This window comes from Ylistrum balloti, unplaced genomic scaffold, assembly GCF_031769215.1.
Source record: "Ylistrum balloti isolate Yb309-2 unplaced genomic scaffold, AGI_CSIRO_Ybal_v1 Utg370790, whole genome shotgun sequence".
Classification (NCBI taxonomy): domain Eukaryota; kingdom Metazoa; phylum Mollusca; class Bivalvia; order Pectinida; family Pectinidae; genus Ylistrum; species Ylistrum balloti.
In genome coordinates, this window is record NW_026782461.1 from 1,164,806 (window position 1) to 1,236,894 (window position 72,089).

The window sequence follows — 72,089 nt, forward strand, 5'->3', positions numbered from 1 at the left end:
GACAAATATCAATAGTGGCTAGAATGACGGGTAGGAAGTTATGAATGAAAGTGTAGTTATTGCTGGTTTGGCAAATGAAATCGCCAAGTCGGATTCATTCCATGATCGCCCAAGGAAACGGTTATTAAAAATCAGCAAAGCCTAGCTTAATGTGTAATGCTGTTAATAGGGCAGTTGTAACGATTTCAGAAACATTACTAATTATATCTGCCTTCTTATGGTATCGCATGTCTCTGTTGATGACATTTTTCAAACTTAATTACTCTTGTTCAAATCTGAATATCGGTGGCTTTGGTAAAATTGTACCACAGAACAGCATCTTCTTCTCTTTCTATGTAGTGCAGCGTCGTGTGACGGAATATTTTCTTGGCATATTTTTTTGTTTTTATTATATCAATATACACCCATTAATGTCTTTATAATATATTGTTTGATAGTTTAACTGTGTTCCTTAGGCGCTAAAGTTTTATTGATAAATTAGTAAGTAGATATTTTGGAACATTTTCTTCAGGTTGGTAATGTCAATAAAATAGATGTTCTTATAGCACGACCAGTAGAAGACTAGAGTGAGACGTTAAAAATGACAACACGGTCACCTTCATCAAACCTTCATCACCTTGTCTGGTGTAGGTGGTCGTGTAGTCATTGAAACGTCACACCTTAATCTTCTACTGGTTGTGTTATAAGAACTTCTATTCGGTAGTCAGTAGATCGTCTGCTTTAGGCGAAATTTGTCTTTGTGGGGAGACCTTATTTCAACTTTTGTCTATTTGCTGTCTTCAAAAACTCCCTTGTATGAATATACTTTTATGATCACAACATTCCATCTATTGGAAAATAAAATCTTATAACATATATATGAAATATGACATATTTTTAATCAAACCATTCAACAATAATGCTTTCAATGGGAACCAAAACATTACAACTATTGACGGATTTGTAAAAGCTTTAGGTGTGTCTTTGGTGCAGTAGTTTGTGACTCCTAAGGATTCGTGTCTGGTAAGCTATAACTTGCTGAATTCCAACAAACAAATACAGGTATGTATTGAAATGTGTTAATACTGTTTGTTTTATTCAATAAACCAATCGGAGAAAAAAAGTTTTTTTCCCCCAAAAATAATCAACAGTTACAAGCTCAAGTTCGCTGATCTGAAGAAGAGGGTATGCATTTCGGAAACGCGATTGCACTTCCGTTTTCTGATGAATCAGCCGACGGCGGACCAGCTTTTCGTAGAAACACCACTAGAGCGAGGATCACAATTTATGGTTATTTGTGTCTCTGAGTGTCTTGTTTCAAGGGATTAGATTTAACTTTTTAGCATTTGGTCCTTTATTCCAAGATGAGCCTTATTTTCTAGTTAAGATTTTTTTTTCACAATTTTTCAAATAAAGGTATTTTTCCTATATTACGTACTCGCTTATTATCTTAAGCAGAAGGAAAATATGTATTTTTAATATAAGATGTACATAGAATTGTAGTAGAATTAGATTTAAGTGTGACGTCGCAGAATGCGTATACAAAATCGGATGTAGGAACGGATAGTAGAGCCGGTGTTCGGCTTGATAAACATCAGAAAGACGAGAATTTACAAGAATACAAAAAAAAAAAAAAAAAATCATGAGATCAGAACGAAAGCAGCACTCTGAGTTCCAGATCGATAAATCGGCACTAACAGATCGTTCCACGCAACAAAATCATATAACTGAGAGGAAAAAGTCTAAAACAGTCGACAAACAAAAAAACAACTTCAATGGGCCATTATTAGATATGGGCAAGTAACGCGGTACAGACACTCGCACATCTATGGCCACGTGTCAAACAAGGCGTAGCCGAATCGGCTACAGTATATTTGTACCGTCTTGTGCTCTATTTATAATATGCTTACCATCTCGTCACACTATCGTCTACCTTATTGTACATAGGATTATAGTACAGTCGAAAACTGGTTGATTTCTTACCATCTCGTGCACTACGTGCTTCAGGAATGAGTAAGGTGATCATGTAGTCATCGAAACGTCACACTTAGATCTTCTACTGGTCGTGTGATAAGAACTTTTATTCTAACAACATTACCAACTTGGAGGAAATGCTTCAAAATAGAGTTGTACATGTCTAAGACTTCTGAAGGAAAAAGATGCAAGAAGACGTGGTTTTTTTTTTTTTCAATCTTCAATTACACACGACGACAAAAAACAAAAACACTTGCACCAAAGGATGGATTGATAATATAATTTTAACATATCCAGGATAATGTTCGATCTGAAAAGCTGCTAATTTAGAAAATAATTCATTAATTTGTCAATGAAATAAATACTCTAACTATTTCATTGTGAAAAAAAAGTAATCACTGGTTTTAATCTTTTCGAAAGCAATACATGTGACGGCAATCTAATACAACTCGTCAAATTGGCTGCTCCAAAATACTTAAGGCTTTGGAAACGATGTCTAGACGATCTAGTAATGTCCTGCTTGGAGACTGAAAATGATTATCATGTTACTTGTAGGCGGATAGATAAAAAAATCAAAAGTATTTAACATTGTATATCTGCATATTCCCTCTCCTGTTTGTTATGTAGAAGATAAAGTAAAAAGCAGATCTATTGAAGGATGTTTTCTGTACCAGCTTGAAGTACATGATACATTTGGGCGAATGTTTAGTTTTGTTGTACGTAAGCATATCAACGAACATACAGCGCACCTAGAAGTAAGAAGTGACCTTCAGATGTCATACACTTGTTACCAATGTATTTTCCACAAATATAAAACGATTAACCTTTAACAGACATTGTCTCTCTCCCATCTTACACAGTACTCTCCTGGATAACTTTGACAAGAACCACGTCTTGAAAGAGGAACAACGCGGGTTCTGTGCACTAAGGTCCTATTACACTCAGATGCTGTATATCTTTGTTGTTCTGGGACGAAACCAGGACCATAGACATACATTATCCTCCCTGACCTCTCGATTTTTTTAACAAGGTGGGACATGAAGTCGGAGTAAGACGATAGTATTGGATGGCCATACTTCTGGCCTACGGGATGTCGTCATCTCAACGCTCCGGAAGATTTGGAACAGAATTGGCAGATTTACTTCAACTCAGGAAAGTTTACGCTCATCAGTATCTCGAGAAAAACCTATGGCATGCACACATACACCCTCTATGGTCATCAGTTGGAAGTTGTAGACAACGGGAAATATCACGGTGTCTTCATCAACAATCACCTTACCTCGAACAAGCACATACAGAAAAGCGTTGGCAAGCTCTCCAAAACATTCGCTTACTCTGAAGGAACATCTACAGCTGAAACCTGCACTTGTCTGGGTCCTAACCAGGCTACATTCACCGGGGAACTTGAAAAAAGCACTTCATAAGGCTGTCTGCTCTGTCTTCAACACCAGGACACCAGGATGCGTAACAGCCATGATCCGGCAGCTAGAATTGGATTTACTTGGATAACGAGGAACTAGATTATGCATCTCCTAGTTGCTAAGAGCCTCCGGTTATGGACACAAAAACATAGGAAAAGCAAAAACTATGACAGGGAAGACAAAAAATCATACAGCACTCATTCTCCAAATCCTCCCACCAGAGAATGAAACACGCTGTCTGGAGAGGCAACATCATCTACTCTGCTGTAGCAGTTTAAGCACAGCTCAACAGTCTTGCTTGGTAGACGTCATACTGGTAGACCAAATGCTATTTATGTATACAGTTTTAACTTTACAGTCGTCACGTTTTCAATTTTGTACTCGTATGTGCTGAATTATGTATACTCCAAGGGCGAACAGCTCTATCAATTGATCAATGGAAGAAAAGGTGCGATTAATTAGCCCTATTGGACAAAAGGCAAGTGCATGCTTAGTGGGGCCACATTAGCTTCGTAGTCTAGGCCCATAACACAAAAATAGTTCCGAGACCTGATAAATAAATCTTATTTATTAATTCATTTTTGTATTGACAAATGTATATTGGGTTTCATTAATTTAGGGGTGAATACAGAAATCGCGAATTTATACATAGTTAAAGTAATGACAAGACCGAGAAGTCTTGTGCGAGCCTAATGACTATGCTTAATAAATGCAACGATAACGTTTGCCTAGTTTCATGTAGAGACTTTCCAAAATATTCAAAATTACGCAATATCTCGTCTCGTTGGCAGAGATACTGCATTGTCAAACACACGGCCGTGGAAGCAGTAACTTCATGAGAATATTTCACGAGCTCGAGGTATTCCGTTTTTTATAATATAAATTGGTAACTTTGATATAAACGGAACTTTAAATATTAAACTGAAAAGACTTCAACGGGGCTTTTTTGACATATGTGCAACTTTAAGAGACAACACTATATTTGTGTATATATAGATATCTTTTAATAAAAAAGAGAAAAAAACCTGTTGTATACTAACAGAAGTGTTGTCTATTTCCCAAAGATGACCATTATTTTGCCATGCTCACGATCTGTACATTGCAAGGCATATATCAAAAACCAGTGCTTGCAAACGTGCACGCCAGTTCTCTGTAGAAGCTTTGCTAGAATCGTACGAAAAAAAACCCAGCTTGTTTTACGGAACAGTTGCTAAATACTTTCAATGGAATCATAAAACCGTCTACGAAACTGAGGCTAGCGAATCACACACTCATACATCACGTGTTTATTTTTTTACAATTACAACTTTGTCAATCATATTCAGTTGTTTAATAGAGACGGGACTTGGCACCACTGCAATATCACCAATTTCTAGCAAACTGAAAATCGATTTTGGGAAACGACAGCCTATACGCCTTGCTCGACCGTTATGACTTTTAAGTGAAATTGGAACCATATTTCATCGGCCATACAACGGAAATCTACTAAATATATATAATTCATACGAGTTACAAAATGTGAGCAATTCATTATCAGGATTTGTTTTTTCGCCTAGAAATATAAATTCATGTATGGGTGTAGTGAAATACAAGTTCCTGGTTTTATACAAGGATGGTAAATGATGTTTTTATTTCAATTTCAAATTGTTATGGTTAAGGTTGACATTTAATATCTTAATTATTTGTCGTATATGAACAAAAATTAATTACAATTGGTTATGTATCGAATTCACTTTTAGAACAAACTCCGAGGAAAACCAATCTGGCTTCAATCTTTCGCAAACGAACTGCCATTCACCCAAGTAATGTTATTTTTGTCGTAACGATAAACGTGTCTTTATGCAATGTGTATTTGTAATGTGTTAGTTAGATGCTGAATTCTAACAATTTAATATGATTTAATCTATTTAAAAAAATCAATTATGTTTTTGTGATAAAAAATATATCTTATAACTGACAAATCACAATACATTCACTGCACCCATACCAGAGCTACATTACTGTATGATTGTTTTATTTCCTGGGGTCTTTGAACTGTTTCCCATATATACAGACATATCAGAAATTTTCTGATGTTTTCATTCACAGTAGAAATGTTAGCTGGGTATTTCATTCGAACTATCTTTTATGTCGGTGAAATATAACGAAATTTTAAGAAAAAACTACGAATATTGCCAAGTTTACATTTTCCAGCCGGAGGATGAATTGATGGTGGAATGATTTTCATATTAAGTCACTATTTACCCAAGGAAAATGAACCGATTATATTTGTCAAACGACTTTATTCTACATTATTAAATAAGCAGTTCATACCACGAACGTCAAGCATGACGTCATCAGAACATAACGTTAATAACTTAGTGTTTTATCAAATTCCCACTTTCTAGTTAAATATCATTGCTGTATAAAATGCTCTTGAAAATGTCATCAGCGAAATGATGGCTTAGGAAAACTCACGATATATATTGTGTTAATGATATGGCAAAAACAAAACTATTTCGTGTTGAAATGATGAAATATGTCTCAGAATACCGTCTTGGCTGAAAAATATATTTAGTGTGAAATATGAAACATTTCCAAATTATTATACAATGAAACCCAGATAGATTACATGCAATGGAAGTGACGAGAAGAAAGAAGTGGATGTAGAAAAGAACCTTATGGGACATCAGAGATGATCAAAGAGAAAATCAATGACAAACAATGACTAATATCGTACAGTAAAATTCATTTATGATACCTTTTTGACACCTGTATCAAATGGTGTTTCGTGTTTTCCGTTTATCTATTTACTCTGATAATGATACAGTTAAGCGCTATAATCCGCATGAAAGCTAGAGAAGACCATTGAAGAATTAGAAGACTCGCTGTACTGCAATACATTTTTTATACAAAATATAACAATAAGTGTGCTTTCGTATGTCTTTTTTTCAATTGCATTTAGTTTCTACATGGAGAGAGTAAAATGCAATACAAACAGTGGCACATTCATGCAAGTGGAAGACACCGTAAACCGTACCAATCGGTAGAGGAAACAGAGCATTCTGTTAAGTATTGACCGTCATCAGCTGTCTACTGCTGAGTTGTTACAAAACGTGTTATGACTTCAATTACCTTGCGTAGATTTTCCATTTCTCGATAGCGACATACCTCCTTCCACCAATCCACAGGTCTTAACACCCCTCATTCATTTCGACAGTTTCCAATATCTCGATTTACGTGGTAAACATCTACAGTTGACAGATAAACCTACAACAAAACTTTTTCAAAGTTGGTTTATTTTTGTTTTAAGTCCAATTGAGAGCCAGGGTCATTTAAAGTGATGGAGGAAAAAGTTGGAGTTCCTTTAGAAACACCACCGACCTGCGGTCAGTAGCCTTTCCCGTGTGAGGTGACCCTGATGTGGTGAAGATGGTTGGACGCCTTAACCACTCGGCCAAGGCTGCCTCCTTTCAAAAGATGAAATATTTATGGCCACCAACATCATTAGGAAACGATCTGTATCTCCCTGTGTGATATTGAGTTAGATTGAGAACATGGCAATACTTGACTTTGACCAGCTTGCACTTGTTCTCGACCTTCCAAAAAAGCATTTCTATTCAAGATCACCTAGGATTCCAAGGATTTCTAGGTGAATTTTACCTTCGTTTAACAGAATTTGAGTAAGAGTCAATGTTATGGTGAACATGTCGGCGTTATATTGCGGCTTAGAAACGTAGCATACGTGATTAAATTGGAAGTAGGATTTCAATGTACATTCCTCTTTTCAAAACTAAAAAAAAAAAAAAAAAAAATACAAGATATGTTGCATGTCCCACGACGGAATTATGAATACGTTTTCCACTGGCAAAACATAAAAGCAGGTTTCAGAGAAAAACATGCAGACTTCATCATAGAATCACACAATAACAGCTTTGTTCATGATGGTCATAGAGTTGGTTCAGGTGAAATGAAAATGATCGTTAAATAGCAAATGCCAGATCACGTAACAAAAAAATACAAGCAAAAAATTACTAACAAAATCAAATTTGACACCAAAAGATTCCAAAAAAATATTTCGGAAAATTAACGCTGTGCTATCAGCTGCTATTCTTGTTTCGTTTATGATATATCTCAACATAACACCTCTTCTCATTTCTGCAGCACAGAGATCTTTCACAACTCCAGAGTGAAATATAAAGCTTGTGTGAACAATAAAACGAGGAAACGGAACAGAGAGCAATATATGTGTCAGACTAACTGACTCAAAGGAAATTCGATACGGTTTACAGCTGGGTAGAGATTCTCTGAGAATGCGTTAAACAACCTAAGGTCCTAATCACACATATAAGAACATATATTGTCACTACTCATGTGATTTATGAGTCTATATACGCAGGAAATGAAACTATTTATACGTAAACTTACTTGTATTTCACCGTTAATGATCCCGCATGGATCGTGTTTTTGAAAAAAAAAATGTCTTGTGTGCTAACATCACAGAAACACAGAATGGCTTCACCGGCTTTACTCATGAATATTTCATCTGCTGGTTTAAAAAAAACGAAACGGTTAAAAATGAAACAACATCATAAATCGATAAGGAACTGAGGCGTGATATAGTGAATGATTGCAGCTTAACACGCTGTTACTTCTCAGCCCTCAGCTCTGTTGAAAATAGTTCCTTTATCTACTGGTATTAGGGATTTCATAACTTTTGGCCATTTTCATATAGATAAATACAGGATAATCTCTGTTTCTTCACGATCAACAGTTATATTTTAATGAGAGAGTGGGGATTATATATTCTTTCGATCCCGTTGCACGAGTGAAAAGAACCCACTTTCATCCCACGCGATGAAGTATAACAAAATGTGTTATTCATAAAAAAACAAATAGTTTCTGTATGACATTTTTTATCGCGTCTTTCATTGATTCTAGTTTGAATTTGCAGTTCTTTCTATTCGCGTGTTCTGTTCTCACTGCTTCAAATTAAAGACCCAGTTCTTAAAATTATATAAAGTACAAAAGTACAACTTCAACACGTTTAACACTCTTATAATTAAATTCAGATTAACCAGGATCAATACGATACAGATGACGTTTCCTCCCATTTTATGACAAGTACCATTTCACAATATCCGCAAGAGATGTTGTTTTTACAGCTACCGCAATGCGCTCTGGGAGAAATGAATATTCATAGATTTATATTTGAAACTGACAAGTTATGTATGAAAACGCCATTGATACCATTGTTTATTTCTTTCACTCAAATCAGATGTATAATGGGAGCTGAATGAAAATAGTATCTGTAACTTAAGTTTTAACATAATGCGCTTCTTTAACATGGACAACTTTCCACCAAGCTGTATAATAATAAGTATTATGTCAATTTCCCTTTTGTGATTTTTTTGTTTCATTTCTGGGTAGCAACATCCTTGCATCCACAACCTATGGTGTATACATGTCGCAGTAATTCGATATTAAAGGACTGTTCCCGTTATCACGATTTTCGTGAGAGATTTCTTTAAACTCGTAGCACATGGTTTCAAAAGATGCAATTCGATGAAAGTATGTAGAAGTTTAACGGTAGTGATCACATTAAGAATTTTTTGTGTGCTATATCACGCTGGATGTGTTTAGTGCTCGTTGTCAATCTTGTTCTTATTGAGAATGTGACATTACTTTCTTGGATAGACCAGAATTTACATGACGGGTGTCAACGATGAAGTTGAAGACGCGTTATCCTTGTACTTTTCCAGGTATCATTGTGTATATATATTGTTCATATTTTGCGCTGGTTTTATTGAATTTGAGCTTGGATCATAATTCTGTTGACGTGTTGATATTTCCTTGTTGTTACTCATATGTTTTTTAGTTCCAGTGCTAATATTTTCCAGCAGATTAGTTATAACTGTTTTGCTAAAATCATACATAAAATAATTGTTTGAAACAAAGTAGAGACAAATACCAGATCTGAATACGACACAGCTTACAAAAATCTCATTTCGCTGTAAAGGTGAATTTATCAAATATTGCCGAAAGAGACATTCGGTTGAACAACAACTCTCAAAATAAATTTTGAACTAGAACTGTCAATAGGTATTGTGCACAATAGTATATGGGTTGACGAAGGTTTGTTGAAGTAAAATAGGTTGAATTGCGATTTTCCTTTCAGGGCATAACAACGTATAGCTATGGCAGTTCTCAACTTCAATGAAAATTCCAGAAAAATATTACCATAAGGCAAAAGGGTTGGGCAGCAAGCAATGCCTTTAATACAAGTCCTCTCCTTACAAATCGCTTCTCGGCCTTTTGTAGTTTTGGCAGTTCACATGCAAACAAGTCTAACTATTTTTCATTTTAGTGACCTTTGGCATGACGATTTTCATAAATCACGTATAATCGAATGGAAATTAATATAAGATACTATATAAGATACATTATTGATTTTTCAAGAAAATGTGTAAAAAAGGATCAAAATCTTATATTTCACCAGAAAATTGACATTAATAGCATTCCTCATATTTAACAACGATATTCCAAAGATATATATATGTATATATTGTACACCTATAAACATCGTTTGAAAATCATCCAGTTCAACAATCATATTTTACCGGAAGCATAACACCATACAATTATGACAGTACCTCAAAGAAGAAGACATTTCTTTTTCATCTATTGGGGTATAAATTCCTTTAAAATAAAAGTCACTCCAGGGGTACAGCTGTAATGGTACTTGTACAAAAACATTATCCGATGAAAAAGGAATGAATGCACAGCATGTATTTTTAGAAGGAGGACATGTTTTCTCCAAAGCAAATCACCTCAGGTGACGCAACACAGCATCATGGTGGAAATTCATATGAAAATCAAAGAAAATCCATTGAAAACTTACCGAGTGCACACCCGAACAAATTGCGTCAACACAGACGGACGGATGCACGGACGGACAAGATTGTTCATAAGACACACAAGTGAATCAAGCTTATTTTAGTATATCCCGTCTAACTTTGTTGGGAGGGATTTCATTTTATGCATTACAGCTGTTTCATCCTTTCATGACTTATGAGTGATGCTAGTGCCCCGCAAATTTAAGAAGTGACAGAGAAAAATTAAAACTTGCCGAAATTTATTGTCAAAATATATTCACATACTTAAGAAGATCCCCTAACTACAATTTAGTTAATGTGATATTTTCCTAGTTAGAAGTAATATAAAGTATAACTTAGCTAAAACTAATGACAAGACTGAAAACGATGATAAGAAACCATGTATATAATAAGTTTCAAAGAGAAGTTCTAAAACTTCCCATCTTAAAGGTCAGGGGTACCCTTTCATAGCCGGCCTCGACGGCCCATGTTGAAGCAGAATGTGAACCAGTCTATTAGGTATGCTGGCATCTCCATTTTTAAGATTAAGATTGATTTAACGATGCTTTAGGGACGTGGAAGGCGAAAAGAGTATATATAATTCATAGAAGGCTGCAAGTGAACTTAGGACACCTAAGTCGTATATGGGACCAGACAGCGTTCTATGCACTATTTCAGAGGGGAAAAGTCAAGAAAGGAATTTGCAGTTGCCTGTGAAAGTCAAACAAATCTGTATAGAATATTGCCACGATCCAACACGTTAACACAATCCATCGTATACTTGAAATCGATTCGGGTACAACATGTGTAAGATCAGTAATGGATGCAGCCATATAGTGCTTAAATAGCACTCCTCAGGGAGACATGGCATTTACATGTATACAAACATTTTAATTCCATGCTGTCACGATCCATTGCTCAATAATAATTCATGTATGGATCCTAAATATATAAATATTTTTTTCTCGTTTCACATTTACTACATCAAGAAGTTAAGACATAAATCAGAAGAGAATAGAAATGTGAATATAACATTTCAGAAATATTAAATAGTCAGAGTCACAAGGAAGGAATACATCAGACAAGAGGTATTTAGACTAAACATGCACTGGCTTAGAGAGTGATCAGATTGTACCATCATATACACTTTAAAACATTTTCTTATTTGAATCATTAAAAAACAAAAAAACAACTTGTGAACATAACTATAATCCAAATTCAAATTTAATTAAAACTAGGGCAAATGAAATAGAAGTAAACTCAGAGCGATGGCTACACATACAAAAAAAAGTTTCATGATAACACCGGAAGGGGCAGGAGATAAGATAATTGTTTAGTGGGCACTGCTTTGAAAAAGACACACAAAACATATTCGTGGTGTACACCTTAAGTGAAGGAACCCACACCCACCAGGGTTAAATCAATAAGTAGGTCACAATACGAAATAATCTACAGTCATGCGGATCAAGGCAGCATGATGCGAACGTGACTTAGTGGGAGCTTCCATATACGTTAATATATCTGAAATACCAGAGGTTGGTCAATGCTGCTCTAGAATGTGTCTGTAGAGAAATCGCTGCACAGGTGTTAATCATGGGCTAATAGACACCGACGTCTTTCACCTTATAATCGATAAGACGCCTTTCTGTTACACGTTGGCGGTCGCGTCACAACCTTAATCAGTAGGTAATAGAAGTGTCTCTGACATCAGGCAGATTACATAGCAACTGTTATATTCTCAGAGAGGAAATGAAAAAGGGATCAGATCGGTTGTCGGACGATGAGGAATTTACAGAAAGTCATTCTTTTGTTGATCAATTGCTACTGAAAATTTTCTGACTTCCGTGAGACCAGTTATCGCGTGAGTCGTGTAGTAATGAACTTCTTACACGTGATATACGCTGGTTTGATTAATATTAATATAAGCTTTATTAAAGAAATAGTATTAGATCCCAACGCGTCCAAACACCAGCCATAAGATATTCAAATACTATTGACAGTTCACATCTATGTAGCGTGGAAGGATACGCTGCTTATCAATAGACTTTGCTGTGTTGATTGTGACGGAACAAGCCATTTTACTTCTTAATTACCGTACCAAGGTGACGTTGAACAGGAATGAGTGTGGTAACTGTGGTTACGAAAATCAAGCTTGATTTGAACAATATGAACTCTGTCCTGTAGTTAAAGCCAATTGTTGTTTGTACATTAAATCGTTAAGTCAATGTTACAATCACTTATTAAAGAGGAAATCATGTAAAACAAAAAAACTGTCTTTTTTAATGAGATAAGTCATGTGTTAACAAATGTGGATGAGGGAATTAGGAGTAGGTCAAAAGTAGGACAGTCAATAAATGAAGTAGGGCAGTAGATTTACAGACTTAGACAAACCTAATAGATAGAAAGGGAATTACAAGGGATGGTAATGAAAATGAGGACATGGGATTACAAAAGTAAGATAAAATAAAATAAGTGGGGCACAAAATTACAAATGGAAAGGTTATTACAAAGTAGGATAGATATTAACATATGTAGGACAGAAATTCAAAAGAGCAGAACAGAAAATTACAAAAGGACAGAAAATCACAAAAATAGCATTAGGATTTACAACAGTAGGACAAAACATTATCAAAGTAGGACAGAAAATTACAAAAGTAGGACAGAGGAGAAGGGTAAATTACTACATAAATGAAGACAGTGAAACATCGAAATAGAGAATCCAATACAAACATCGACGTGATCAGTAATGTTATGTTGAACCAATGATTCTGAAATCGATTTCCTTCTCCAGAAAACATATGTCATGACAAGGACCTGAATTGCGGAGCAATCACACCTAAAATAGAACGGCTTATCATTAGTTTTCTTATCATTACCTCTTAACAGTCTACTGGTCTGAAGATAGGAAGGATAAAACTTGCCTTAAAATGACAAAAGTTAATAAAAACTGTCTTTTTTGTTTTTCGTCTTATTTGAATTCGAACAATCCCAAGCAATGCTTGTGATAGTATGGTTTTGATAGACAATACTAATGAAATTGACAGCAACAAAGAAACAGATCAAAAAGATCCTTGACCAAAAAAGAATGCCAGTTGACATAAAAAGAATGCCAAAGTCATTATTCGTTGACATATGTGTAGCTTATAAAACTTTAGCTATGCTTGTCTCCCTCCATCGTTCTTAACTTAACATTGCCAAGAAAGATATCAACAAGGGTCTTCGGAAACGAGTTATGCTCCCCGAATGGAACAAAATTTAAGAATTATAAAATAAACAACGGACAATAAATCATACATTTTGCAGAAGAGAGTTATGGTTAATGTACACTGCACTCCTCCTTATCAAGATCTATAGACCTATGAAGATTCATATTGATACCTCTTATTGGTTTTTGTGTTATACTCTAGACAAAACTTCAGTATGAAAATAACAAAGGGCAATAACTTCTTGATTACGCAAAACATATTAGTGGTTCTTGTACACTGCTTTTCTTTACATCAAGATCTAGTTTCATGTTTATACCACTTATAGTTTTTGTGCTATACACCATACAAAATTATGACAGACGGACAAACGGACAAAGTGGCGACTATATGCTCTCCCTCAGAGGAACATAAAATGTTAAAATGACGTTAGTTGTTTATACATGATGTATATGTACCTGTGAAATTTGCGATGTTTTAGTTAAGGGTTAGATCAAGATTAAATGAGACGTGCTTACTCTGTAGACCTTCGAGACAGATACACACCTACCATTAATGATTTCCTTTTATAGAAACATGTAGCATCTTCACAATCCAACAAGTGTCTATATTATTCATTACTCAATCGTGTGACGAACACAGATACTAAACCTGGCCGTGAACGAGGATAACCATCTTATCATACTGGTGTAGAAGTGTTCCATTTATTATCAGATTCGGCGTGATATTGAACCTTATACACCAGAGATAGAACCTATTATAAACCTATCTTCGTGAGAGACAATAAGAAATCCGTCATGTCCTAACGAAACAGAAATCATTCGTCAGTGAAACCGATCGAACATTGCTTTATGTCTTGAGACATTCATGAATAATATATGATTATAAACCCAATAAAGCATTCTTGAACTGAACGAACCAAGCCGACAATATCAAAATATGTTATTTGCGTTTAGCTAGACAGAATACGTTCTTGCTAAAAAGCAACGGATTAACATATGTTGGAACTAACACTTAATAATACTAATTGGACAGAGCCGGAAAACCATCACTATCAGGTATTACACAGAATAAGGTCGTCGTCTTCCGTGACTGCATTTAGAAAATTGGTAGTAGAAACGAGAAATGTTCTCCTCGGAAACAAATATAGATAAATCTTATAGATCTTTCTTTTTTCAGGAATGCAACAAAAGGAACGAGAGAAAAAGAAGCCATTGATTCAAACTTCACCGAAACAAGAATGTTTAACAAGATCGCTGAAGAGTTGTGTTGCATAGTGTCAACATAAGCATTAAAATAATTCTTAAAGAAATAAAAAAAAATTATATCACAAAATCATTAGTAACATGACTTGGTTGTTTTTTAAGATTTGGGATTTTCTTATGTGAATTAAATAGTTATCAGGCCAGGCCTAGTTTCAGGACAAATTTAATCTCAGTGTTTTGAAAATTGTGATCAGTCAACACTTTGCCCCTTTGAATATCAAAAAGAAATCAAGGATATTCCTATTTAATGAAATGTTCAAAACTGCATACTTTTCGCTGATGCCTCCGTTAATATTTTCTCAAATGGATCATGTACTCTGTTAACAAACATATCTGAAAATCACACGAAATTACAACAAAATCGTATTTGGGGATTTTCATCTTTCAATTAACTAAACAACCTGATGGATTGTTAAACGAATAATGAGAAATCCGAAATCTGATTATATTGGTATCTTATCAGTTTTGACCATGCGAGGAGATATGGACAAAGATAAAAAAATGTGTGGCCTACACGCAGTTGGCGATATAAATAGAAACTCTGTGAGGTCACGATTGGATGGTGTCTATATCCAGTGGTTTTATTTCATGCATTATGACATCGACATTGTTATGCTTGATAATGACGGCTTTCATGGTAAGTTGAAACACGATTACAGTGAAAGGCGATAAACAACAATGATTAGCCTGGGTGAAAACACATTACGCTACCTAATGACCTTAACCATTCATGTTACCACAAAGCCTATGATCTAGTGATACACATATCTCCAGTGCGTAATGGAATTCCAAATCCTGATTGGATAAGCGTCAGAATTTGGTTTCTGGTAGCAATATCGGGATGTCAATACTATATTTAGTAATTCTGCTGTAAGCAGGTCTTTCATCAGGAAACAGATATGATAGCTTCAAATATTGCTAGTGCAATCTAATTCTGATTGTTGTATGTTCATATAAATGCATTGTATAAAGGTACATAAAGGTTAATGAATTTGAAAGTGTCACCATGAATCTCTGTTTGACATTATTTTATTCCTCAAACAAATCTAAGAAATTTAACAACCTAACTGAAAGTACTAACAGTTTTCTATCTTAACAGATAACATGAAACAAGAAGTGCACTGAACTAAAATAACAATGTCCATGACTCTTGCAAAAACAATTTTATGTCTGTAACCAAATTAAATAACTCTCTCTGAATAACATATATCTGTCAAGGGATTTACATTATTCCTATAGCTAAGCTTATATGTAGACAGCTCAAGAAACATTTTAGCAACCTATCTTTATATATATGATAAGAACTCCTCAGTTTAATCAGAACAGTATTAGGGTTATGGTTAGTTACATTTTACCGTCTATCAAAGGCCGAGCTGCCACGCGATGTTTCTGTCGAAATCCTCTTATCATTCATTAACTATCTAGAATAAACATCAAATGATATGTACCAGTGTTTTTTTCTTAATAACAAATATAAAATCGCCCATCCTATCCTATAACACAAATCACGCGTTATCGTATATCTCCTTGACATCGGGATAAAAAACTTCCATAAACAGTATTATTGAAGTAAACCCACAACGTTTCATTCATTTGCACAGAGAGACGAAATTGGGCTTGTTAAAGGTTTTAACACAACAGGAAGTATAGGAATTGTATATTGTTCACAATATTATCAAAGCTACTTCAGTATTGGAATGTGAAGGATACACAGAAAAAATGTAAAATCTAAGCAGATCTGAGAAATTTGAAAGAAACTTATGTTTAGTTTGATTTTTGTATGGCAATGAAATACATGCATTTGAATAGACCCAACTATATCAATACTTGGTCTTAATTGAGCAATCAATCATTAAGTCACAGAAACAACAAAACAATTTCTCAGAAAGAGGAGTGATCACATTATTTCAATAAACAGAAATATTTTCATTATGACAGCCTTAGCTAATTGATGAAATTCCACTGATGTTTTCAAGGCAATACGAACTTAACAATGTCCAGTACACCGTTTATAAAGTTTGAACGGGAAGTGTCTCGAATTCAACTTCTAACTCTTATAATAATCACATATTACGTAAATACAATCTGACTAAATTGCATGATAGCTTTTTCTATAACATCTTTTGTATCAATTTAACACCTTGAAGAACAGCATAACCTTGACCATGTTTTACTTCAGATACATCACGATTTGTTCCCCCATAACGTCATTCAATACATAGACGATAGTCTATGTGACCAGAGTATATCAGTATGGTGCTGTGCCCGTTTCGTTATGGTGCTGTGAGGTCACTTGGTGCATAAATGTAGCCACTATTCTAATAATATTATTGTTTTCCTCTTTACGTTTGCAACGCTGGAATACGTGCTCAATGCTTTGGCAATAGGATTGGCGGATCTTCTGGGGTTGTACTCTACAGTAGACCGTTGCTAAAGACCATGCAAACCACTCTGATCTATAGACAGGAGAAGTTCCATCAGCTAATGACCCTAAGGTTAAACACTAACCATAAATTCTACACATTTATCTATCTCCATGGAAAATTATTGCTCCTTGGACGTCAAGCATGGCGAAAGATTGCGTAGATCTCAAGACGGTACTGCAGGATTTATTGTCGATAAATATATATTGCTGCTCAAGCATCTTTGCAAAACGCTGCGTTAAGGAGATTTAATGCGTCTTGTTTGTTTTTCATGCATTGGTTTTCATTTCAGAACTCATCTAGTTTATACTAAATAACAAAGAAAATGCAAACATGTTAACAGGGCCAAAATTGAACAATAAAAAAAATTACAAGGAAATTTCTGAAAAAAAGTAGAATACGAACAAGTGTTCCGCAAGAGTAATCGACTCCTGCTTCATCAGCGATACCCGATATATAGATTTTGGTCAATCTAAGAAAGTAATGTCACGTTCTGAAATGATAACAAGTTCAACGACAACCAATCTACCAGGCAAGAGCGTGAAACACATCAATTCACACATGGAATTGTGGTAGTTTCAATGAGATAAGTATGACGACCGTAAAACTTTCCCAAAAACTTCATTAGGCTGGATCTGATTTTGTGAAATGCATGGATGATTTGCAAAGTCAATTTGTTCAAATAAAATATCTTTAAGTTTACAATAAATAAATACAATAAAAGAACAAAATGTGATAATTGGGAGAACAAATAATCAAACTATCGGTAAACTGTAAGAAACATACTCTTAAAATCTACCCACAAACTGAAAGAATGGCTAAGTGGGCGAATCGTAAAACGCTTTGGATGAACCACTTTGTGTGACATCCATGGCGTTTGGATCAGAGGCTTAACTTCAATTTTGATGTCGAGCATTATTTTCAAACCGATTCCTCAATAGCAACAATTTTCAATGTTGAATAACAAAAAAATCCATTCAGTCATTTTTCTCTTGCTCTATTCGGTTGTGATATTAACTACAGTCAAACTAGATTTTGTTATGTGCTCAGTTTTGGAAACTGTTTAGAGAAATCCCATCAGGACAAGAGGCCTATAGCGCTCAGCTATATTTCAGTTATCACATCAAACACATTGTATATTCGAAATCACTTAAAGAAAGAAGGAGTTCAAATTTTTACAAATACATCCAAAAGACCTAGAGACTAAATTTGGTGAAATTTCTTCCAATGTAATGGCAGGACACAAACATGAAGTATTAACCATTATTTCCCTCACTGAGACCCGTCCCTCTCTTTGAAAAATCACTCCTATCCATGCAAGGACGTTTCAGATCAAATTAGATGAAAGTACTTTTGATTTTACAAAAAAAAAAAAAAAAAAAAAAATCCCAAAAAAAACAAAAAAAAAAAAAAAAGGTTTGCCATGTTGACCTCTTTCTCCATCCCATCCCAAAGACCGAACATATAACATTAAGGTATTTTTGTGAAAGATGCTTAAAAACAAATTTGGACCAGGATCCTGAGTGAATCAGGAAAAACGAAAACATCAAGTGCTTTGTATTATCTATTTTCATTATATTTTTCTGGTTAGGAACAAGTCAAGATCGGTATATGCCATGAAACTGGAACTTTATATGAAACCTGTGTCCGGCGATTGAAAATGTCAGGGCAACCATAATTGATATCAAATCTTTCGAAAAATTAACGGCTTGCATGACAAAATGTCTCGTTGTCATTTGTAACATAAGCCGGATATGCAATCAGAAACGACTGTAATGGATATAATTATCATCCTTGAAATTTGCTGAAGCTTGTGCCAGCTTGTGGCAACACACATTGTCATTTATAAATGTGTTATTGGTTATTGAATTTCAATCGATGTCGTCAGTCTCACATCACCTTTCATCATTATCTTATTATTATTATTATTATTATCATTTTACAGTCTTCGACTGGATACGTTCATTCAGTTCCCTTAGACTCGGATTTCCTAGAAGAGATGTACTCATGCAATCCACCCTGTCTTCCTGACGAGTGTTGTATCCATGAATGGACACCTGACAACTCGATTGGTAAGCGATTATCCAACTTACTGTTCCGAACGGACAACAAACGATCTTTATACACACACTGTGAGCCGTTGAAATCCGAAGGGTCTACGTGCGTGGTACAGAAAGACATAGAAATATGCCCATGCGGCCGAAATCTGGTTTGTACTCCTAACCAGGGAAACCTTGGCTTGTACTACGGCACATGTAAGCCTTAGTGACACACATTTTCATACGGCGGACATATTTCTTCCTTGATCTACGGAGTTTCTTGAATATAATGAATATTTTATAAGTGTAATCAGCAGCAGTCTAGACGCCGACCTACTGTCGTCAGTTGATGGTGTGTCCTAAGTAACCTAGTTCATAATGCACATACTGCGCTAGTACTCACTGCCATATCGTTTTCTTGTAACAATTCCGAAACAGAAATTGAAATGTTAAACACTAAGCGAAGAAATGAAAACGTGCTATGAATTTTTGACACTACCTTGCCAGATGTACTGTTACCAGATATATTTTGATATTTAAAATCACTACATCCATATATTTCTGTGTCAGTAAGTGCAAATAAAGAAATTCCAGTAAGCAGGGTTACTTCTGTTTCGCTCTCTTGCTGGAAAGGTAGGCGTTTGAGGGTGTCTGCACCTGAAGTCCACATGCCTGTCCGACAGCCGAGGAGTTAAGATAGAGATGGTTGGTGGCTCCAGTAGCTACATGTTGACCAGGGGTCCACTGATCAGGACGAGGTACACACAGGGTTGTCAAGGTACCCAGCACAAATAACGCGGCTAACAGCTGTGGTACTTCAGAAGAAAAGTCTGCTGTCACACGCCCAGTTTTGAAATTTAATGAAGAATTACCTACAAGTAGGTCGAGACTTCGAAATTCTCCAGGAAGTGACGAGTAAAGACATCGTTCCTCTCTACAAAGGTAGATTCGGAATGTCAGAGAACCTTCCCCTGAAAAGATATAAATTATAAGTCAGTATTTGAGTAATGATGTGATTCAAATCAGAAAGATTTGTGAGCTATTGTGTGTTAGTGTGTTTACTTACATATATGGCCATATATGCCTTTCGCCTTAGTTTAACTTTCGCCGCTTTCGCAGTTTCATAAAAATAGACGAAAATCAAAAACAAAACAAAAAAATGTTGTGTTGTATGCTAATAGAGTAAGTAACACTGGGCGAAAATGAAATTCTTTTAAAACTTAAAAATGTCAAAATATTTTAAACAACTGGAAACATCTGTCCTAACAGGGACGTCATGTGAATTCAAATAATAAAACCGCTGAAATATCTGCAAGCCTTATTTCACAGGAGTCTTCCATGTAAATTTGAAATAAGACTTATCAAATGGGCTTTTAAAATGATAAATTGTATTTCTATTTTTCAGATTTGCATTCTATTCCCTTTCTTTTACATCTGGCCGAATTTTTTAAAAATATAATACTGGTTTTGATGTACACGAATTACTTGACACTAAACTTAAATCTCGACTGAAATTATTTTAATGTGATTATTTATAAATAAAAAAACGCATGTCATACACATTTGTATTGCCATACTGAAGAGGTAAACAAGCCGTTATACCTAGATTTGCAGTCATAGTTTCAAGCAACCAATATTATTTACCTCAGGAATCCATTTTAAGGTAATTGTTTTTCACTTCGAATACTTTGCTCAGATCTTTGTGCTATTTCTTATCTTTGAAAGTTATGAAGTGTAAGTGAAAATTGTTCGAGAAATAAGGAATGAAAATAGATCTGCTTCAAATGATAATAAATGCCATTAGATATACTGATTGGAAGAATTACAAAGAAACGAATTTGGTTTTAAACTTCATAGTTAAGGCTGTTGCCATCCAGTTAAGAAAATAAAAGTTAATGGAGAAATGTATCACTTACTTTTCAGCTGAGACTACTCAGTAAATACCCTTGAAAACGTATTTAATTGTCATGTAAGGAGTTGTTACCGAGAGTCTTCGTAACAACCTAGACGTAATTTCATTGGCCATTTTAATATAAATCCCAAAGCAACTGCCAATGGCATCCCATGTTCAGTGACATTTATTCCCTTAGTTTGAAACATGACCGGAACACGTGTTTCAAGACATTACACGAGGACACTTTCGAATATAGTGGTGATTGCTAATCATGTTTATACAACATCCTATTTCCTATAAATGTTGCAGCCCTCGAGGGATTTTGGTTTTCGCTATTGTAGGTAATGGAATCAAATTGCAAAAAATGGGTACTTTGTAATAAATCATGCTGTTGGATGTATTCGATAGGCATTATCCTTACCACAAACACAATTATCCACGTGAATTTTGAAAGTGTGAAAATATTTTAATAATACTAAAAACAGTATTATCAGATATTTGGTCACTCCTGGCGCATCGTTGACTCAATATGATGGTCATAACTTGCTTTGATGAGTTGTTGTAACTTCGTTTACAATCTTAAAGTGTTCACACGTCAATTTCAAACTTTGCTAATAGCTTAATTTGTGAACATTTAAACACATCATGCCCGCTTTAGGTGTTAAAAATTCTTTTAGCGATCTAAACCATTCCATTGAAACAAGATTCAAGATTTACGATAAACCCGTCTCCCGAAACAATTTATTATTAATGTAAATATATTGGAAACTTGTCACATTTGATAAAGGTTAATTTATCTGACTGTTATAGAAAAACAAATATAAACAGCAGGCTAAAAACTGACGGATTGTCACGACTACTGAAATTGCAAAAGACTGGTAACAAAAATGCAATGCCACATACTTTAATGAAGGTATAACAACACAAAATAAAACGAAAGTCACAACGACTCATCTTCCACAAAGGTGTGCAATACTACTGATGATTGATATTCACATAACCGCTGATGACTGTAGAATAATTGAGGAACAAAGATATACACAAATGGTACAGACGGACTACTAAATAGGAAAGAGTCGCACTGAATGTTGCTCTCTTACCGCGGGGGTTGGGAGTTTAGGAGTTGTCAAAATTATATCGTCATACATTTTTTGGTTAAACATTTTACCTTGGCATGTAACCTTGTGATGTACTCATCAACAATATGTTTATTTTATCTACGTAACAAGAAAAATAATTATGGTATTCGTTTGTAGACAACGTACTACCATATCGCGGTATCAGAAATATCTGTTAACTAGAAAGTGACAAGGTAGTCTGTTTGAAGAATAATAAACGTAGACCTATGTATCTCTATTTCACAATAATGCTTCAGGATGTCGATATCTCATTAATCTTAGCAACATGTGCGTCCATAAAAGGTTAGAAAGACAATTCACTTAACTTGGCTTTGTAGAGCTATTCATAAAATAAAGAAAATCCATTAAATGTGAATGCTTCATGCAACAGGCCAAGATTGCCAGATAATCTTTTTTTCAATACGGCCTGATATAAAAATCGAAATGTCTTTAAAACGACTTTTTTGTTATCTGTTGTAGTATCAAGTTGTAGTTTATTGTCAAGGAATGTTAGAGATCACAAGACTTATATTCAGCTCGGAGATATTAAGGTATATCAGAGAAGCCTGGAGTCTTTGAACTTGTGCACTGGTTTCCTAGAAAGCGTGCGAATGACTCTGATCGATATGCATGTACGTTGACCCTTTCTTTCGTTTCTACCTAGGGTTAAGAAATTATTAATGGCTGGTACTATATACGGGTTCCTGGCAAATGAAATATACGAAATGGTAACACAGAACCGTCAAATATGGCGGCAACACTTTAAACGTAAATCAATTAGCGGTGCTCACCATAGGCCTTGCCCTGAAGTGTTTCTGTGAGAGATGCTGATCACCGTTTCCAGTCTAGGTTAATAATTGACGGTTAACTAGACACCCTAGTGCGCCTACGTAAATTAGCCAGTAGTGATTCAGTAAATAACAGTAGTCAAGCGGCACTATCGTGATAAATATTCCTCAATGTTCCAAAATCGACCCAAAGGTTTCCAATATCCAATGTTAATAACTAATGAGGGAAGAACAGTGAAGAAGGGCAGAGAAGAAGGCTTCAGGAGAAAATCCTTCTTCATCATAATGATGATGTCTTGAATAAAATCTGAAACGAAATTTATCAATGAGTCATTCTCCCTACTTTCAGTGGTCACAAAAAGATATGAATTTAAAAATGCATAAAATACACCAACATTACCATGTTCATGCTACATTTTCATTCCGGTGTGATAAAAAGTACTGGATTCAGTCATATTCTTTTTGATTTTCCCGATTTACGTTTTGCATGATTTCCTGAAACTGATTCATTTGAACATTTATAAAAAATGAAAATAGCCAATATCTATTTCTGCAAAACAAATGTACATTCTTCTCTATGTGACAAATATGATTTTACCACAGCAAGTAGAAAATACCGATAAGCCAACAACTAGATTGTGATTTAAACTCAAACTTAACACTTGGGGTAGCAATTGTAATAAAAAGAAAGGTGCTTAGAAAATTGGAAAGACACGTGTTCCAAAGAGGTAAGAGTCTACTGCTTTATTGACATCAGTCATTCGAAACATTTCATCCTTCTAGGACTCGTTAATGATGATTAGGGCCAAAAGTCTAAAGTCTAGGAGACGACCGAATAAAATCAAAAGTGATCATGATTTAAGTCAAAATATAGATAGGGAGGTATGATAGCGCTATAAGTCAACAGATAATTCAATTTTGATATACAGTGTATCTGTTAACTTCAGATTGACGCCAATTACGAGTGTATATTCTAAATCGTGCCACTATTCGAATGAATTGAGACGTGACATGCTGGTTACAGCATACCTCGATGAATAAAAGTCCACCAGTAGTGTCTCCCACCCACCAAATATCTTGACGATTATGCAAAAGACACGAAAAAGTAATGTAATGATAAAATAAATAAAGAAATATTGCTTTATCATTTGAAACCTACGAACACCAAAACCATTCTAAGACATATTAAAAACCGAGTAAAAACATCAAAACCATCAAGCATAGTAACGAGCATCAAACTTGTCTAATTTCATTATTGCAGTAGGAACCATCCCCAACGGTACTCTTGCGAAATATTTATTTTACGTAGTAGAAGTTAAATCTCTATCGATGACACATATTCAGCAGTGGCCCATCTGCAACTGGTCAACTGTCAGCATGAACAAGGAAGTTGTAGGATATGAAATTAATGGGGGATTCGACTTGAGGGTAATCAGGTGTTATTATAAAGGACATATTGTCCAGTTCGTTAATTAATACCCAAAAGAATGGCAGTAGGTATCGTGTTATTGTACAGTTTCCTAAAGGAAACGTCCAGAGGGTATTACATTCAAATATGTACAGCGATCAAACAGCCATGTACGGAAATTCACACATGTTCCAGACACTTTCAAGATCATCAATCAAACAGACAACCTGGGAAACAAGACAAAGCCACTGTAATAAAGTCGATCATTTCCTTGATGCAGATTGAACAGGGGTTTTAATGGCATAATAAACAGTACCAGCTTTCAATTACTGTGCATAACAAATATATTTTTGTTCTATCCAATTTAAATGTTACTCTATATTTCAGAATTTCAATTTTAGATTTGAATAGATTGTTTTCGTATAGAGTTGCGGATATCGGCGGTGCATGATACATCGTCGTGAACTTTACATTGTGTCACATAAAGTACATTAAAGCAATCAGACATTACTAAAAGAGTTCTACATCCAAATACGGTCACTTTTACGCTGAAAGAGGTTCGGTGCTGACAATATAAATGGCATGTGAATGCAAGAGAGATGTGAAATTGTATGAGGTTTGACTCGAAAAGACGTGATAATTGATAAGCCAAAGATGTTTCTGAAATAAACCAAGCACCAAGTTTGTCATCCGTATATTGCAATTTGGAACTTTAAATTACCTAGAAAATTGCTTTGTGTTCTCTATTATGTAACAGCGGGAGTGTTAAGCAAACAATGCCAGATAACACGGGTTGTTTGTAATAGATTGGATGCATTAGCTTCAACAGGAGTCCCTATTAAGACCATGGAAACCCCTAGCGGCACACCCAACAATTGGCTTAATTATGGAATTACAGATACCTTACTGCTCATGTATAAGTATATATATCTTTTCATCTCTCTTTTAAGATAAAAATATGCCAAATTGATAGCACATGTGAACGAACGCAGATTGAATGGGAGCCGTTATAAATGTACCCCTTATTTCAACATGTTGCACAGCATTGCTATATGACCCTTACGCAAAACAAAATGTGCACCATGGGCATCGGTAGAAAGCTGTGGCTTTATTTGTATCAATATGATATGACACATTTTCATTCATTTACCCCATTTTTCAATTTGAATTAATAAGCACGAGTTTCTCGTATTATTCGTAATATGTAAAGATCAATTGATATGTAAATCAATATCGGGAATGTTTAGGTCATAACATCGACAAGACAACACATGGTAGGCACATCTGGTGGAGTTTTAGTTCAAAATGATTGCCGCTATTCGCATGCCACTATTTGATTCATTCGAATAGTGGCACGATTCTAAATACACATGTGTATTTGATCCTCTCTGAAAATGATTAGATATTGAAATATATTGAATAATGAGGGTTAGTGAACTCTTCCGTCTGGTTTTTGACATTTATTTCAACCAATTTAATTCATCCTCTTGGTTTCAAACACTTAGGCCATTTGAATCGCTAACGAGTTTTTTTTTGCTCTATTGTGTCTAGTTCTAAATTTGCATTGAAAGATGATATTCAGTTGCGTGCTCTTTATTACAAATTTTAAGATCTGTTGAATCAGACGAAAAGGAACATCAGTTGTGTTCTTTTCCTGCGAAGATAAATCTATGTTTCACGACCTAAATAATCTTATCTAAAAAAATTATTATGACCATGTGGTCGGACACGTGAGTTATTCTAAGCACACACAAAAAAAAGATATTAACGAAAGCCTGATCAATATAGCACATCATTTGTAACTAAACCAAGAGGAAATTGAATTAGGTCGAATATGATGAAAATATCATACACCAACATAACGGAAGATTATGGCCTGTAATCATGGTGGTTTGTATGCGAGCAGCAGCAAAAACCCAATAACTACAAATAATGAAACCAGTATATAGTATATTTGATCTGAATGTATCAGAAATATAACCAGTGTAACGTCATCACTACAGAAGATTACAACTCGTAACCTTTACAATACCATGCTAAACTATATTCCAGGACCTATCAAATCATTGCTTCAACATCACCATTGCTTATTTGTCAACATGGCCTTTACGATCAACGGAAGAAATGACATTTTACCAGTCTCTAATCATCTACTCTGACCTTTATTATCAACCAAGAATTCCTACTCTCTATAACTATCACAAATTGTGTTTATTCATTAATTGTAGTCACAATGCTTTGTACAATCAACACAACACAACCATTGAAATCCGACAGGCCATACAAATTTAATCCAAATCACAATGTCGTCCTCGACGGGTATCAGCGATGAAGTAGAAGACGCTTACTCTTCCGGAACACTTGAGCTTATTCGCCTTGTATTGTTTTGCAGTTTCCGTGAAAATCTTCCTTTCGATAATATTTTGCCCCATTTTGTTGAATTTGATTTGAATTATTATTGTGCTGACATGTTGGTATTTTCATATGTTTTATTAACTCTTGTGATTCTGACCTATAAAATCGACACAGAAATTACATTTAACACATGATCAATGGATACTTGACCATACAAAACGTTGCCGATGTTCAAAATAAAAAAATATGCAGGACCTACGTCGTGTTCAAATATCACCTGCTGATCCGATTACCTAAAACATGTTCTAACTGAAATATCATTTACACTGTTTATGACATATCCATACAAAATATTAGATAATATCAATCTCCTTTCTCCTCTTTAGAAGATATTCTTCTATCACATTTGTTTTTATTTTAATTATTTATAATGGCACAAGGAACTTATCGATATTCAGCTTACTTCTATATACAAAATACTTTATGTACTTTCAACTGTGTAGGCCATGATGTTATGATAGAAAACCTGCATTCTTCTAGAGAAATAGATTGTAACTGGTTCAAATCTTACTTCTCAAATAGCCAACCAAAATTCATACTTTATGCCTGGAAAATTATCTTAAAGCATCCCGCATCGGTCTATATTGGGACGGCTTTTATTTTCTATACTTTCACCATTGTAATTGTCTCCCTTTAGAAATACATTGCAGACAACACAACATTGTCAACTTCTGGTACTTCTCTTGTAACTGTAAAGGATAAATTACAATCTGAACTTATACATTTGCAAACTGGCGCATCTAAATAGAATGATTGTCTATTCATTCATGCACACAAATATGTACGATCATATTGACAAAACAAACGCACAGTAGAACTGATTATGTGTTAGATCTTTTTGATCAGCACTGAGCTTGACAAGGTACTGTCTGCGATACTGTTGGGTGTAAAGGGTGATGAATGCTTAGTAGACTTTGTTTACTCAGTGTTAGCAAAAATAATCGAAAAGCTTAGGTGTGTTGAGAAGAACTTCCCATAAGTGCTAGTATCAAATATTTTAATGTGTTTTATATTGCTCAACTGTTTGGAGTAACTGCTCTCAATATGTGACCAAAAAACTTAATTCGGCCCAAAAGTTGCCAACATTGTACAAGACGTACAAGACCCAGTCTGAACAACAGTTTGCAGATTCCAAAACACCGTACCAATTTTTTATCGAAATAATTTTGTGCAATAATTTGATAGCTCGCCTAAAGCCTCGTGTCGTATTTAAGTGATATTGGCAATTTGAAAACCCACAGAATATACAGATTTTTAAACCCATGTCAAATTCAGAATTACTAACATGCATCCGTACGTGAATAATGCATGCATGCGTAATCTAATAAAACATTTCCCGACTCTATGGGCAATGCAATTCTTGTTAACATGACTGTAGGATAAGAATGTTTTCAAATCTATGGAATTCACGGAGCATAGGATAATTCCATCCCCTAACCTGTCACGACTTGGTGGATGTTTACCGACTCTCAACAATCATTTATAGGTTGTGTTCGGTAATGAAACCTTAATCATGAACGCAAAAATGCAAAGTATACAACGTAACAAACGCCTAAATTGCTGATGCCACGATGCTTCCGAAGCAGAAGTTTTAATGAACAAGTTGAAGAGAGTCGCACAATCATATCTTAAATCTTATTTTTATTATGTGCCTTACTGTTAGCAACAGTAATACCCCAAGTTATAATATTTCATATCCGAGAGCCAAGCGACCTGTCTGTGTTGCTGTAGTTACGTTCAACTTATGAGAGTTGGTACAAACCTCGAGCTTGTTTTCCCATTCAAAATATAATGATTGGATAAAATATTGTATATTTTAATGTATATGAGGAGTTTTGACAAAAAATAAAGATGATACTTTTTTGTCTGCAAATGTTGAATTTACGATCTAGAGATTAAGTATTCGTTTTAATCAATATGCAATGTAACCATAATTTGTCGATTGACTTGATCAGCTTAATAATATCATATAGCACATATATGTTTAGATAAAAGTGTCATAAGTTGAAAAGAAATGTTTAAAATCTCCAATATTTAAGAAACCTTGGGCAACCAGAAAACTGTAAAAACTGTAACCGTTGCATTGATGTTTACACATAAGACTCTTACACACATGGCGTTGTTATGGCATGTACAAAGCTTTATTTAAATCGACAGAAGAATATCCGGACGTAATTATGCTACTTTAAATAGTGACATTACTCCGTAAGAGCAAAATGTCAGAATGGAAAAACACCTCCTTTCAAACTTACCAGTGCATGCTCACAACATCAGTGGTGCTTCACAATATTAGGACAAAAAATAGAAATGAAATATGGTTGTCCAGACAAGATTCCGTCCACGGACAAATAGAAAACCCGATTCCAGTATACTGAAAACCTGTGCTGTTCAAACAGCAGTGACCGCTCGTGTTTATAGGTCAGTGTCTACAAATGCTTTGACTGAGCATAAGCAGTGTCGTGGACAGGTCATTTCCTGAAGAGCCAAATCTGGCGACATATCTCAAGGATTGTTAATGTCACATCTATGTAAACGCTTTTAGATGGCAGCAGACGCTGCCCACAAATCCACTAAGGAAAACCAATTACTTGTGAATGGTCATGCTATGCACAGTACGGAATCAAGTATACTAATTAAGTATTTTGTTCAGAACCGCTTTTTCTGCTGTGGTATGGTTATGGAGTACATGCTCTGACACAAATACAATGGCTTCTTTCCACTGGTTGCCAACGAATCATGACAGTGATCTTTGAAGCAATTGTTATGATCTTGAGAATCTAAACATAAGATATCAAGGCATGATGGGCATGATGAAGAAACACGGTGGAGTGATTCTTGTAAAATGAACTAAAATGTGTGATAGGTTATCGCAAAGATAGCATTGCGTGGTGGAAATGAAGTAATGAAAGTAATGAAGTGACAAAACGTCCTCAAAATGTACATTTCTGCTACCACACACTGTTGTTCCATTCATGTAGTGTCCTTATCAAAACCATATCATGATAATACTTAGCTCAATGAAGCGCATACGATATCCATTAGCATTCTTCAGACAAACATTACACTTTTTCCTTGGCCGGAACACTATCCGGATAAATGAATGTCATTTATCACATTCGGTAGGCAGTCATGGTCTACAGATGGCGATAATTCCTCAATCATGATACAAAAGGAATTGTCTTGTCTGTATTACCTGAACAGGGTGAAACATGCTATCACTAATGACTAAATGTGTGTATGTTTGGGGGAGGGGTCTGTACTGTCTCGTCGGCAAGAACAACATAACGTGTTGACGACAACTATGTTTTCATTGAATACGGTCGATAATTCGTTACAGATTTTAAAGATTTGCATGAAATAACGCTTTCACAGTATGAATTTCAAGGGCAAAAGGACAATGTCTTCTATTTCGATGTACTCTTGTTAACATTTTATAATGGTTGAAAACATTACGGCTACAATTATCATAAATCTGATAAAATATCTTAACTATTACTTAGCCTCATCGTGGGCCTCATTTTCCTCATTCTATGAATATCAAATATCATATGAATGAACTTTTTAATTCGTTCTATGTAATTATATTAAAATGAAGACTCAAACCGTTATACTGATAGTCAAGCAAAACCTTCATGATATTTATCCCTTACAGGCACTTTTATGTAGAGGCAAAGCCATAACTTCAGTCGCTTCAAACGATTCAAACTTAGGCTCAGTTTATGAATTACGAGTCCTGGAATGATCAAAGAGCCGTATGGTACAGTTTGATTAATAAATTGTTTTTTATTTTTTGATTTATTGTTGTTTCACGTCATTCAAGTGTCGGGTTCGGTTGGTGGGGGAAAGCCGGAGTTCTTAGAGAAAACCTTAGACCAGTACCTGGTGACTGCCCAAGGTAGACCTCGAACCCGCGATCCAGAGTTGGAGGACAAGAGATAAAGACAACCGCGCGGTCAAAGATCCATTTAATTTCAATCTAAACTTGTATTTTAAAGGCTCTATTTACTTGCATATCTTTTTGCAATCTTGCATGCCTTCTTCATTTGAACAGTGGGAACAGTAGCACGGTACAAGATATACACATGTACTTTTTATTTTTTTTTTTAATTATATTCATTATTATTATTATTTGTCACTAAACCGAAATTGTTAGATATGAAAATTAGGTTTTTTGTTTAGTTTTTATTTATTTATTTTTTTTTCAGTTGTAAAGTTATTAGATATATAACAATTAGGAAATGTATTGAACTACGAGGCTGGTTCATCTCCTTATCTGGACTTCACATTTTATTGTGATATTCATAAATTCATTTTAAAATAAATTTTCTGAAAATCTAATTTGAATATCTTTTCTTCTTTGGAAAATTGACGCCTTGCCGTAACATTATTACTTTTGTGATGGTATCTGTATCACGAAGGGAAATAAAAAAAATCATGACGTCAGTACACAGAGAAAAAAGTACCAGAACTGATATAATACTAGAAAATAAAATCTAAAAAGGTACCAACTAATCTAACAAAACCAAATTAAGTCCCTAAAGCCTCATGAGAAATAGGTTCAAGCGAAAATCATCCACACTTTGAAAAAAAAAAAACAAAAACAAAAAACAAAGCATACAAATAGCCATCATGTGCTACCAACCAGGCCATGCAATAGCAAGTTATCATACACGCCCACACACGTCCCCATATCACATTACAGTGTAATTATAACAGATTATATCTTGGAACTGGTACATTAAAAGTTAATGTCTCATCTATCTGAGTGAAAGACTCTTGAAAAATGAACTGGTGAAAATGGTAGGCAGTCAAAGTGATATTTCCGCCATCAAAGCCCAAACGTTACTGTACATCTTCCAGTTCATTGATGGGGATGAGATCTAGTACACCGATTCGTAGTTCGCAATCAATACACAATAAGGTGGTTGCCTGTAATTTGGAGAGTACAATGCATTTCTTTGGGTCATGCCGAAGATAATAAATAAGTTATTTCATTGTTTTAAGATTATAAGGGCAAAATATGCTTTGGTGTTATAAAATATGAATGATTTTGACAGACTTAAAAGCCATTGTATTATTACTTTCAAATGAATCAACAATCAGCACCAACAAAACCTACATGAGTAGGCCAGCTATGTACCTGTAATTACATTACTCTTTTTATATATGCAGCTGAAACACTAGTATGTTAATAGTTTAATATCGTCATCTCTACAGCAGATTTATTGGAATGACGTATTATTATTATCAACATAGTATTTTATCATGATTCAATGTTGTCTTCGATAATTCATTGAAATGCCAAATCTAATCTTCACTTAAGTTTGATTAGTCACATCACCAGGTCTTCTTGAACACACAAAAAGATCAAAGTCGTATTTTCTATTGATGTCTTAAATATGGCCTGCGGTCCTATCCAGTGTGCTATGAACCCATGCTGCTGTTTCAGAATGTATTCCCTGACGTCATCTATAAATCATAGCACACAAAAACGTCATGACTTTCAATTGATGTCATTGATACTGCCTCTGGTCTTATTTCATGTTTTATACTATTTCAAAAGACGTTCAGTTATGCTTATTTTTCCCTTCTGGGATATACTTGATAACAGTAGCACCAGCAATAATTGAGCTTCGATCTTTCATTTTCTTTGCTGCTTCGTGGTGAGCTTGGTTCATCACAAGCAAGTAAAATTGGCTTGAAATATCAACAACAAATCGGCAACGGTGAGTATCCATCGTTTTGGACTAATAGTCATAGTTCATCTTATTTCATGTTAACTGGACAATATTAATTCTGATAATGTGTGTAGATCGAAACGAACTTCAAGGGAGGTAATTAAACCCATAAAGCGAATAAAAATGCAAAGACGGTGTTCTCAACGACAATATTGTTGATTGTAAGGACTAGATACACTTCAATAAAAATCGAATTTTTATAAAATTAATTTTCATTTTTTGTTATAATTTACAACAACTATTTTAATGGTCATCCAAAGCATTCGGAGTGAAAATATAAATGTTTGGCAGCAATCGTTGTCGAGATTGGTAATATACAAAGACGGACGACATGCCAAATAAGAGTAATCGACAGCAATATTCCCAGTTATTGAACTCACAGCTGGTAATCGTCACATGTTTGTGACAGCTAAAATATTATTATTTTATTAAAAGTACACATTCCCCCAATAAAAGCGTCGTACGACAGGAAACTCTACTACAAGAAAAATCTAAACTCTCCCTAAACAGGTGATATGTGTTTCTCCACATGTCACTGTCTTCATGACATTATGATCATGAAGCATCATGCGGTTTACGGATTTTGGTTGGGTGTCAGGTTACACACTACAAATATAACACAAGACTTTTTCTTTTAACAGCAAGAAAATGCATGTTATCTATGCGAGGCAATGAAGGCTTATTTTCTAGGTCGACTTATTTTCGAGATGTCAGGGTTATATACATTTACATAAGTGAAATGACACTTTATATAGGTCATCTGTAGTTTTTGTATGTATTAAATCCCTCCACGTGCTTATCTGTCCACACCCTTTCATTAATCCTAGCGTGACAAAGAGGTCAATACTATTTATAGCCACAGTTATATGCCATACCAGGATCAATAACTATGGCTTTCCATCGGAAATGATCAGATTATTCTTTAAATTCCAATCAAAGCTGGTAACAAATTTTGCCTAAAATCGGTTAGCATATGGTATTGTGATCAGCTTTTCAATAAGCTATTCCGAAAGTTACATACTTCCGTGTCAGCGGAGTTTCCCTCTGTAAAAACAGTAACCATCTTGCGAACAATGATAAAAGCAAAAATAGTGATGATGTTATTAAACAGACTGATATTTTGTTTATCTAAGGTTAAGATCTGTAAACAAGAAACGCGGGTCAATTACACCATATTACATATGAACTTAACTGTAATCAAACAGAGAGTAACTTAACAATGATTTCACAGTGATTAAACAGCTGAATTGTCATCTGGAATTATTCGGTCATATAAAGAGTTATAATTGTGATAGTGAGTAAAATAAGGAAATAAGATGCCAATAGGACAATGAACCGTACACCCAAATCCTCTAACTCTAGTTATTCGATATAAAAGTAGTGAGAGTTTCTTGTTTGCATCGAGAGTCAAGCTGCGTTCAGATACGAATTTAAGGCTAATGAAGCCTAGATGAAGATGTATTTTCCTATAATGTATATACTTGGAATGTCGTAAAGCCTTATTCAATTAACGAATAACCAAACATTTACTTACGACAGAATAGGTCAAATGCATCCCGATGAACCGAGGAACAGTAGATATTCAAAATAAAAACCAAAAGTTTAAAAAAAATAAAATATCCCCAGAATTGAATGTCCTTATTGATTGTTACGATAATGTTACACATGGTTCACAATATCGTTCATTTAGTGCGATGGCTTGACAACAATATGACATGAATAACAATTTTAATAATTAATGGGTATTGATAATGTATAATGGAGATATAAAAATAAGACATCTAAAAAAACAAACCAAAACAGCGGATAGAGCATGTCGTTAATAAAGTTAATGGACGTGATTGAATATCTAAGCCTGTTAAGTGTAACAAACGAGGGTAGTCAGATTTGTTCATCATACTGATAATATTACACTTGACGTTCGTAAGCGACTGATTGCATGTTGACATGTGATAACTGTCAGCGTCTCATCCCTTGTATAATCAAACAGAACACGTGCAATTCGTTCATTGTAACTACGTCAGGATTATTTAACGGTCAAAGTCAGAGACCGAACGACAATTTACATATATAGAAATACATGATTTGAAAACAAGTTTTGTTATATTACTTATTATAGTTTAGAAAATAAATAAGTAAGCCTCATACTTATATAAGCAAGCCAGTTATCATTTTTTTGTGATAAAAAAAATAATCAAAACCCTTATGTAATATCATAAATAACATTGAACACACTTGATTACTGGTAGCTAGACACACAAGACATTTTGACTGACGTCCGTCCAATGAAGGACCAAGCCTTATTCCTATATGAAAACATGGAATTTTCCACCGACACTATGGGCTTTGAATCTGTAATAGTGGTGGCAAGTTCGTTATTACTGACCTGACACTTATAGAGTCCTGTGATATGTATTGATTTCGATTCAAATTGATGTTTCACACCATTCATATGGCTAACTGACGATCATATTCTCATATTTTTGCCAGCGCCGTTTATCAGATTATGTAAATCGCAGTGTCAATAAACGATATGAAACAAAAATGATCGATGAAATGACAGCAAGAGATATATTCCAAAGTCCGTTAAGTGCATAACCATTTCATTTTCTCTATATTTAAGGGATTGTCGTAAACTTTGTTCCTTATCATTCCTTTATTGGTTTAAACGCGATAGGCATAATAGAAGAAATTCGGTCACCTCTGTGCTACGCATGAATTTTTATTTAAAGGATGGTTCGTATCGCGAATTACATAATATGCCATGAAATTGCGTTGGCTCAAGTATTGTTTATGGAATGGGTCGGGATATGCAGCCTACACGTGAGACATCATAGAAATTACTGATACTTATAACACGCTCATACAATATAATAATGATATATGTGTATGTTACCGCCTTCAGTGGTAAGGTATCAACTAATAAAGAAAGTAAAGGTCTGTAAGAGACACAAACAAACCATTTGCATTTCCAATTAGAAAAACTCTATATTTTCATATTCTATTAGAATTTCTTTGGCGTCAGTCTCAGCTAAAACGCGTCTGGCCACAACAACCTATGTCCAATAGTTTGTTGTGTGAAATGGAGTAGAACAATGTCACGTTTCTATACGTGGACGCTAAGATAATTTAGGTAGCAGGAAACAGCTAATTTGCATTTTTGCTGTAATTGTTGGTTATGTTTGAGATACACAGGTATAGCAGTTTGGTTATGGAAAATATATCCTTACAGATATATATATTTTTAAACTACATACCAGTTGCAACAATAGTAGAAAAATGAAAATTGTGTAAATGAAAAAAATCCTCTGATTTCTGATTTCAGATTTCCATGGTTACCAAGTCAAAAGAATGCTAAAAATGCAAAAAAAAATACTGCTATTTCCAGCCTAACGCTACAACTTTACAGAAGAAATTTATTTCTGAAACTGTCTTTAAAACACCGTGACGATGGTAACAAAATACTTACACTTCAGTAAATTCCAGTTCGGAATGCCGTCACAACATGACCACGTGTAAACATTATGAAAATTTCACTTCCTCTAAATCTAGTTTTTGGTGTGTAAACATATATTTCATTTCAGTAATAATTACCATAACTTTAGTATGCAAATATGGTACCTACACCCATCTTTGTATCCCAAAAACAAAAGATTCAAAAATCCCGCCCTCCCTACGACCATGAGCCTTCACGTCATGAACATAGAGTTATTTCCCTCCCTCTTATCATTATGGCTACCGGAGCGGGCGGACGTGCTATATTCAGCTGAGTGCCTTCCTTTTCCTTTTAGCTTAAGTCTACCTTATAGCCGATTATTTATATATCGGTTTATTGCTTTAAACCCATCCTTAACTATAACAGTCTTTGCAGACGTTTATTTAGTTAATATATCCTGCTTTTAGGCCTTAATCGGCCGGCCTTTGTTCGGCCTTTGTTCGGCCATTTTGCTATACTCCACGCACCGAGCGCGTATCTACGTGTTTTGCGCTGTTCGGTTTTTTCGTGAAGTTTTTTCGCTTTTTATCGGTCGTATTATTTATTCGACCGTATATTTTGCTTTGCTTTTTTACGTTTCGTTAGCTTTTGCTTTCGTTCGTATTTGTTTGTTGGAGTTGTGTTTTTTCACTCCATTTATTTTTGTTACGTTTATTTGTATTAATAACTGTTGTTATTTGATTATTTATTTCGTAACAATGGAGAGGATGTTGCGCCTTTCCATCCAAGTTCTGTCTTACATAGACTTCCTGACTGTGAGTCTATACAAGGTATCCGACTTGCCTGAGGGTCGGGTACCAGAGACGGAACAGGCCGACATTCAGGACAGGCTTACAGCTGCCCTGAACGCGGCGTTGAGGGCATCGGCGGCCTTACAGGTCTCCCTGCTCGCCAATGTCGTGTTGGCTAGGCGATTTTCTATTTTAAAGAATCGCCCAGTCGAAGAACCTTATCTTTCCCGTCTATTGACTGCCCCCTTCACTGGCTCTACCCTGTTCGGGGGAGCTCTTCCTTCTGTCCAGAAGGATATAAAGGAGGACTCGGTCGCCTCAGCACTCTTGGTGAAGAGGTTTCGTTCCGAGAAGGCCAGCACCTCGCAGGGGTCAGCGCCTCCCAAGAAGAGGGCTAAGTTTTCGGCTGGGCAGGCGTCTGCCCAACCCAAATCGCAGCCATACTTCAAGGGCAATAAGGGGAAAGGTAAGAAAGGTAAGAAACCTCCTGGGGGCAAGAAGAAGGGTTCCTGACTCTTTCTTCTCCTTGACCGAGACAGAACAGGGGTCTGGCGGGGTGGACGGCGGTCCTCCCGTTCAGGTCTCTTGTCCTTCTCCCGCAGGCTCAGGCTCCGGATGGGCGGACGATTCTCTGTTTTGGCAGGGACTCGATCTGCCCCAGCCAGAGCTTCCTGTGGGCGGGCGTCTCTCCGCTTTCCTATCCCAGTGGCAGGAAATTACGGAGGACGTGTGGACGTTGTCGGTGGTCAAGGAGGGTCTAGGTATTCCCCTTCTTCAGGATCCGCCTCTTACCGCCCAGCCGATCTTCTTTCCTCCTCCGGGGGATTTGGAGAAGGCTCGGGCGATCCAGGAGGAAGTAAGGACCTTGCTTGCCAAGGGCGCGGTAGAGGAGATTCCTATGTCGGAAATCACTCCCGGCTTCTACTCCCGAATGTTTCTCGTTCGGAAGAAGTCCGGAGAGTGGCGCCCGATCATAGATCTCAGTGCCTTCAACAGGCACGTAGATTCTCCTCACTTCAAGATGGAGACCCCACGGGGCATCATGGCCTCCGTGAGGGAAGGGATGTGGGCAACTTCAGTAGATCTGAAGGACGCCTATTTCCATATCCCCATCAAGAAGTCGGCACGGAAGTTCCTCCGTTTCACGTGCAACGGCAAGGTCTTCCAATTCCGGGCCATGCCCTTCGGGCTGACGACAGCTCCCTTGGTGTTCACCAAGCTGCTGCAGGTAGTCGTGGGATTCCTTCACTCTCGCGGAATAGACGTCCACATCTATTTCGACGACTCCCTCATGCTTCACAGGGTGAGGGAATCGTTAGTGAAGGATACCAGGCTGGTCCTGAAAGTCTTACTCAAAGTCGGCTTCATTCCTTCCAGAGAGAAGTCAGAGGTTTCCCCATCTCAGGACTTTGTCTTCCTGGGGAATCGTTTCGATACGGTTCTGGGCATAGCCCTACCACCGGTGGAGAAGTTCGAGAAGGCCAGGGCTCTAGCTCTGTCCTTCATCGAACGGTCGCAGGTCCAGGTACGTTGGTTCCTCAGTTTTCTGGGGTATCTCAACGCCCTGGCAGATGTGGTCCCCCTAGGGAGACTTCACATCAGACCTCTCCAGATGTTCCTCCTGTCCAACTGGGTTCCGTCATCCAGGAAGTGGGAGGCCTGGATAACTCTCACTCAGTCGGTCAGGGAGTTCGCTCGCTGGTGGACCATTCGGGAGAATGTTCTCCGCGGGGTTCCTCTGACCAAGCCTGTCCCCTCTATGACCCTGTTCACGGATGCTTCCATGACAGGATGGGGAGCTTACCTCGACGGCCATTGTCGCTCGGGGGAGTGGTCTGGGGATCAGCTCTCGGAGCACATCAACGTGCTCGAGATGAGGGCAGTTCTTTTGGCACTGCAATCCTTTCGGGGATTCCTGCAGTCCAAGGCGATTTGTGTGGCTACCGACAACTCTACAGTTGTCGCGTATCTGGAGAGACAAGGGGGCACCAGGTCTCACATCCTGTGTGCCCTCTCCATCCGCATCCTTCTTCTCTGTCAGGAGATGCAATTGTCCATTACGGTCAAGCATCTTCCGGGCAGGTTGAATGTGTTGGCGGATACCCTCTCCAGGCGCCGCCAACCGGTGTTGACGGAATGGCAGCTGTGTCCCTCGGTCTTCCGGGGAATTTGTCAGGTGTGGGACAGACCTTTGATAGATCTGTTTGCCACTTCTCTGAACAATCAGCTGCCAACCTTCGTCTCTCCGGTCCCAGATCCGAAGGCTTGGGCTGTGGACGCCCTTTCTCTGGACTGGGACGGGATGCATGCTTATGCATTCCCTCCCTTCAACCTGGTGGGCAGGGTGCTTCAGAAGTTCAGGGAGCATCACTGCTCCTTACTTCTGATAGCCCCCCTGTGGCCGAGGCAGCCTTGGTTTCCGGAGCTCTTGTCGTTTCTGGTGGAGGAGCCACTGGCTCTCCCCACCAGACCGAATCTCCTACGTCAGCCTCGGTCCAGGACGACACACTCTCGACCAGAGATCCTCCACCTTCACGCGTGGAGGCTATCTCTGGAAGCCTCGCCAAGGCAGGCTTTTCTCGAGAGGTGTCAGATCGCATCGCGCGATCTATCAGGGCTTCCTCTTCTGCCGTCTACCAGTCCAGATGGAAGATCTTCTGTGATTGGTGTGTCGGCAGGGAGGTTGATCCATTCGAAGCCTCTGTTCAGCTGATTGCGGATTTCCTACTCTCTCTGTTTAGGGACCGCAATCTGGCACCTGGCACTATTGCTGGCTATAGGACAGCAATTGCCAGTGTCTTGGCTTTTTACGGCAGGAAGGAGATAGGTTCTTCCTCATCTCTTTCTGCCCTAATCAGAGGCTTCGCTTTGGATAGACCCAGAGTTCGGCAGCTGGCCCCGCAGTGGAATTTAGCCTTGGTGCTAGATTCCCTGACGAGGTCACCTTACGAGCCTATGGAGTCTGCCTCTTTGAAGTTTCTAACTTTTAAGACAGTCTTCCTTTTGGCTCTGGCCTCTGGACGAGGAGGAGTGAAGTGCACGCCCTGTCGTCACTTCCTTCCTGCCTTCGTTGGTCCAGAGGCTACGCTGCCGTTACTCTTTTAACTGATCCTTCCTTCCTTGCGAAGAATCAAGTCCCGGGGTTCTCGCCCGATCCCATCAAGATTCCGGCTTTGACTAGCTCGGAGGAGAGGGATAGATTGCTTTGTCCCTGTAGGGCTCTTAGGTTTTATCTCGATAAAACCAGGGGGGGCGGGGCTCCAGATCCCGTCTATTTTTTCCTATCAAACAGGGACAGCGAGACATCTCCTCCCAGTCGGTGTCTAGGTGGGTATGCCAGGTCATTAAGTATGCTTATGAGCATTCTGATGACCAGGCTCGGGCGAGGGTGAGAGTGCGGGCTCATGAGGTAAGGGCCCTCGCTGCATCCTGGGCCCTTCTTAATGGGTCCTCCTTTCAGGAGGTCATGTCTGCTGCCTTCTGGCGGGGCAGGGATACATTTACAGATTTTTATCTGAGATCCCTGGCTTCCCACTCAGAAGGTTTGTATTCTTTGGGACCTCTGGTGGTTGCACAGTCTGTGGCTGTGCCCCCCCCCCCCCCCGTTAGCCCCGGGGCTCGTCTTTTCCGTTCGGCGGCACGTGGTTTACCTGCTCGGTCACGGGGAGGTTGCCCCTTCTTATTCTATGCACTCTGTCCCCCCTCCCTACTAAGTTTAGTGTGCTAGATGGGCTGCCTGGCTGCTAGTCACCACTACGGTAAGACGAATTCGCATACTAAAGTTATGGTAATTATTACTGAAATGAAATTGAGGTTTTTTAATGTAAAACCAATTTTCATGAGGTAATACTTACCATAACTTTATGGAGTCCCACCCTTTCCTCCCCTCTTCCTATCTGCCTGACTGCCCCTCTACGGGTGCTACATAAAGGCTAAGAGGAAGGGAAATAACTCTATGTTCATGACGTGAAGGCTCATGGTCGTAGGGAGGGCGGGATTTTTGAATCTTTTGTTTTTGGGATACAAAGATGGGTGTAGGTACCATATTTGCATACTAAAGTTATGGTAAGTATTACCTCATGAAAATTGGTTTTACATTAAAAAACCTCAATTTAAGACTGCCCAAACAGTAACCTCCAACACAATGCAAAAATATTCTTCAGAAAAATATGAAACCACTTCAGCATGACAAGACCAATTTTAGCAAGGATTTATTTTTTTAACTTTAACTAAAACCGTTACAATGGAGTGATCTAATGAACAAAAATAGCATCCATAGCCACACCTAGAAACTGTGTACTGCTACCTCAATCTACGAGCTAAATTCCTCCAGTACATGACAAATTAAGACAACAAACCATAACAATGAAAATCAATAATAGCATCCTTTTTACTTTTTACTTTTTCAATCAGCTCCAAAATACTTTATTAGAAATTAGAGAATTTACCATTGAGAACTTCTTCGGGAAAATCGAAAGCAAGATTTGTTTAAGGTCGTGCGGACGGACGAGGAACGATTTGAATTGTCCACCATCATATATTGTTGGGATAAATATGATGATATATATACATATATATAATACAACGAACGCAGAAATCCTATATGATATTCACTTCTCTAATCTGCCGCTAGCTATCAAGGCAGTGTAAGAAATCATTTACACATTGTGTGACGAAGTATAATAATTCTCAAAGTGTAGGCATAAAAGATAATCAATATTAGCTCATTAAATATAACACAAGTCTGTAGAATTTGTTGCAATATCATATGATAAAAAGCATGATAGTTTTTCCTACGAACCAAAACTTACATACCTTCAATCAATGTTAACAATGATATCAGACCAAGAATACATGTCTACCATAACAAGGACAAAGTAATTTGATGTATGTGAGCTACTAACCTTTGTCTTGACCAGGGACCCATCTTCCTCCAATCACACCCCAGTCGCCCTTGTTATCTTTGATTAAGAATGCACGCTCGCCGCTGACTGGTGACAAGCATACGTCACGTCCTATGTTAGATACCTATAACAAATAAATTTTTTGGCATTGATTAAAATCATTTTGAAATATGATATTCACTGTTTTTCTTTATATAAATATCCATTTTAAGACCAATCAGTCCAAAGACTAAACACAAAGAATATTTCATCACGGCAATTAATGTCTTTTTGATGACTGAAAATTAAATTTCTTCGCTGAAAAACGGATGTTATGAATGTCAAGCGAGTACATTATCAAAATGATTCAAGACATTGAAATAGACGATAATATCATATTGCCCAAGAACTGTTAGAGATGCAGAGAAAAGTTGGGATATTGGGACGGTATAAAAAAACGTTTCTTGTAAAAGAGGATTCTATAGTATACCGAACAAAGTAAACTTTTATCACCGTGTGGTGTAAATACAAACCAGATATGTTAAAATGATCATAACGTAGTGTTCAGTTGTTTACACGAAGGATGGATGTAAGGATGAAGAGGTGACATGTTATGCCTCGTCTTATTAGAGGTTTTACAATATCGATATGGTATTGTGCAGAAACGGTGTGTTGCTCGCAACGTTCGAAGAACACCATATTCACCTCCTTCCGTCAAATTGTATGGTCATTATACAAAAGAGGTCGACTACCATGGGGACTTTATTAATGATGTGACAAGAATTCGACTACTTAAGTCTAGTTATGACAGCTGACTTAGAGGTTGTTATATGTCAAAGTTAACACTAATCGAGACAATTATGTTTGCCTTGTGTCTCGAATCTGTGTCTACACACCAAACACTAGCTCTACATAAAGTGCAACTTTTTTTATTTTGAGTGTCTACACCTGGCCCTACTTGTATAAAACATTTCAACTTGAGATTTCCTCAAGTCGAGATTTTCCTCAGCTGATATCTCCTCAAAAACGGCTTGTATAAAATTTTCCCAAGGAAGGCATCGGCTAGGATGTCCTGAAATTCCTTGAGGAATTTTCATACAAGATATTTTCAAGGAGATATTAGCTGAGGAAAATCTCGACTTGAGGAAATCTCAAGTTGAGATGTTTTATACAAGTGGGGCCTGGTGAGGTTATGAAACCGTTCCTAATTGGAACTCACTAATTTGTTATCATGAAAGTATTGTCAGTTTTTAGACAGGTGTAGTGCTAGGTAGGATTTTTTTGTTTTTTGGTTTTTGTTTTGTTTTATACAAGTTTTCTTTCTCTTAGTTACTGTAATGGTTATGTAGTTAATAGATATAAATGTAAGGATGTACATTTCATAACCAATCTGCTGTACCTGTATATCACAAACATGACCTAAAATTTTAGGGAAAATGGAAATCAACAGTTTCCTGTTACCAGAATGTGTGTATGAAGGATTATCTGTATTATCACCCATGTTTATAAAACATATTACAAGATATCGCTAGCAAAAAAAAAAAAAAAAAAAAATGGTGAGTTGATTCCTTTAAAAAAGGCATCTGATTTCCTCATCAAAGAAATATCAGGTAAATTTTCGCTTATAATATACGTTTCTAGACAACTGAACCTTTTCACATCCTATTACAAATTGGGATGTTTTACACACAACTCTAAATTCTTTTGACCATCTCTATCAACAACATTTTCCAGACACCTGATCCATTGTCTCCTTTTCAATCTAGTTAATCTGCTACGAATCAAGAACTTTTTCATTGTCCTGTTAAGATTAGAATTCAACTTCATATTGTACCGTCGTGTTTTATTTGCCAATGCGGCGGTATCAAAAATTATCCAAGAAAAGGGTCCATTATGCAAATGTCAAACAATTTTTGCAATTTACACGTAATCCGAAGTATTTTTAATATTAAGGATCTAACGGATAAAGCTATTTAAATTAAGGGTATACTCCATTTTTTAATAATATTAAAGATGTTCCTTAAATATCGTCAGATTTCGTTTTCTTATAAAAAGAAGTTTCAATACCATGATATATAGCACTTGATTAAATCTTAACTATCACATTTCTATCGAGTACGCCAACTAGATTTTTCCAAATTGATTTCCCCCTGCTTTTCTTTTGTTTTATGAGAGTCCGATGTCAAAGAAAAGAGCACCACCATATCCTTTCATTGTCAATAATAAAAACGAGAAATCTAATGATCGATTTGTATATGTTACTCTCTCAGGGCTGAATGAATAGTTTTCTACATTCAACCCTGGCACTGATTTCTACATATATATATCGTTCCTTAAAGGTTATCATTTGTGACCCTCCAATTCACCCTAGTACAACCTTTTTTCTCCACTTTGAAAATTATTCTATTTGCGATCTCTACTGACCACTAAGAGACTCTTATATTAGGCCCTGTAGTTTCACGCATTTGGGTTTCAGACGCCAAAGCTTCCAGAATAATTTGAAACATATAATTTAATTACATGAATATAAGTGAGCATATTGAACATCCTTGTTGTACTCCTGAAATTTTAAATATTCTTAGATTTTAATTAAATGTAACTGGAGTTACGAGTATCAAATAATTATATGGTTTACTTTGCTACCTAGTCGATGGAAAATTGTATTTCTAAAACTCTTGAATTTTATTGCTTTCGTATACGAAAAAGATAATGGAAAAATCAGCCATATCTAAGATAACAGCTTTGTTAAGCCAGGACGCATCAAATTTCTAAGTGGGGTTGTCTTTTAATCCTGCATACTGAAAATTATTATCGAATTGATTGGGGATTGTAAAACAAGCTGAAAGCTTATTTTCATTTTATAAATAAAATTTCACTTTGAAATGCTTTTCTGGTATTTATGTTGTGTTGTGATGAGTTTTATATGTCCCTTTGCTTACCTGTCCCGGAAGTGGCAAATGAGTCGAGTCAATACTATTTGCCAGGGTCACTAACCGATTTTCCCTGTCATAAACTTGAACGGAAGAGCGGATATGGTTGACGTTGTGATTCACACGCACCTTAAATATAGCTTGACCCGAGAGATCCAACAGTCTGTGAAAAGAAAGACCGGATGTCAAATTGAAGTGGCAAAGATTAGCACTTTTTTTCACGTTACTAAAAATGTCCATGTTAGAATGTTAAAAATAGCACTGTTCGTGTAACCTTTCATAACATTTCGTATCTAAACGATATTTTACAACAACAAAAATGGAAAGTTTAATACATGCAACTGAAGCTATTAAATTGGTATGTGTATATACAGTCGGTCGTAAAAATTCCACTACCTATTTTTAAATTTTCAACTTTCATCTTTTGACCGATTTACCTGTGTGTCGCTATGCTGCTGGCACAACATTTATCAGCTCCCTCCTTCCACTTCTGTAAAGGTTCCTGGAGGTCAAAATTAGCGGGCTCTTTATATTCGCCGAACTCGCCAACCTCCAGCGAAAAGTCCTGTGTTACGGTAATCGCTTTAACACCTCCATCAACATACAGTTTATTTTCACTCTCCTCAGACTGAAAAGGGATCTCTTTAGAGAAGTTTGATTGGTATCTGTATACCAAATGTTTGAATATTGCTGCACTTTCAATCGTCACACATGTCACTTCCGCCTTTCGTCCTAATAAACCAGATTTCCTAACCATAACGACATCTAACGCATCACCTCTCTGCATATTAAATGTCGCCTTTTTCAAATACTCCTCCGCCCATACTAAATAAGGTCCTTTGAGTTCTACAATTAACTTCCTTTCAGAAGTTCCTGCAATTACCCGATAAAGCAGCACAGAAAACTTGGCCTTGTAGCCCGCCGGGTTTGTTTGCAATGCTACACAATGTATTGAAACAGAAATCGGAGGATCTTCTGCGTCGACGTCTGAAGTGTCTATGGTAAAGTCGGACATGGTGCCTCTGGAAGATGGTCCCCTGTACATTGCTCCCGGAGAACTGTAGTTTTCCCCGAATGTCTCCTTCCACAACTTACACGTGTTCGCGTACGAGGTGGTCAACACCGAACCAGGAGACCTGTCATCAGTAGAATCGTCATGATTCAATACTCGACCCAAAATGCGTTCCGTATCTTGTCGGTACGTCAAAGGAAAAAGTTGATGTGTGTGCCAAACTAGATCGTTGTCATAGCATGGTACCAAAAACGTCTTTCGGTGCTTTTTCATCATGTAAAGGAACTGTTGGTAGCGGAGCACGCACCTGGCGATGAATTGGCGGTCCCGGTAGTGCGGAAGTGACACGTTGTAGTAGAAAAGATACTGACGTCCAACAGCAGCTCTGATGTCGTACTTAAGTTGTGGCGTGAATTTCCTACCATCGTCAATGGTATCATCTTCCTGCAGTTCTTTTCCAACGGGAAGATGGATTTGGAACGGCTCTTTCTCTCCGTATTTTTCCTGCCATAACTCTCTGGATACTTCTTTGGCTTTTTTTCGGTCCTCTCTACTCAGAAGGTGATGGTTTACGATTTCCCCAACATACATATCGCAATCGCGTTTGTAGGCCAAAGGAGACAGTATGTGACAGTGCCAAACCCATTCAATGTCTAACGGTGCCGCTAATAATTTGTCTTTATGCTCTGCTACCAACGGAAGCCATAATTTCTCGTATCTACGCAAAGCTTCGTCAAGATGTTTTCCCTGGCGCAGACAGGGGTACTGGTCGACTCTGCTGAGAATATCCAGATGGTAAAGCACCGCATCTACCAAATTTACACTAAACTGCAGCTTGCCCGCCTCTTCAATGGCAACCTTGCCACTACTTTTCTGTAAATTATTTTGTTGTTCCTCCATTATGCGCTGTTCTAGATTACCCCATGATGAAATTCCCTCATGTCTGCATTGTACATCTGAAAGTAATCGATGTTTTTCTTTTTATAAATGCGTGCAAAGTTCCTAATTCGGATTCGTAGTTCTAATATTTAAGTTGTAATGTGCATGTATATTTCTAATCATTTCTGATACATACAACTCATTAACAGCCCTTGGATTTTAACTTCTAGCTTCCCAACAAATCACAAGATAATTCTATATCCCTACCTAAGTTTCAGACGAAAATAACTTGAAAGTTAAATGCAGGCTATCAATATCAAGCCATAAAAACATAGTTGTGGACTCGTATGCCCTGACAAGACTAAATGCAATTGCTAAAAACGAAAAAAGATGTGTATACTATGGCATCTGCACAAATAATCAATGATATTGATACATGCAACTACACTCAAAGATATATGCTGCACATGTTTGTTACAAACTCAATTCCAAGATTAGATTACAGTATGTTGTGGCCCGTTTCTTTGTGCATCGATGCCAAGACAAATCCATCCTGAAAAGGTAATATATTGAGTCATGGGATATGATGACATTTATAATTCAAATTGTTAAATTGAGTTCGTTGAAATCTCATCCGCTACTTTCTTGGTTGAATGATCTGCATTGCAATACTGTAAAAATGCACGAGACAGATTTTTTTTTCTTAATTTGATCTTTTCCGAAATAAAGAGATATATTACGGAAAGGCACGCTACAATTGAGAATCTTGAAGTCTTTCGTTATAAAAATACTCATTATTACCGATGTTCGACGAATTGAATTTTTAAAAGAATCATGCCCCTTAAAAAAATATTTACTGAAGTGATAAATAATGAAAGCGATTTCGTTCTTTCTCGAATATGACCATGGCATATCAGCTTTTCCTGATTCAAAGAGTAATGCTAATTTTGCTTTTCGTGAGAGTTTTTGACTAAATAAATGCGGTAAAACGTGGGGTGATAGCGGTCCATGATCTAGCATCTTACTCTTTTCGATCGTCGTTTCATATCATCGTTTTCGAAATGACGACCAAAGTGAGAGTAACTATAAACGATAGGCCCTACCGCAAATGATTGCTATGACTTCCAGATTCCGTAGGTTGGGGCCTCTTATGGTTCTGTAGTACTACTGACTTGGGTGAGGGGAGAGATAAACCGCCCTTCGTTTCTCTCTAATAGTGCAACCTGTTATCGAATTGTTAGCATAATAGGATACTATAATGAAATGTCAGTTTACAAGTCACGTGTCACAGATGTCGAGATTCACATTCCAAATCTGCCGTATACACAAGTTCAATTCCAATTTTCGAATTTACTACAACGTATAACGTGTATTGTAATATAAGAATGTAGTAAAGATATAAACTGCTTTGTCAAGTACAGAAATGCAGCGCTCGGCGAAAAGATTCACATTTTCGTTGTTGCTACAATACAAATGGCAATGTTGGAAGTTTTGGTACACAGGTTACACATTGTCAAAAATAGAGCTGCAATCAAGCGAGTTACATTCTCATCAATACGATGACAGGACTACAAATTATAGTCACAAACTACAATATAATAACTAACATTTTCACATTTGCAAAAACAGAATCGCAATGTTAGAATGTCAACTCTTTTGAACCATTTGGCCTTCCATAAAAATACGTTACAAACAGTAATATATAGTGGCATATTGCACGTGTTCAACCTACAATCAGGATGGAAAATACTTTTCCTGTTGAGACTTTTAGAATAAACTTATTAAGCGCAAGCAGATCGGACATACTTGCCTAACACCGCGTGAGAGGTATTTACTATCAGTAAAAAGATGTATGTAAAGCTGAAATTGAATTACATGAAACTAAATTAATTCAATACCATATATCAGACAAGTTAAAATATCTACATGGATTGAATTAATCAGCCTTTTTGGCCGGAATTACGTCGCGTCAATTCTTGTTCTTGTAAAAATGTCGAACTGAAAGTTTCAGAAAATGTCAGCGAGATGCGGGTCTTTATAATGTACCCAAGTCGATGCCCTCATCGTTCGAGGATTTTTTTTATTATTATTCTTTCTACGTGTCAGTTTAGAACAGAATGAAAATTCATTTCTCTGTAAGTAGGCCTACATATTATTGTATGCAGATATAACATGTATACAATCAATCAATCAATATATTTATATATATATCATAAAAATGTTAGTTAAACGTCTTACGCATGAGATATAAAATTTACGTAGAAATTTCTCGAACATTTTTTAACGACGAATGTTCGTTTACGTCATACCTAAAACGTTGTGCTAATTGGCTAAAATCGCAGTGTTCAGGGAATATTTTCTATTAACAGACATAATATCAAGAGGATTAAGATGTGTTTTGAATTAACGTAACGATAATATCAATTTTATTTCTAATGGTAGTTTAGGCCAGGATGCAGAAGCACTAAGTGCGACACAGATTGCAAATGACTCTTAAATGCGTTTGTGCCTGGAATATTTAATCCCTCTTGCAGGCAGAACCAGGAAAACGGATCAAAATAGCACAACCCATGGAAGGGGGATCAACTCTAACAAGGAAACGGTAATAATATTCCCAACCTTTTATGTGTCCATAAACCACCGATGATATTAGCTCAGTAAGGCCTTCATAATTGTTGTCAGACCATTCGTGATATTCTATCATCAATGTTCATTTCTCCTTTTTTCTAATTTTTTTTTATTTGTAAACGATCATGTATCTGATGAGTGCTAAAGACGTCATACCGAGGAAAAAACACCTTTTCTATATTTAGCTCTCTTTAATAACGGATTCCGCGCCAACTAATGATTATACTGTGATTTGACCACGTTACGTGGCGTTTCTTCAACTATGACGTATAATGATTTTTTTTTTTTTTTAATTATCTTTAAACCAAATGGAGCATGAGTGACCCCGTCGGTATCAAAGGAGTGGTTTGGAACTTCACATTGTTACTGGCTTCGTTAAGAGGTATATTCGTGATACAAGAAATTAAATCGAATTCCTGTCTGCAGAATCTTTGGTAAAAGAACCTAAAAAATCGAAGTTCTGTCTGAAGAATATTTTCAATTCCCACGAGAGTTAGGCAAGGCTCTCCAATTTTGTTCTTTCCTCTTTTGTAAACATTTCAATTAAAACTCTGGAAGTTAAGCCCGAGAATCTCGCACTGTGATGAAACACACAAAATCAGCAGGAACAACATTCATGGATATATTGTATAGCTATTTTTTCATAAAAGCAGTGATTAAATATTTAAGAATACACACTTTTTTATTGCAACTTATATTAATCACTCTTGTCGGCCTGGATGTACGCGCGCGATAGATTTTATTGTGGGAGGAAACCGGGTTACCCAGAGAAAACGCGCGTGGTCGAACAGGTGATTTCTCTACATTTTCACATCCGTTCGAGGAATCGAACCTCGGACGGCTAGGTGAAAGGAGAGAGTTACCAGTGCGCCATCAGTCACCCTAAATTAGGTATAAAGCGCACATTTATTTCAGTGGAAGAGATCTAAAATAAAGACAAGAGAATAGGAGAACTGATGGATGATTTCCGAATAAATATTTAAAGTTTCATGTTGATACCTCTTACAGTTTATTGTTTTAATTATGAAAAACAAAGGGCAATAAATCCTAAATTACGCAACAAAGTGTTATGGTTCTTGAACACTGAAATTTTCCTTGTTAAGATATATCTATTCATGTATTTCATGTTAATACCTCTCATATTTTTGTGATATGCTCCGAACAAAATTATTACGGACGAACAAATTGATAAACGGACGGACGGACAACTCGGCGACTATATACTCTCCCTTCGGGATAAAGGCTTGTTAACGGTATCAGGATTTAAACAATTATTCGAGGAAACTACAGCAAAACAAGAACATGGAGGTTCCGGAAGGGTAAGAGACTCTTCGGCTTCATCGACGACCTCCGCTTTGTAAATCTGGGTCAATCTAAGTAAGAACTGTCGCGTTCTCATATTAGAATACCGTAAATAACAAGGGAACCACAAAGCACACAAATGAGTATAAAACAAGTAGATAGGATATTTCCCTAGGAGATCATTATGACAAACGTAAAATTTTCCCAGCATCTTCATCAACCTGCATTTCTTGAAACCCTGTGTTGTGGTAGTTCCTGGTGCATTTGTGCTAGAAAATGAATTTGGAATATGACTTTGTGCTCACATTCCAAACACAAATATGACCAAGAACATAGTCATTGAGATCCCCTGCCAATGTTCATTTATGAAATATGTAGATTTAAAGTGAGCACCATGAAAAACTAAAGTACTGAAACAATTTATTGTTTATATTTAAAGTTCCATTGAAAGTGATCAATATACTAGCAATTTAGTAGCATAATGCTGTGAATATTAAAACCAGCTTATTATACCTTCATATTCCCTTCTTTTACCCAATGGTAATAAAAGAATATTTGTCACTTAATTTCAGTGATGCTGGATCAATCAATGATTCTATTACAGCTCAATTATGACAAAACAGTGAAATGGTTTTCACACATCTATAAAATACAATACAACATCTTATAGATATGTAAAGTTGCAAGAAAGTTGCTATCAGTACAATAAATCATAACTGGTGATCGTGCAACATCACTTCGAACATTAGACTTCTAAAAACATTTTGGATATTCACTATCATAGGTTTATTAGAGCTCTTTACTAACTGATGAGTAGACCTATTGTTATTGTTCTGTTTCTTATCATTATTTTACGTATTATTCTTCCGAATCGGTAAGAGATACGTTTATATTCTTTTAAAGGTCTCTTATTAATGCTTCTGAAGATATTCTGTGTAAAGCAATCAGCCATGCAGGTCACAGCTGTTCCATTAGATATTTGCACAATTAGTTAATAATCAAACTTAAGAAAGTGGCTAAGGCACTAAGTCTGCTATGCAAGTCTAATAGAAATTTGATAATTCCTTTGAAAGAAGTGTGAAAAGCGATCCCCAAGATTGTTTCAAGAAATCAGCCAATTAGGTAAGAGCACGATGGTTAACAATGCATGGACTTCACGGTTGACCGAACTTGAGTGAGGAGATCATATAAGAAGTTTATGAAGCATCAAAATTCATTTGTTCCTTCAAATGATAACATTCGGAAAGCATTCAGATAAGGGGCTGAAAATTTTCAGCCAGTCAGATCACAGCGGCCTCATAAAATATGCAGAGAATTTGGCGATAATCGAACTTAACAAGGAATTAATGTAATAAGTCTACCAAGCAAGTTTCCTTAAAATCTTATCATTCATTCATAAGATAATGTGCAAAAATATTTCCCAAAGAGTGATGAAAGAAATCAGTCAATCAAGTCACAGCAGCCTCATGAAATATGTGCAGAATTTGCCATTAATCAGTCCTTCAAAAGATACCATGCGGAAAGCACCATACGGACGGACGGACGGAAGTAAGGACGTACGGACGGACAGAAACCATTTTAATACCCCCGTCAATGTTGATTGGCAGGGGATAAAAAATTATTCAATTGTGCCCTCGCTGGGTGACGAATGTCGCGTATGAAAGGAGACCAAAGTTTATCTTATTTACATATAGCTAGGCGCGAGGTGTCTTGTAAAACGCCGGGAAACGTTGTCAATATTTATTGCTATTTGAAAGTTGCCAATTAGGATATAAAATCGAACCTGGTTTTACGGCGTGATGATCCATCAAGGCTCTATCAAGCTGAGTCAAAAAGCTTGCTGCATCACCGTGCATGTTTGGTTGATCTGTTGCCATCTCTTTGACTAGTCCTATTTCTAGAAGTTGTATCTTCCAATTCGTCACCCGAGTGACAGAGAATGTATCTATGGATTCCCGACCGCGGTGTTTTATCGAGCTGTTTCATCTGAACTATTAAACTGAGGGAATCGCACTCAGATGATTTTAGGTGTTGTGATACGTAACACTTGCGGAAAGAAAATAAAATGTGATTAAATCCATTTACCATAAGATATTACTGTGGTGTATTGATGATGATGATGACGACGACGACGACGACGACGACGACGATGATGATGATGATGATGATGATGATGATGATGATGATGATGATGATGGGGTTTTTTTATTAAATATAAGTATTTACAATTTAACCAATCAATTTATTCTATAATATGTGTTAGTGTTTCCTATTTGACAAATGTCCAACCATGCAAATCCTATATTCAAAACTACTAATTTTCAAATTATTATTTTTATGACTCACATGTCAGCCATGAGTAAATATTTCATTGACAAATTTGTGTATATTTTCATAATTCACATTTTTAGATGTCAAACATCCTCCCAGATATAATGATATAACCGATCAACTCCTGCTCAGATGCCAGATGACTACTTCCTTGCATTTTTTGGGCTACAGAAGTCCAAACATGCATGTCTTATATTGAAAAGATGGCGATTTCGAAATTATCACTTTTGATGGCTCATTTCTGATTTTATCTAACTAGCAAGTTGTATACCGAATAAAAAACATGAATCTAATCCTTTAGAAAATATTTACACATAAACACAGGTATCAACCACTTTCGCGCTAGGAATTTATTTTCATTATCATCAAAATATCATTTCCGTTCAAATGATGATTTTATGTAATACCTGTGCAATTCTGGGTCACGGTGATTTTATGATGTCATCAGTTCGAAAGTACAGATACAGATGTGGGTCATTTCAGGTAAGTAAATCTGAGGTCGGATCTGTGCATTTTTTAAAAATTATTGATTTATTTTCTCATTACCGGTATTTCATTGATCAGTTTTAAATGAAACTTGCAGTATGAGAACATTTTAATACATTTATGTATTTGTTTGGTGGCAATTCGTCTACATAGCCTGATAGCGAGAAATAATTCTTAAGGGTTCCGTCGCTAATGTATTAAGGTTATACGTACTATTCAATCCTCTCCCGATAAACAATTGTATTGTTGTGCATGCTCCTGTGCGTATACACCTGCTGTGTTCTATGCAATATATGTACAACTCCTGGGGCCGCCAAATATCAATTATTTTACTGTAGCATATCTAAATACAGTTATGCATTTGTTGGGTTGCGATTCATCAACGTGGCTTAAAGCTATCGAGGTAAGTCAGAAACTAATATTTCGAATAATCGGCTTACAGTTGTATCTACATATAAGCCCGTGGTTAAAGGTAGACACAAGCACGGTAGTCCGTGGCACAAGCAACTGTCTTGCTCCTTTCACAACAGTAGAGCACGTAACTCATTACGTACGTGTAGCATTGTACATATGTTAAACGGTTGAATGAAATTGATGTAACGAAGCTGATCAGACGATGTAAAAGATACAGGGAATCTCAGTAGATTTCCATGTGGTTTGTTGCATTACACGTATAGGAAAATCGCCGAACGATAAACAGTAGGCAGCGTTACAATCAAGGACATACTCGGCTTATACGGATTACAAAGTATCGAACCAAAAATTGAGTACGGTCCTCTCAAGTAACATGTTTGATTCTGGTGCATACTCACCTTCTGATGTTTTCACATACCCGTCTAGACAATCTCTAATGTAAACAATAATACCGGATGTACGAGCGCAGTCTAAGAACGACAACTCTAGGTGCTGAGTGGGACTAATTATAATTAGGTAGCATGCCACAAACTGACACTTAATTCGTCCGTAAACGCAAAGTCATTGGAATTGAAGTTTTTTTTACTTAGATTTTATTCTATGCCAGTGAAACGGGAAAATAGCTACATGCATCTTCAATTATCTTTACATAAACAAGTACAATTATTTGTTTTTTAATTAAAACTGAGATGTCTATGGCAGTTTTCCTTCTTCCGATTAACGACATTCGGTGCGAAATATCGAAATAAAACGTATCAAGATGTAAACTGTTAAAAAAGTAGGTTTCAAAATTTGTAATGAAGAACCACTTTTACACGACGATTACAAGGCTCGGTCAACACAGTAAATAATCAATGTGCTCTATTTTTAAGACAGTCATAGCAGACCTGGTACATTGTTATTGATGGCTATCTATGACTTTATACAAATGTATATACAAAAAAAACATATTTCTTTAACAAACTACGAAACTACGGTTACATAAAAAATTCTCAGCGTAAAAATTGGGAAAACAATAAAAAAATAAATAAATAAATAAATAAATAAATATTTCGAAGCACGATTTTTGGGTTGTCATCAAACCATTTCTGTGACAAGAATAAATTAGTAGTGTGATCAAAGAAATGTCGTAGAAAAACTGAATCGTAGTTCGCAATCAATGCACAGTTAGATAATTACCTTTCATTTAAAGTGAACGGTGCAATTATTCTAGTCATGCCGAAGGTTATTTCATTGTTTTGTAATTAGAGGGACAGACAAACGTCCGATATCACATTACAGTGAAATTATAACAGATCAGATCTTGGAACTGGTACATTAAAACTTATTATTTCATCTATCTGAGTCAAAGATGACAGATCTTGAAAACTGAACTGGTGGAAATGGTAGGCACTCAAAGTGCCAGATCTCGTGCACTGATTTGTGGCTAGCAATCAATACACAATTATGTGATTGCCTTCCATTCAGAGAGTACGGTGCTCGCGATCAATACACAGTTATAAGATTGCCTTTCATTTGCAGAGTACGGTGCCATTCTTTGGGTCATGCCGAAGATAATGAATAAGTTATTTTCTTGTGTTATAATTAGCAAGGTCAAAATAAGCTTTAGTGTTATAAAACATGAATGACTTTGACAGACTCAAAAGTCATTGTAATATTACTTTCAAAAGGATCAATAATTGCCACCAAAAAAACCTACATGAGTAGGACAGCTATGTACATGTAATAACAATACTATATGCAGCTGAAAAACTAGTACGTCAATAGTTTGATATCGTTATTTCTAAAATAGATTTATTTGGATGGAATGGCGTATTATTATCATAGTTGTACTTTATCATGATTCGACGTCTTCATGAATTCAGAGGAATACGAAATTTCCTAGATGTTTTGAAAAAAAAGAACAAGAAAATGCCGAAGTGCCGACATAATAATTACCCTAATTCAAATTCAATAAATCTAGGGCAAAATATTTCAAAAAGAAAATATTTACAGAGATTCCTGAGAATGTACCATAAGACGATGTGTTCCGGAAGAGTAAGCGTCTTCTGTTTCATCGGCTACAGTCGCCGTGTAAATCATTTCGTTTTAGTGACTGACAGTGATGGTATATACAGTCACTGAAAAGGCTACCTGTATATGAAGGTCGTCTGTCTGTAAAGGCCACTTTTTTAGTTTCCTATATAGTGCAATTCGTAGAAATTTAACCTGTGCCACATGTGTATATAGGTAACTTTTCTCTGTTCCCTTGAGTGGCCTTTATAGACAGGTTTTTACTGTACATATCTAGTAGAAATCTGAAATCATGTACCACTGCGATAAGTCCAGTTATTATGATAAGACCCGATGCACTTTCCAGGTGGATTGCAAGCAAATCAACCCTTTGATCAGATGTATATGACATCCGGTATACATCCCAGTACGTCTTCAAAAATAAAAAAAAATATGACATTATCAATTTCTTTCGTGATTTATGACATATTTACACTTTTGAAGCAGACAATATATCGCTGATTTAAGGGGTACTTCAGAGATCGATTTTCGATCTGATGTCTTTGATGATTTTAATGGTGCCATTAGTTACTATATTAATGAAGCAATCTTATAAACTTATACAAAGTGAAACAAAATCATATTTAATATGTGGTATGTAACAACAATGTAAAGAAGTTTGACTGCAGTGGATTAGAAATTTGAAGGACAATACCAAATCAGTTAAAAATAGATTTACCTGAATGCATTTTATCTTTCTTTGGTCGCTGGAATCTTAAAGGGTAGTGTATTTTGTTTTATTAAAGCAGTGGAAAGTCTTGGAAGTAAATAAAAAACCTTACCGATAGAACACGAGAAGTTTAAAATAGATGTTGTTTAGGAAAGCTATAATTAAACAAATATATTACAAAATGGCCGCCATGGATGCCACATTAACGTTTTCACAAGGTCGAAAAATAACAACACTTTGTTAACTCCACTACTTTATCATTCCGGCCAACTGATTTTCAGAGCAATGACATCAGTGGAGCTGGAGAAGAAGTTTAAGATGATTTTTCAAGATGGTAACCATAACAACCTGTAAAATAAGAGCACTTTGTCAGACCTATCTCGGAATCGCTTCAAGGAAGTCAAATCCTAACGACAGAAATTGTAAAGAAGTTTTCTTTAAATGAAAATTTATCACACAACGTTAACGGAGTGCACTCGATAACGGACGGAAAACTATGGCTTTAGGTCATACAGACTCTTGGTGTCAGCTCACCTTAAAAATCAATGTTTCCTATGCAGTATTAAACCTATATGACTTGCAGCTAGCGCTCCTAATATACTGAATCTATGGTTGATTTATGACTACAAATTTGAAGATGGTAGCAAATCAGACACGAAGCTCGCTGATGAAAGAAATAATACATATGTATATAAATGTTTTTCATTATATATATCATTTTTTCATCAGCTAATTAAATGCCCGTTGGCTCATCTTAAGGATAAATGTTCTACAAATTATGCAAATATGTGTTTCAAATAGGTAGAACCGCTGTCTCGGTTATTCAAGAGTATGTGCAAATATTAACATTATGTGATATCTATACGTGTATCGTCCTTTGGTATCGTATGGTAGGCGATTCTTTATTCATATCGTTCGGATACACGCAGAAGGTTCGAAAGTGACCGGTGCGCCGCAATGCGTTTTATGTCATTATATAAATATACTCCTTGGCCTTCGTCCTTTCTTTTTCTTTCTGCAGCTCGGTTCTTCATTCAGTGGGCCGCTATCCGTTTTTTTTTTTTCATTTCCAAACGTCTGCGTTATACATCCACAACAGCAATCATCAGATCCTGTTTCATCTGCGTTTAACGTCTAGACTGCTGTGCTTACGCAGTTGCCTGGGTGATGTTCCGTTTCCCATGCGGAGGATGTGACATGCCTATTTTTATCGGTCTATTAATTCAATCGAAATATTCCGATATCAGTTTTGTTTAGGGAATTCCGGAAAGCAATGCGTTTGATATAAAGTTGATTTATTTCTACATAAGCACTGTCTTTTCTCGTGAGGTTACTATATGCAGTTCTATAATAAGATTACTGAAGACCGCCATAGTATTGACGGAAGAATCAAGCTGATTTTTTTCAGCATTTGACGTCAAACAGACATATGTCGTAGGGAAGCAATATATATTCGAATACATCTTTGACTGGTTCTTATTTTTGACTCGCTCTAAAGTGTTTTTTTTTTTTTTTCATACTTCCAGTTACTGTTGTCTTCATTACTTCTGTCTAGAATCCCTGTGTAACTTGAGTAAAAGACCTACAGTGTATATTTTTATATTATACAATGTATCTACTGATCTCAGAGTTAATAGCACAGCTGCTAAACCACGTGGAAATAAATTGTGACTGATATTTGTACATACATACATACAGGAAAACTTGCCGGCATACAGTTTCAGGGGATATCAGTGTAATTGTGGTTAATATTTTCATTGTCGTACACAACCATTTATATAGTACAGTCGTGCCAAATCTCCTTGTATCAACAAGCAATGCTAGTGCCACACGGTAACCGAAACAATGGACGCTACAGTGATATTGGCGCCCGCTTCTGATTTATCTTAATTGCTTCTATTGAAGACTAATCTTTTATCTACTTTCCAATTTTCCTCTTAATCATTTTAAAGCAGAAGAGAATCTTACATATGAAATTAAACAAAAACAATCTAACAAAAATTTTCACAGAAATTGTTATTAATTCAACTCCCAAAAGCTAATATGGTCTCCGGTCAGCCTTTTCTTCTTTCTTCGGCAGATGAAAAAATTGAATGATCAGATTTCGGGACCAAGGTAAACATACACTTCAGGTTTAAGGAATGTCTATTCATATCAGTGCTCCTCAAGAGATAGGATAACAAATTTCAATTGTCAAAATCCAAGATGGCTTTCTATCGCCCATTTTGTTTCATTGCTCAGATTCAAAACTGAATGGGCACAATTTAGGACAGAAGGAAACCTTTATACGTGTAGTAAATTCAATTATCAAGAAATTGCGACAGCAAACATTTTCAGTTCAATTGTGAACACCGAAGATGGTTCTCTATCGGCCATTTTATGTCACTGATCATCTGTTGATGGTAAAAAATAAAAATGGATTAATGCAACTGTAACAGATAACTCAACGTCAGTATTTTAGGACACCTCGTTTGGAATTTTTACCTGGACTAATTCTTCATAGTAATATAGAAAGTGATTTGCTTTTCAAAGTAATATCTTTATGCAAGGTACTCGGGGCACTGTATCATACTTCATTTAATCAAGCTACAAAACAAATATGATGACTGTATTCTTAAATACTTTTTTGAAACCCATTTCAGGTGGGTAAAGTAACTCTGACATAAGGAAATGTGAGAATGAACAAAGCAGTATTATTTATATTTAGGATCATGTTGCAGTAGGTGAGCTTATAATTCTTTGGTAGATTATCTTTCCTACATCAAATCGGAAACTATTTTTGTCCTGTGTGTCTTTTTTTTCATAAAATACATCTAAAATACACTGTTCAACTTTGTTATACAGCTGTTCCAGCATTAAATAAGAAAATCCAGGTGTATCCATTGTTCATTTATTTGCTAAGAAAACTCATAAAAGATTTCAAAAAAGGGAGATAATTCGTAAAACCTACATTGTAATTGTGAATATATAAAGGCCATCAAATGTCTGAATTTTTTCATAATTGTACATTGTATATATACATATATGTCCCTTAGTGCAAGAAAAATAAGGGAAAAAACATAAAATGTCTCATTAATTTTATTAATGTATTTTCAATATTGGTTATGATATTTCATAAATGCAACATGTACATGACATATCACACTATATTTTCAACATTGTATTTTTTTATGATTGAAAACCCAAGTGTCAATTACATATCATCATCAAAGTTTTTCTCCATAGAGGATTTCAAAATTGCACTCTACCCACAACTGACAAATGTATACGCTCTCATCAAGCAAACTTAGTCCAGAAAGTGGCTGTAGATTAAAATATGTCTGTGCACTTCTTTCTCTCTCTCCCAGAAAATTATGGTATATATATCTTTGTATTCTAATCTGTCATGACACTGGTGACTTGTAAACAGCCATGGTCACATCAGATTCACTTTTTATCAAAATAGTTCTGAAAAGAAAAGAAAAACCTTGTAAATTTAAGAATTTTAAGATTAGGTATAAGACTATTGACTTATATTCATTAATAAATTAACTGACCACAAAGTCTTGATATAAGGATCGTACAGGTAGCATTGCACACATACATATCGGTTATTGTAAAATCAAAATGTTGTCAACTCTTCTAAACAATAATACATAGTGGTCAAATGAATTCCAGAAAACAAAAAATGATATTTAAGCTATATCTATCAGTGTAACATATATATATATATATATATATATATAAAAATATGTAAATGTATATACTAGCCAAATATCATGGCTCTTAGCCTTTTAGTTCATGAGAAGAAGTCATTAAAATGTTTTTAAAAATTTGATCCATGTGACCTTGAACATAGGTTAAGGTAATTTATTTTTCAAAATATCTAAATTATTTTTTTAGTAAAGCTAGCTCCAAATATTGTAGTTAAGAGCAATTTTGTACAACGACAAGAACAGTAAAATTAGAATTTTGTTTTCCAGAAGGGTGAAGAGAAATACATGTAGAGTGACAATGAAATTTTCCATGATGCAAGCAGGAAAACATCTTGAAAAAATAACAAAGACAATCCAGTGAGAATTGCCTGTGGTTACATGTAAATTGTATACCCGTACCCTCCATCTGCCTCTATAGCTATAACCGGGCTGGGATTAACAGGATGCAACTGCTGTGCTTGTCTGGCAAGACTGGCTAACTGTCCAGCAGCTTCCCTCTGGGCAATCCCCTTGGCTGTTAAGTAGACAAACTCCGTAATTATCATGTGTATTTCCTTACATTTAACTATTACAATAAAAGTTTTTCTATCAGTCATTTAAGAACAGATTATACATGTCTCTTTCAATTCAATTTTATGATATCTATTGTTATAGTATCTATTTTTAGGTATTTTTTTGTGGTATCAATTTTTATGGTATCTATTTTGTCAATATATTCCATCCTCAAAAATAGCGAAAATATATAAGGCCAAAAATGTCAATCTTTACAGTATAACATAGAAATCAGCAACAGATATGGGCAATAAGTCTGTATTTTTATCCGAATAGTATGGTAATTAATGTAACACATTAAAAATTTGGATTCACATCAAAGTCTGTACTAACCTACATTAATGGAGATAGACTTGCATCTGTAGATCTGTAGAATTTAAAAGATGATGCTGACATTTCCTATATATAGACCAGAAATCTGACCATCATTGATATGAAGATCTTAAATTGATTCTATGTGTGAAGAATGTATTAGGTTTGTGTAGCTTGAGAGTAAGAATTCCATCTGTAAATACATTAATGTAAACACAAACTTACATGATAGACAAAGACCGTGTTCATCAGCACATAATACTCCTGCGACACCAGGGACTCGGAACCTGTGAAAATATTCAGTATTAGAATTGTGATAGAGTGTAAATATACCATAAATATATGAAAAAGCACAAAAGCACTGACAACAACAGAAAACTAGTCAAGGAAGAAAGAAGCAAATTAAATGTTATCCAACGACTAAACGCTCAGTATTGTTGTGATGAAGTTGTCAATATTTCCTAGTATGGTCAGTTTTCAGTAAGTCAAATAATGTGTGTATTTCATATTACCAATATTCTTGACATTATAAGAACCTTCTAGATTTTTTTAATGTCTTTATATATTTATTAGTAGATTATTCCTTCATACATGGTCCAAGTTCGTGCTGATGAATATCTTGAATTTTAATATTCTTATCTAAAATAAATTTACATTGCATTTAACTTGTTAAGTTCTATGATTGGTAAAGGGGTTTGGTGGCTGTTCAAAATTCCTAACAACATGCACAAGTCTTGTGCCAAAGAGGAATATATCACTGGACAAAAATGAATGAATATAAATATGAAAAAGAAATCAAAATTGTCTAATTCAAACCAATGCCACTAATTAGAGAAGCACAATTCCATGTCAATAAATGGGATGAAAATGATGGAGAGGACCTCCAGACAAGATGAACAAGAGGCACAACAGCCTTAATTGGTCACCTGAGTTACTCTGCTGTTGTTGTTTTGGTGACATATCACAGAAATAATCTTTCTAATGAAGCAAGAAAATATGAACTACATTGTAATGCAAATGTAAATTGTGCACAACATCATCTGCCATCTCATGGTAAAGCTTCTAACCACCTTTGTATTAAAAGAAATTCCACTCAAAAATATAACTTTCTGTCGGAAGCTCTTCAATCCATGAACAGCACTTTAATCAATAGATTCTGTCATATCTGGGAATTGAAAAGATCTGGAAATTTAAGACACATCAACCCCTTTTGGCCTCCCCCATCAGCCTCTTGGAGCCAGTCAGGATCAATCGAATCATGTCGCCAAACTTTCAGCTTACATTAACAATTCTAAACAAATATGAACTATTTCCAAGAGAAAGTAAACAAATTATGCTCAAAATGCAATTTCCCTATATAAGCTGAAGTAAAATTTACTCCCTACCCAGGGGGAAATGTGAGATATTTGGGTCATGGAATTTACAATTTTGGTAACGCAATGTAAGACATGTCCATCCATAAATAGTATTTGGTTCTACTTTAACTAGGTATAGAGAAGAATGTTTTTAAAATTTCAGTCAATTTGACTCTTTTTGGCCCCATCCATCAGCTCTTGAGGGTCAGACAGGGTCAATATTTTTGTGCACCTTTGGCCATAGAAGGTTTCTATAAAATTTCATAGATAGAAAATGGTTCAGGGGTTTTCGGGAAGAGTTGAAAATGCAAAATGTTTACTACACTAAGTGTGAAATACTTTAGAAGAGCTATTGCCCTTGTTTTTTTGTTGGGGGGGGGGGGGGGGGATTTTAATCTTATTTGAAGATTTTTCAGTTTTTTACCCTTTAACACTTGGTACGTTTTATCACTGAAATAGGACTAGGAGTTTTAGGAGAGAAACTGCTATCTGTTCTTTCAAATTTTTAAAGTTAGAACGTTTTCCCCATCGTTCTCTTTTAACCACCATATTTGCTCTGAATTATACAAACTTTAACAAATCTTGAACTGCCAAATCCCCGATGGTTGCTTGCCAGTTATTTTTGTCTTTCTAATCAGGTCTCAAATCAAAAGAGCACAACTAGGTACAAAGGAAATATACAGATGATATTTGAAAAAGATCAATCTAGTTTTTCTCAAGTAACGGTTATAATACAATTTCATTGTAAAAATAAAAATTCAAGATGGCCACTTGTTGATTATATTATTTCCAGATCAGTTCGAAAATGGGACAGTGCACAACTATGAACCGAGAGGTTTTTACATAAGAAATGTGTGAATGATCTATCCAGCACTACTTCAAAAATAGTGTTAATACACTATTTTTGTCAAAATCCAAGTTAGCCACTTGTCTGCAATGGTAATCTTCAAATCAGTCCTAAGAGGGGACAAAACAAATAAGGGACCAAGCAGCGATTGCCACTTATGAAACTTGAAAAAGATCCATCTAGTACTTTCCTAGAAATGGCAATAACAAACTATTACAGTACTGTAAAAATCAAAGACGGATGCCTGTTGGCCATGTTTGTTTTGGGGATCAGTCTGAAAATGAGACACTGTACAACTAGGGACCTAAGGGAACCAACAACAGATGGAAATGAAGAATGATCCATTGAGTACATTGCCAGAAATAGTGATAACATACTATTACGGTCAAAATCAAGGTGGCCACCTCTCAGTCAGGTTGTTTTCGTAATTAGTTAAACAATAGTATGATGCACAACTAGGGACCAATGGGTGTGCACATAAAAAATTTTCAAAATACTTTGAGTTAGTCAGTCTTGCTTGTAAACCAAAGTGTTTAAGGTATATTTCAACGAGAGGTACAGATGATAAATGCGAAGTAGACGGCTCAGAAAATGGGAAAAACCTTGAGACGTCTAAAGACAGACAAACAACGAACTTTAAGAGAAATTGTCGACAAATATTACTATTGTGTTGCCTTCTACTGTGGCTACCAGGATTGTTATGTGATTGTGCTTTCATGGATCTACAAGGGTACAATATGTTACTAAATTACAGCCTAAAATGAGGAGTAATTTAGGTTTACATTTAACATTTAGACATCCTGTACAGATGCGTTTGTTTATCGTGGAGTAATGCCGTGCCACCTGGACTGTTTCTGTCACGGTATGCGACTTACACTAACAGGCTCGTGATCACAATTCCCTCCCCTCACACCTACTAAAGAATGAGGCAATTTGTCATCATGAAACTTTACATGCTTTCGACAGAAAATATCTAATTTGCAATATATATATATATAAGTGCATATTAAAATGTCGTACGTTTCATCCATAGATCTCTCTAGTGTCTTTTCCATTATTCTTGTTGATTTGTTTAGCTCTACACTTGTTTCAGTTCGGAAAATTTAACCGGAAGTAAATATTCGTTAGTTTCTTTCTACCTCCATACTGGGGTCACATTAGAGAGTTCCAACATAATTCGCTTCATAAGAAAACATACGTTTAATATTTTGAAATGGAATTCACAATGTTATCAACACGAAAACGGCTCAGGTACAGGTATATTTTGTTATTTCGTTCATGAATGTAATTCTCCAATATGAATAATGATAATCAGATTATGATAAGCCTTCTAAGTGAGACGACTTTCAATTGTTCCAATGGCAATTTTGAAATAGTTCAGACATCACTCATCATCACGATATCGTGCAATTAGTTAATATGATACCTGGCTGTCCTTCTTGTGAAGTCAACCGCTACCGACAACTGAACCATGTATATGCGACATATAAACGTACGATAGTGTGGATTAACTTATCATCTCAAAATCTTGTATTGTTAAACAGTTATCCGGTTAAAACCTAAAACAGTAGATCTATACACTTGTACAATAGCAGAAGCTACGAAAGATACAATGCTACAGCTTTGTGTTACATATACGATGGATAAGTTTATGTATGTAAAGGTGTATCAATATGGTTACATGTATGTTAAGTAGATCATATTGATATGAAAACGACAAAGGGGGGAAAATGAAACATAATTTAACAGCATATAATAGTGGCTGATATTTAATGTTTTCATATTTTTGTCATAAAATATTAGATTAATTTACCTCCACCAAAAAAAAATCTTTGTTTTTTTTTCTCGAGTGATTTTAAAGCAGCCTGTACCTTCATAAACTGGAAAATATGGTATGATTTTCTTAAAAATTGGAAAATATTCTTTGATGTTGCTTCATTTGGGAACATACCTCATTGTGGGGAATTAGCTTTAAAACAATGCAAAGATCACTGTTAGTCACTGAAACAAGGCATATATATTACATATATTAAATTTGTACAAGTATGTGCAGTATACATACCAGCTCAACGGGTACTTATTTGGATGCTAGGTTTCTGATCTTAACTTATCTATTTGTGTATTGTGTGTGTGTGTGTTTTCTTTTTTTTTTAATTTTGTCTTGCACAATAATGAAATTGTTGAAAGATGGTCATGATCAGAACTTTGGGACTAGTATGTAAGACTTAAGTATTTGTATTATAATCAGCATGCATCTTATAACTTATGGTAGACAGTGTTCCAGCAGTGCTTTTACATTTTTTTTTGTGTATAAAGAACTCCTAAGATATTTTTCTGGCATCTTTACCTTATTGATATGATCTGTGTTAACCAATCTAACCTACATGTATTCTTGCGTTTTAACAATTAATGTTCTTGCTGATACCTATACCCACGAAAAGTATGCATTGATGAGAATAGGTACTCTGTACTGGCTAAAAATATATATGATGTACTGGGAGGTAGGTTGTCTGTCCAGTGTTTATTCAACATTCTTCAACAATTTCTTTAAAATACTACTAGTCATGAATGACTAAGGGAATTTTGATTAAATTTGATCAGAAGTATCCTTGGAAGAAGATTCAATTCTTTTATGAAAGGGGAAATAGAGCAAATTCTTTAAAATCCTTCTTCTACTGTAGGAATATCTGGATTCTGTTCAGATATGGTCTGGAAATCTGAGGGTGAATTTGAATCAATTTTGTATATACAGTAGGTAACAGTCGAGGGGATGGGAGGGGCAGTGCCCAATATAGGAGATAGAGTAAATTATTTAAAATCCTTCTTTTGGAATGGCAGGATTCAGTCTAAAGCATTTTTGGATGAAGGAGGCTTTTGTCTACCATTGAATGTAAATGGTTCCTTCTGACCCCCTTGGGTTAGAAAAGGGGGGTCAAAAAGGGAAATAGATATAAACCTAAGCTATGCCTTTTCTTTAAGTTTGGATGAAGAAATTTCTGCCAAATAAAGGCAGGTACATAAGCTATACAGGCCTTTATGGGCCTCCTGTTTTAAGAAAATTAAAGTATATTCTTGTATCATTAATGTGTAACTTAAAGTTATATTAATTATCAAATAAAGAAGATTTATTTAGGGAGATGATAAGAAAAGTTTATTTTCAATTAGCACTATTGATAAAGTATGTAAGTCTTAAAGTGAAATTCTCTGGATTATGATTTTGTTTATGCATACCGTATTTCTCCGCCAATTAGCCCAGGGGGCCTGTGCATGAAATTGAGTAAAGAGTAGGGGGTGGGCTTATTGCCGAATAAGAGCCTATACCTGACCGATATCCTCGGTCGCCATCTTGGATTTTTCACTACTGTTATCGATGATACGGTAGTTTAAATGTCTAGAAGTACAGAAAAGCATAATAACCATATTAGTACTATATTTTTTCCTGCATAAAGACACTGGAATATATCATCAGACCTGAAACTGAAAACTACTGAATGCATAATAGTTCATAACCTCATGAACACATGTATTTTCTCTTTTTCAGATGATGTTGAAAGGCTCCGAGAATATCCTTGAATATTTGCTAAAGATTTAAAATGGGGAGGAAAAAACTTACAAGGAACATCAAGCGCCAAAAACTAACAACAATGTTGTTTATTTGAAAGACTGTGTAGGCCGAGATTTATATCAACAGAATGTGAAACAAAAACGCACACGTTTCAGAAGTTGCAATCACTTGCAGTTTCATATAAAAGATAATGTAATATTTTTTTTAATCATATCAATTTCTTGGTTGTGAATTTACCATATATGGTGCATGTTTCTATAAGCTTATTATACATAAATTTATATTTATTATGTCCATTTTGACATTTAGAATGCTGGTGTTTTATGCCATCCAAAAACAAAGGTTGTTATTTTTTCAATTATTTTGTGAGTTGTGAATTCAATTTCATCATGTCTGTAACGGTTAATGGAAGTGGTAACACAAGCAACGGCTATGGTAACCATGATGATGGTGCTGCTGACCTTGGCGATGACCCAGTGGTGATTGACAATAGTGGTCATGGGCATCAAGACAGGGTGAAAAGGAAGGGTTGTGCAAGGCAGTTATCTACTGTTCCCAATGACAAATATTTATGTCAGAAGGACTCCAAGACATCAGAGTTATGTACTTCTAGCTCATTCCACTACTCAGCTGACCAGGGAATATGTTCTATGGACTCCAGAAATGAGAGCTCATATGCTCGTCAGTTGGAGTCAGAATGGAAAGAACCCGATCAGCATCACAGAAATGCTTGCACCTGTGCTGCAGACAGTGGTAATGTTGATGATGGAGAGGAAATGGATGGGAATGTTTCTCCAGACAGTGCAGACATGGTATTTAATAGAATTGATCAAGACCCGTCGGACCCTGGTTGGGAGTTCAGGTCCACTTGTCCCGTAACGTCCTGGGGTCATTTTTCAAAGAGTCGTAAAGAACAATACAAATACAGACGCAGTGACTATTCAAGTGACAGTGAAGATGACTCTTCTAATAAGACAACTGTACAGCCTCTATCTCCATCAGATGGAGAAAATATACAGCGATCACACCTTCCAATGTGCGACCTCACTCTTAGTCCACTCCTCAACGTTTCGCAGAAAAAGAAGGAAGTTATCCCAAATGGTAGCTCCAGACTTAGTTGTAGAAATAAAGATGGAGTGAAACCTGCTGTTTTTAAAGAGAAAATTGCGGTAAGAATTGCTTTGATTTGTTTATGATTCTCATTGGTTCCAGATGTTGAAATGTGTGTTACTTTCATGGTTTACCAGTTTTGTTGAACCTACATGTAAATTAATCTATGGTATTTATATGTTAACACACAGCCTTGATTCTAGGTTTAATATGGTGCAAGGACTGTGCTGAAAGTATAACATATATATGTAGGACATACAAATATATAATAGTTATGTTGTGATTCAGTTGGCATCATCTTGTTTTTCTAAAAATGATCCACTATATATTAACAGAGTTATGGCCCTTTGTTTCTTCTGATACAGTACCATGTATTGTCCTCATGCTTCATATTCTGATTTTGATTCATGTTACTTTCGTTGTTTGTTTGTTTTTTATAGAGGTAAATTATCACATGCATAATGCAGTTTTATTTTGATGAAGTTGATTTCTTCTCACTAGTTATATTCTATTTGATCTGTTAATAAGTTCATATTAATTCAAAAGAATATGACCATTTTCATATGATATAATAAAAGTTTTCTTAAAGGCAAAACTAATGTAATACATACGAAAAACATCTTTTCTTGGATAGTAGCAAAAAATTATAATGTTTTTATCTGATACTTTTGAAATCGATTCCCCCCCCACCCCCCCCCCCCCCCCAAAAAAAAAGAAAAAGATAATTATTGATGTTATCTATCCAGTGCGTGATGTGACCCTGTGGGAACAATTTTTCAGAATATTTAATAATTTATGACAGATCTGAGCTTTATATCAGCAAGATGAAGGATGGAATTTGTCCATGCTATCAATTATGCCTTTTGGTCTTTAGCTATCTGTAATCATGCTCGTCTGAAGTGTGATTATGCATGTGTATGTAATTATACTATCCATTAAGTTTACATGTATACTGTAAATATCATCCATGGTGTTGACATGCACATCCACTGGTAAACCAGTTGGTAATTTTTCATTCCCTGTTCTGAATATTTGATTACAGACTGTATAACTATCTCTGAGTTTATGAGAACATAAATTCTATTTTTTTGTTTATGTATGTAATTTTATGATATTGAATTATTAAAATAGAAACTTTCTATCCCATTCGGCTTTTGATGAGAGATAATTAAATATGATTTATTTCATCAATGTGATTACTGGCCTGGAAACCTTTGTGATCTGCAGCTTGTATATTTATATATCAAAGATTGAATTATAAAACACACACATGCATGAGCTTAATTTAAATATGATAAATTATGTACAGATATATGAATTTCCTTTAATTTCAAAATTAATGATAAGTTATGCCAATTCAAACATGCATGTTATAATTATGCCCATTTTTATAACATATTTTACAGACTATACTTAGATGGTTCAATGACTGCAGTGATTCGCAAAAGAACATGATTATAAAGGGAATGCTGGTGAGTACATTTTAAATCTGTATATCATAACATCATATTGTCAACACGTTTAGGATTATATGTTAACTATACATCATTTCCATATGACATTTGCTTTCATGAGTATCCATAGACTTTAATCTCTTTAATGAACGTTCTTTTTCAATTACACATAGATTTAGATTCATTATCATTGTTTAAGCAAAGCACATATATCATAGACAAGTATGTCTGTGCTGAGATATTTTTATAAGCCATTATCTGTAATTGGCTGTCTCTGATTTTATCTGTATATAATTGACTGTCTCGCATAACATGTGCATATGATTACAGTATTGCAAAGTCACTATATAAACAGGAACACACAATAGAAAATTGATATTTGATGCTTTTAATTTTTTTTCGTGATTATTTGTCTCTGTGTTGAAAGAAAATTATTTTTTATATATATGACTGATACTTTTTACATAACGAATGTTCTGTCAATGTTAAAGACAGTCTCCAGATTTAAGGATGTATTTATTCATTAAAGTAAACTCCACTTTTCACAAAGTCTGATTTAAGGAAATTCCGATGTTTAAAATCTCCAGATCTCCAGATTCAAGAATGCAGTTAGTTATAATTATTAAAGTATACACAACTGAATTTAGGTCATTTTGATGTTTAAAATTTTCTCAAGGAACAGGAGGAAGTCCTCGGCTAGGATGTCCTGAAATTCCTTGAGGAATTTTCATACAAGATATTTTCAAGGAGATATTAGCTGAGGAAAATCTGGGCTTGAGAAAATCTGAAATTGAGATATTTTATACAAGTGGGGCAAGGTCTCCAGATACAAGAGTGCAGTTAGTCATAATTATTAAAGTATAGTCCACATTTCACAGTCTGATTTAAGGAAATTTTGATGTTTAAAGTCTTGGAAAGAAAAACATTATATATTATATACACATTGCTATTGACTAGGGTTATCGATAAGAAAGATATATTTAATGTATTTAAATTAGAAACTGTTTACAAGGTGTTGTTAAATGCATTGGAACATTTCTGGTAGATTGAAAGATAAAGAAAAAGTAGGAAAACTGAAGAACCAAGCTAATTTACTTGCATTTACATCTTGTTTCCTGAATATACCAATTGAATGTTGAGACAGGATGCACATGAAGGGTGTGTTCCAAATTGGTCAGTCGTATGTGTAGTCTTAAACTGTAAAATTATGTTATGTTGACTTGTATGAGATCTAGGTATCAAATATCCGTAAGCCACCTTAATAAGGTACAGCACAAATGGTGTACACATGTACTTCCTGTCCATAGAAGGAAATCGCCCTTGAAACCGCCATACTAAACACATACACAATTATGAATATGACACGCTGACAGATCGAGGGTAATGCTGAGTGTGACCAATTAGTTTTAATTAATATTCTGGATATAACAGAGGGGAAGTGACATGATATGCTGTCAGAGAGAATTAGCAACCTTCAGCTACAGGAAGGTAAAGTTTATCACTGTGTAAGGGTAATGTTTTCATCGCAAGACTGAGCATTCTGAATGTCGGACATACACAAATCCGGTCAAGAACGAATCGACCATGCATCTGAATGTTTCTTGGCCTGTGGTTATAGGACGGTACCTGATACATGTGTACATATCCCCGGTTCTAGTATATTTGTTTTTGAAACTATGAGTTCTGTTTCTTTTTTAAGCTTACATTTAATATGTTCACTTATGTAATTATGAACTTCTATGATATACCCTATAAGTTTAATAGAACATATGTGATTCTACCTGATATCCAAAATACCAGCATCATATTATGTAATATGTACTTTTAACATATATATGTCATCATGTAATTCTGCCTGATATCCAAAATGCCAGCATCATATTATGTAATATGTACTTTTAACATATGTATGTCATTATGTGATTCTGCCTGATATCCAAAATACCAGCATCATATTATGTAATATGTACTTTTAACATATGTATGTCATCATGTGATTCTACCTGATATCCAAAATACCAGCATCATATTATGTAATATGTACTTATCACATATTTATGTCATCGACTGTCGATCTGGGCTTGAACCAATGCTTAATAGAGCATTTAATCGATGACTAATATTCGAAATCTCAGTGTTAGAGATAAAGTAGCTTGCCGTGTTTTTGACTGGCATAAGCAAACTTTAATTGTATTGATGATATAACACTGTGTCATATTTGTACTTTTTGTTACAGAGGGACTGTGATCTTCCCCAGCTACACCTGTTGTCTGTGAAAATGGGCCCCAATCTTCATCGGGGTTGTCCTCCCAACTGCCAAGACATCATTACTTGGCTTCCACCAGATATAGCCAGTAAAATTATGTCTTTCCTTGATCCAGGTAAACATTCTTAAAATGCTCAAGACTTTATATGTTTGTATTTGTAATCCACTGGCAAGTGCTGATTAGCAATACTGCACAGTACTATGATATAACCATATTGTGCATGAAAGTAAGTGTGGACTTTTAAACTGTACAACAAACGCTTATTTGATTGAACGCTGATTGAGATTGAAAAGATCAGCCCTTACAAAAACTTACAGCTTTAAAAGATAGGTATATATATAAGATATTTATTCTGGTGTGTAACTGTAAGACTTAGTAAGAATAGCACAAAATTCCTCATTAGTAAGAATAGCACAAAATTCCTCAAGTTTGGACAAACTAGCTGTTATGTATAAGTGTAGTTCACCTTAAAATGTCTGAATGAGAAAATGTTTTAAGTTAGTTGTTAGATATCAATAAGATTTTAATATACAATGTGGGTGTAACTGTAGACCACTGATCATAGATCTGTAGTGTAATCAGGTTTATCATAAGTCATT

At 35.8% G+C, this 72,089-nt stretch overlaps 3 protein-coding genes across 3 annotated transcripts in view; 1 reads left to right on the plus strand and 2 right to left on the minus strand.

The window, feature by feature from the left end:
• Positions 1–19,761: 19,761 nt before the first annotated feature.
• Positions 19,762–52,257, minus strand: LOC132558437 (uncharacterized). Its single transcript, XM_060223005.1, has 5 exons — positions 52,164–52,257; positions 44,997–46,527; positions 44,569–44,722; positions 41,651–41,774; positions 19,762–20,129 (listed from the first exon to the last, which is right to left on the minus strand). Exons 1-5 carry the CDS (start codon positions 52,255–52,257, stop codon positions 19,762–19,764), a joined length of 2,271 nt encoding a protein of 756 aa, XP_060078988.1.
• A 7,138-nt stretch (positions 52,258–59,395) lies between these two features.
• Positions 59,396–64,187, minus strand: LOC132558450 (ragulator complex protein LAMTOR5 homolog). The gene is made up of 4 exons (XM_060223022.1): positions 64,115–64,187; positions 61,118–61,179; positions 60,428–60,542; positions 59,396–59,780 (listed from the first exon to the last, which is right to left on the minus strand). Exons 1-4 carry the CDS (start codon positions 64,147–64,149, stop codon positions 59,717–59,719), a joined length of 276 nt encoding a protein of 91 aa, XP_060079005.1. The 5' UTR covers positions 64,150–64,187; the 3' UTR covers positions 59,396–59,716.
• Positions 64,188–67,048: 2,861 nt separating this feature from the next.
• Positions 67,049–72,089, plus strand: part of LOC132558438 (beta-TrCP-like) — a 12,381-nt gene continuing 7,340 nt past the window's right edge. Inside the window, exons 1-3 of the mRNA XM_060223006.1 lie at positions 67,049–67,828; positions 69,176–69,241; positions 71,460–71,604. Of these exons, the coding sequence (XP_060078989.1) occupies positions 67,049–67,828; positions 69,176–69,241; positions 71,460–71,604 (991 nt within the window). The remainder of the gene's footprint in view (positions 67,829–69,175; positions 69,242–71,459; positions 71,605–72,089) is intronic.

Coding starts and splice junctions, on each gene's coding strand:
- LOC132558437 (XM_060223005.1), bottom strand. CDS start 52,257: ATGGCAACAGATCAACCAAACATGCACGGTGATGCAGCAAGCTTTTTG. Junction 44,723..44,996: donor AGCAGCATAGCGACACACAG/GTAAATCGGTCA, acceptor TTCTTTTCACAG/ACTGTTGGATCTCTCGGGTC. Junction 41,775..44,568: donor ATTTGCCACTTCCGGGACAG/GTAAGCAAAGGG, acceptor TATTTGTTATAG/GTATCTAACATAGGACGTGA.
- LOC132558450 (XM_060223022.1), bottom strand. CDS start 64,149: ATGGAAAAGACACTAGAGAGATCTATGGATGAAAC. Junction 61,180..64,114: donor GAGAGATCTATGGATGAAAC/GTACGACATTTT, acceptor ATATTTTCACAG/GTTCCGAGTCCCTGGTGTCG. Junction 60,543..61,117: donor ACACGGTCTTTGTCTATCAT/GTAAGTTTGTGT, acceptor TCTACTTAACAG/CCAAGGGGATTGCCCAGAGG.